Source organism: Equus quagga, chromosome 14 (genome assembly GCF_021613505.1).
Source record: "Equus quagga isolate Etosha38 chromosome 14, UCLA_HA_Equagga_1.0, whole genome shotgun sequence".
NCBI classification, from domain to species: domain Eukaryota; kingdom Metazoa; phylum Chordata; class Mammalia; order Perissodactyla; family Equidae; genus Equus; species Equus quagga.
In genome coordinates, this window is record NC_060280.1 from 90,913,998 (window position 1) to 90,986,086 (window position 72,089).

At 38.5% G+C, this 72,089-nt stretch overlaps 1 protein-coding gene and 3 pseudogenes across 1 annotated transcript; all 4 read right to left on the reverse strand.

Moving 5' to 3' along the window:
• Positions 1 to 14,574: 14,574 nt before the first annotated feature.
• Positions 14,575 to 15,516, reverse strand: LOC124225855 (olfactory receptor 24-like). The gene has a single exon (XM_046638594.1). It carries the CDS (start codon positions 15,514 to 15,516, stop codon positions 14,575 to 14,577), a length of 942 nt encoding a protein of 313 aa, XP_046494550.1.
• A 21,976-nt stretch (positions 15,517 to 37,492) lies between these two features.
• Positions 37,493 to 41,380, reverse strand: LOC124225673 (olfactory receptor 7G2-like; annotated as a pseudogene).
• A 4,788-nt stretch (positions 41,381 to 46,168) lies between these two features.
• On the reverse strand, positions 46,169 to 50,148 carry LOC124225674 (olfactory receptor 7G2-like; annotated as a pseudogene).
• Positions 50,149 to 58,319: 8,171 nt separating this feature from the next.
• LOC124225915 (uncharacterized) lies at positions 58,320 to 58,414 on the reverse strand (annotated as a pseudogene).
• Positions 58,415 to 72,089: the final 13,675 nt, after the last annotated feature.

Sequence of the window (72,089 nt, forward strand, 5' to 3'; positions counted from 1 at the left end):
AGTTTGTTGAATAAACGATTTCATTAATTGCATTTGTATGCTATTGTTTCAAATATGCCTCTTGGAAATTGTAATTATAAATTGGCATTTAGGTCTAGATACTTCATCAGGCTCAGGGTTGATTTTAGGAAGGAAGGCTACTCCATGGGTGGTGGTGTCGATTTTCCTCAGGAGACATGTATTTTCTTTCCCCGCCCCAAGCTTTATTGAGGTATAATTGACAAATAAAATTATAATATATTTAAAGTGTACAAAGTAAAGATTTGATATACATACACATTGTGAAAGGATACTCACAATCAAGTTAATTAACATCTCCATCACCTCACATATTTATCCGTTTTTTTTGGTGAGGACTCAAATCCTACTCTGCTAGCAAATTTCAATTGTACACTACAGTATCTTCCACTATAGTTAGCATGTTTTACATTAGATCCTCAGACCTTATTCACCGTATAACAAAGTTTTTACCCTTTTACCAACCTTTCCCCATTTCCCCCACCCTCTAACCCCTGGCAACCACCATTCTACTCTCTGTTTCTATGAGTTCAATTTTTTTTAAGATTCCGCATATAAATGATACTACACAGTATTTGTCTTTCTCCATCTGGCTCATTTCACTTAGCATAATGCCCTCCCTTTTCATACATGTTGTCAGAAATGGCAGGATTTCCTTCTTTTTTAAGGATATTTCATGGGAAATATACACACCACATTTTCTTTATCCCTTCTTCTGTTGACGGACAGTTAATTTGTGTCCACACCTTGACTGTTGTGAATAATGCTGCAATGGACACGTGAGTGAATATATTTCCTTTGGATATATACTCAGAAGTGGGATTGCTGGATCATTTGATAGTTCCATTTTTTATTTCTTGAACTTTCGTACTGCTTTCTACAGTGGTTGTACCAGCTTATAGTCCCATCAACACTGTAATGCTGAAAGAAGCACATATTTTCTGTTGTCTCTTTTTTTGTGATATTTGCAGCCATTAAAGTTCATTGGCTAGATACATTATTTCATGAAGGTATTCTATTAGACTTTCACTTAATTATTGAACTGCTTCTATAAAAATAAACTTCCACTCACTAAGTTTCTGGTTAGTCTAAGTACTATTTGTAGAGGAAAGTCAGCAAAAATGCTTGAATCTTTATAATTTTTCCATGTATACCTTGTTTTACAAAATACTGACTTGGTTCCCTAGCATCCTCCAGAGGTGATAATGAGTGTGGTTTTTGCAACCATTATTTTGAATTTCTGTAGTTTTAATACTTTTTTTTTTAAGCAGGAAAAATTTACTCCCTCATGGTTTTGAAGTCCAAAATCAAGCTTTTGATACTGTGGTTCCCTCTGGGTTCTCTGAGACACAATCTACTGTCTGCTCCTCTTCTAGCTTCTGGTGGCAGCAGGAAACCCTTGGCATTCCTTGGCTTGGGGCTGTATAAATCCAGTATCTATGTCCATCTCCACATGACCTTCTTCTCTGTGTCTGTGTGCTTCAAATCTACCTCTCCTTCCTTACACAAGGATACCAGTCATTGGATTTATCACCCGCCATAATCCAGGATGATCTTATCTTAAGATCCTTACTTCCATTTTACCTGCAAAACCTCTTAATCTCCATAAGGTCACATTCTGAGGTTCTGGGTTCCATGGATTTTGGAGATAAATCCACCTTAGAAATTGCCTCTAAAATATGGTTTAGCTTTATCTGTTCTTTTCTCTTCTGATGTTGTTGCTGCTGCTGTTAGATATGGCTGTTAAGTCAACTTTCAAAAGTCTTTGTTATTTTTCTGTAACATACTTTAAAAATTTTTAAAAAGGATTCATTCTTCTTTTTACCAAAGCAATAAATGTTAATTGAAGAAAATTTGTAAAATACAGAAAAGCATGAAAGAGAATAAAACCACTTGTATTCTCAGTGCTCAGAGGAAAGGATTCTTTTTTAAAATCACTTTAACCATTTTTAATGATACAGTTCAGTGGCATTAAGGACATTCACATTGTTGTGCAAACATCACAGAACTTTTCATCCTCCAAACTCTGTCCCCATTAAATACTCTGTCCCCATTAAACACTAACTCCTCATTCCCCTCTCCCTCCAGCCATTGGTAACTACCATTCTATTTTCTGTTTCTACGAATTTGACTCCTCTTTGCATCTCATATAAGTGGAATCACACAGTATTTGTACTTTTGTGTATGACCTTTCATTTAGCACAATGTCTTCAAGGTTCATCCATGTTGTAGCATCAATGGACACTTGGGCTGCTTCCACATATGTAACCATGATGAATCATGCCGCTATGAACACAGATGAACAAGTATGTGTTTTGAGTCCCTGCTTTCAATTCTTTGGGATATGCACCCAAAAGTGGAATGCTGAATCATATGATACTATATTAATATTTTGAAGAACTGCCATACTATCTACCATAGCGTCTATACCATTTTATCTTTCCACTAGCAAGGTTTTCAGTGTGTCCATATTCTTGCCAATACTTCGTTATTCCTGTTTGTTCCTTTATGTAATAGCCACCGTAATGAGTGTGTAGTGGTAACTCATTGGGGTTGATTTGCATTTCCCTAGTGATTAGTGATGCTGAGTCCCTTTTCATGTGCTTATTCGCCATTTATATAACCTCCTTGGAGAAATGTCTATTTAAGTACTTTTCCTATTATTTATTTATTTATATTTTTGGTGAGAAAGATTGGCCCTGAACTAACTTCAGTTGCAAATCTTCCTCTTTTTCCTTGAGGAAGATTGTCCCTGAGCTAACATCTGTTCCACTCCTCTATTTTGTATGTGGGATGACTCCACAGCATGGCTTGATGTGTAGGTCCACATCTGGGATCCAAACCCACAAACCCTGAACCACCAAAGCAGAGTGAGTGAATTTCACTACACTGGCATGCTAGCCCCTCCTTTTCCCATTTTTAATTGGATTGTTTGGTTTGTTGTTGTTCTTGAGGTGTAGGAGTTCTTTATATATTCTAGATTTTTTTTTTTATTAATGTTATGATAGATTACAACCTTGTGAGATTTCAGTTGTACATTTTTGTTAGTCATGTTGTGGGTACACCACTTCCCCCTCTGTGCCCTCCCCCCACCCCCCCTTTTCCCTGGTAACCACCGATCAGATCTCCTTATCAATATACTAATTTCCACCTATGAGTGGAGTCATATAGAGTTCGTCTTTCTCTGACTGGCTTATTTCGCTTAACATAATACCCTCGAGGTCCATCCACGTTGCTGTGAATGGGCCAATTTTGTCTTTTTTTATGGCTGAGTAGTATTCCATTGTGTATATATACCACATCTTCTTTATCCAATCATCAGTTTCTGGGCATGTAGGCTGGTTCCACGTCTTGGCTATTGTAAATAATGCTGCGATGAACATAGGGGTGCAACGGACTCTTGAGATTTCTGATATCAGGTTCTTAGGATAGATACCCAGTAATGGGATGGCTGGGTCATAGGGTATTTCTATTTTTAACTTTTTGAGAAATCTCCATACTGTTTTCCATAGTGGCTGTACCAGTTTGCATTCCCACCAACAGTGTATGAGGGTTCCTTTTTCTCCACAACCTCTCCAACATTTGTCGCTCTTGGTTTTGGATGTTTTTGCCAATCTAACGGGTGTAAGGTGATATCTTAGTGTAGTTTTGATTTGCATTTCCCTGATGATTAGCGATGATGAACATCTTTTCATGTGTCTATTGGCCATATTCATATCTTCTTTTGAGAAATGTCTGTTCATGTCCTCTGCCCATTTTTTGATCGGGTTGTTTGTTTTTTTGTTGTTAAGCAGTGTGAGTTCTTTGTATATTATGGAGATTAACCCTTTGTCGGATAAGTGGCTTGTAAATATTTTTTCCCAATTAGTGAGCTATTTTTTTTATTTCAATCCTGTTTTCCCTTGCCTTGAAGAAGCTCTTTAGTCTGATGAAGTCCCATTTGTTTATTCTTTCTATTGTTTCCCTCAACTGAGGAGTTACAGTGTCCGAAAAGATTCTTTTGAAACTGATGTCAAAGAGTGTACTGCCTATATTCTCTTCCAAAAGACTTATTGTCTCAGGCCTAATCTTTAGGTCTTTGATCCATTTTGAGTTTATTTTGGTGTGTGGTGAAAAAGAATGGTCAATTTTCAATCTTTTGCATGTGGCTGTCCAGTTTTCCCAGCACCATTTGTTGAAGAGACTTTCTTTTCTCCATTGTAGGCCCTCTGCTCCTTTGTCGAAGATTAGTTGTCCATAGATGTGTGGTTTTATCTCTGGGCTTTCAATTCTGTTCCATTGATCTGTGGACCTGTTTTTGTACCAGTACCATGCTGTTTTGATCGTTGTAGCTTTGTAGTATGTTTTGAAATCGGGGATTGTGATTCCGCTGGCTTTGTTTTTCTTGCTCAGGATTGCTTTAGCAATTCGCGGTCTTTTGTTGCCCCATATGAATTTTAGGATTGTTTGTTCAATTTCTGTGAAGAATGTTCTTGGGATTCTGATTGGGATAGCATTGAATCTGTATATTGCTTTAGGTAGTATGGACATTTTAACTATGTTTATTCTTCCAATCCATGTGCAAGGAATGTCTTTCCATCTCTTTATGTCATCGTCAATTTCTTTCAAGAAAGTCTTGTAGTTTTCATTGTATAGATCCTTCACTTCCTTGGTTAAGTTTATCCCAAGGTATTTTATTCTTTTTGTTGCGATTGTGAATGGGATTGAGTTCTTGAGTTCTTTTTCTGTTAGTTTATTGTTAGTGTATAGAAATGTTACTGATTTATGCACATTAATTTTATACCCTGCTACTTTGCTGTAGTTGTTGATTATTTCTAATAGTTTTTCTGTGGATTCTTTGGGGTTTTCTATATATAAGATCATGTCGTCTGCAAACAACGAGAGTTTTACTTCTTCATTACCTATTTGGATTCCTTTTATTTCTTTTTCCTGCCGAATTGCTCTGGCCAGCACCTCCAGTACTATGTTGAATAGGAGTGGTGAAAGTGGGCACCCTTGTCTTGTTCCTGTCCTCAGAGGGATGGCTTTCAGTTTTTGTCCATTGAGTATGATGTTGGCTGTGGGTCTATCATATATGGCCTTTATTATGTTGAGGTACTTTCCTTCTATACCCATTTTACTGAGGGTTTTTATCATAAATGGGTGTTGGATCTTGTCGAATGCTTTCTCTGCATCTATTGAGATAATCATGTGGTTTTTGTTTTTCATTTTGTTGATGTAGTGTATCACGTTGATTGACTTGCGGATGTTGAACCATCCCTGTGTCCCTGGTATAAATCCCACTTGATCATGGTGTATAATCTTTTTGATGTATTGCTGTAATCAGTTTGCCAAAGTTTTGTTGAGGATTTTTGCATCTATGTTCATCAGTGATATCGGCCTGTAGTTCTCCTTCTTTGTGTTGTCCTTGTCAGATTTGGGGATCAGAGTGATGTTGGCTTCATAGAATGTGTTAGGGAGTTCTCCATCTTTCTCAATTTTCTGGAACACTTTGAGGAGAATAGGTATTAAGTCTTCTTTGAATGTTTGGTAGAATTCTCCAGAGAAGCCGTCTGGTCCTGGACTCTTATTTTTGGGTAGGTTTTTGATTACCGTTTCTATTTCCTTACTTGTGATTGGCCTATTCAGATTCTCCATTTCTTCCTGATTCAGTTTGGGGAGGTTGTAGGAGTCTAGGAATTTGTCCATTTCTTCCAGGTTGTTCAATTTGTTGGCATATAGTTTTTCATAGTATTCTCTTATGATCTCTTGTATTTCATTGGTATCTGTTGTGATTTCTCCTCTGTCATTCCTAATTTTATTAATTTGCGATTTCTCTCTTCTTTTCTTGGTGAGTCTGGCTAGGGGTTTGTCAATTTTGTTAATTCTTTCGAAGAACCAACTCTTTGTTTCATTGATCCTTTCTATTCTCTTTTTTGTTTCAATATCGTTTATTTCTGCTCTTATTTTTATTATTTCCCTCCTTCTACTGACTCTGGGCTTTGTTTGTTCTTTTTCTAGTTCTGTTAGGTGTCGTTTGAGGTTGCTTATGTGAGCTTTTTCTTGTTTAGTGAGGTAAGCCTGTATTGCGATGAATTTCCCTCTTAGGACTGCTTTTGCTGCATCCCAAATGATTTGGTATGTCGTGTTCTCATTTTCATTAGTCTCCAGATAAAATTTGATTTCTTCTTTAATTTCTTCAATGATCCATTGTTTGTTGAGAAGCGTGTTGTTTAGTCTCCACATTTTTGCACCTTTCTCTGCTTTTTTCTTGTAGTTGATTTCTAGTTTAATAGCATTATGATCAGAAAAGATGCTTGATATTATTTCAACTCTCTTGTATTTATTGATGTTTGCTTTGGTTCCCCAAATATGGTCAATACTTGAGAATGTTCCATGTGCACTTGAGAAGAATGTGTAACCTGCTGTTTTTGGATGAAGTGTTCTATATATATCTATTAAGTCCATCTGGTCTAATTTTTCATTTAATTCTATTATTTTCTTGTTGATTTTCTGTCTGGATGTTCTGTCCATTGGTGTTAATGGTGTGTTGAGGTCCCCTACTATTATTGTATTGTTGTTGATGTCTTCTTTTAGTTCTATTAAGAGTTGCTTTACAAATTTTGGTGCTCCTGTGTTGGGTGTGTATATATTTATAAGTGTTATGTCTTCTTGGTGGAGAGTCCCTTTTATCATTATATACTGTCCCTCTTTATCTTTTTTTATCTGTTTTGCTTTGAAATCTACCTTGTCTGATATTAGTATAGTGACACCTGCCTTCTTTTGTTCATTATTAGCTTGGAGTATTGTTCTCCATCCCTTCACTCTGAGTCTGTGTTTGTCTTTGGGGCTGAGGTGTGTTTCCTGGAGGCAGCATATTGTTGGATCTTGTTCTTTGATCCATCCTGCCACTCTGTGTCTTTTGATTGGGGAGTTCAATCCATTTACATTTAGAGTGATTATTGAGATGTGGGGGCCTACCACTACCATTTTGTGTCTTGTTTTCTGGTTTTCTTCAGTTTCCTTTGTTTCTCGTCCCATGGTTTAATCTGTTCTGATGTAGAGCTGCTACTCTCTGTTGTTGTCCTTCTACTTATCTCCTCTGCTCTTGGTTTTGTAGCCCCTTTCATTTTTTGGATTTTTCAGGAATGAGGGTTTTCCTGAGGATTTCCTGAAGAGGAGGTTTTGTGGCAATGAACTCCCTTAATTTTTGTTTATCTGGGAAAGTTTTTGTTTCTCCATCGTATTTGAAGGATATTTTCGCTGGGTAGAGAATTCTCGGCTGCAGGTTTTTGTCCTTCAGATTTTTGAATATATCATTCCACTCTCTTCTAGCCTGTAAAGTTTCTGCTGAGAAATCTGCTGATAGCCTGATGGGGGTTCACTTTGTAGGTTAGTTTCTTTTGCCTGGCTGTCCTTAGTATTTTCTCCTTGTCGTTGACTTTTGCTAGCTTCACTACTATATGCCGTGGAGTTGGTCTTCTTGCATTGATAAAGTTTGGAGATCTATTGGCTTCTGTCACCTGAAGATCCATCTCCCTCACCAGATTTGGGAAGTTCTCAGCCATTATTTCTTTGAATAGGCTTTCTGCCCCTTTCTCCTTCTCTTCTCCCTCTGGTATACCTATAATCCTTACGTTGCATCTCCTAATTGTGTCTGATAATTCTCGGAGAGTTTCTTCATTTCTTTTTAGTCTTGCTTCTCTCTCCTCCTCTGCCTGCAGCAATTCTATATTGCCATCTTCCAAATTGCTAATTCTTTCCTCCATATCATCGGCTCTACTGTTCAGAGCATCTAGATTTTTCTTAATCTCCTCTATTGTGTTCTTCATTTCCAATATTTCTGTTTGGTTCTTCTTTATCGTATCAAACTCTTTTGTGACATAGCTCCTGAACTCGTTGAGTTGTCGGTCAGAATTCTCTCTTAACTCATTGAGAATTTTAATGATGGCTGTTTTGAAGTCATCATCATTTAGGTTATATATCTCATTTTCTTTGGGATTGTTTTCTGTGTGTTTGTTACTTTCTATCTGTTCTGGAGATTTAATGTATTTTTTCATATTGCTTATGTTGTTGATTTGTGCCTCCGCATGGAGATAGAGTTTAGTTGCTCCTTTCACTTGTTTCAGCTGCTGCGGTGGGGGAGCAGCTGTTTATACTGCACCAACCAGGAACCCTGTCCGCAGTTGCTAACTGGGCCTGGGCCCCTCCTCGTAGCCACAGTGGCCCTTTGGATTCCCTCCTCTGCTGTGGGGGCCATCACAGGGGGGCTTCAGGCTGCTGGTGCCTACTGTTGCAGCCCACCTAGATGTGCTCTCTCCTTGGGGTCTGCAACGGTGTTATGGGCTTTTCCAGCGGCCAGGGGTGGGATCACTTATATTTGTTGCTCCGTTGCTGTCAGCACCCACAAAATCTCACTTGTCTTCTATGGGTCGCAGGAGAGCTATTGGCATCTTCTACAGTCTGTGGTTAGTTCACCTAGCTATGCTGCTTTTGCCCTGGGGTCTTCCAGCCTTGTGGCTGGCGGCTGGGTGCCTTCTACTGGTGCTGTGCAGAGGCTTTCCCTAAGGCTGCTGTGAGCCTGTAGGGTTTCCCCCTAGGCTACGAAGCTGGGTCTCTGGAACTCCCCTCAGCCCCAGTCCTCTCCGAGATCTCCGGCTATCCCTAGTCCCACGGGGCGGGCAATGGCAGCTGGGGGTTGCCCTGCCCTCTGGGATTCTCTCCGGGCCTCTCCCGGAGCCGTGAATGCTGGGAGTGGCCCCTCTGCTAATGGCAGACAGAGAGTTTTGTCTGCTGCCCGGGCAGAACTCCGGAGCTTCCCCTCCGGGTCGCAGAGCCGGCCTTTGAAAGTTCCCCCAGCCCCGGGCCTCTCCGAGCTCTCCGGAAATCCCTACTCCCACAGGGTGGGCAACGGAAGCTGGGAGACCTCCGTACCCTCAGCGACTCTCTCTGGGACCCTCCGGGTGCCGCGAACACCAGGCGGGGTCTCCCCACCAATGGTGGGGAGAGACTCTCCCTGCGGGCTCAGGTGTGCAACTCCAAAGTTTCCCTCTGCGTTTAGGAGTAATTGCGGGGGGTTTAGGTAGGGTTCTGGTCACCTGTTTCCACCGTCACTCCTCTGTTGTGTGTTTGCTCCTGCCCTAGATGTGTGTAGATCCTCTGGGGGCATCCGTTGGAAGAAAGCCGCTTGCGGGTACTAGGCTGCTCGTCGGGGTTGGAGAGTTTTCACCTATTTCCACATCCTCCCGGAGGAAAGTCCGTCCGCCTTCTGATGTATAGTCACGTGGGTATCTCAGATGTCCTGTGATGCTGTCTGGATATCCTTTGTCAAGCGATAAGTGTCCAAATAATTGTAGACTCGAAGGGGGAGAGACAAAGAGGACTACTCACGGCGCCATCTTGGATCTTCCATATATATATTCTAGATTTTAATCCTTTATTAAATATATGGTTTGCAAATATTTTTTCCCATTCCACAAGTTGCCTTTCCATGCTGTTGATAGTATCTTTTGATGTGCAAATATTTTTAATTTTGATGATGGGCAATTTATCTATATTTTCTTTTGTTGCCTATGTTTCCTGTGTTAAATCCAAGAAATGTTTTCCCAAATCAAATGTCATAAAGTTTTCCTTCTATGTTTTCTTTCAAAGAATTTTATAATTTTATTTCTTAGGTTTAAGTCTTTGAGCCATTTTAAGTTAATTTTTGTACATGGTATAAGATAGGAGTCCAACTTCATTTTTTTTTGCATGTGGATGTACATTTTTCCCAACACTTGTTTGCTTAAAACACTGTCCTTTCCCCACTGAATTGTCTTGCCATGTTTGTCAAAAATCATTTGACCATATATACGAGGGTTTATTTCTGGGCTCTCTGTTCTATTACACTGGTTTTAGGTCTGTATTTATGCTAGTACCATGCTATTTGATTCCTGTCGTTTCACAGTATTTTTGGAGATTAAGAAGTGTAAGATCTCCAAGTTTGCTCCTGTTTTTCAAGAATCACTTGGCCATTCAGAGTCTTTGACATTTTTTATATGAATTTTATGATAGATTTTTCTATTTCTGCCTAAAACCTCTTTGAGATTTGCATAGGGATTTCATTGAATCTCTTGCTTGCTTTGGATAGTACTAACATCTTAACAATCTGAAGTCTTCCAGTCCATGAACACAAGATGTCTTTCCACTTATTTGTGTCTTCTTTCACATCCTCAAGCAAAATTTTGTAATTTTTAGTATACAAGTGTTTTGCTCCCTTGGTTAATTCTTTCCTAACTATTTTATCCTTTTTTGGTGCTATTGTAAATGGGATTGTTTTCTTAATTTCCTCTGAAGATATTTCATTGTTGGTATATAGAAATACAACCGATTTTTGTGTGCTGATTTTATATCCTTCGTACAATTTAGTATAGCTTTGCTGAATTTGGCTTGGTTCTAACAGGTCCTTTGGTGTTATCTTTAGGGTTTTCTACCTATAAGATCATGCCACTTGTGAACAGAGATAATTTTAATTTTTCTTTTCCAATTTGAATGCCTTTTATTTCTCTTTCTAACCTAATTGCTCTGGCTAGGACTTTCAGTACTATGTTGCAAAAAAGTGGTAAAATCAGACATTCCTGTCTTGTTCCTGATCTTAGAGGAAAAACTTTCAGGCTTTCAATATTGAGCATGCTGCTGGCTGTGGATTTTTCATTATGGCCTTTATTGTATTGAGGTAGGTTCTTCCCATTCTTAGTTTCTTGAGTGTTTTTATGATAACAGGGTGTTAAATTTTGTTGAATGAGTTTTTCAACAATAGAAATGATCAAATGTTTTTCCCCTTCATTCTTTGGATACAATGTATACAATGATTGGTTTTTCTTATATCAAATCATCCTTGCATTGCAGGAATAAATCCAAGTTGGTCCTGCTGTACAATCCTGTTACTATGCTGTTGAATTTGGTTTGCTAGTATTTTGTTGAGGATTTTTACATTCATGTTCCTAAAAGATATTGGTCTGTAATTTTCTTTTCTTACAGCTTCTGTGTCTGACTTTCATAGCAGGATGATGCTGGCCTTACATAACATGTAAGTATTTTCTCCCCTTTTTGGAAGAGTTTGAGTAGTATTGGTGCTAATTTTTCTTTAAAAATTTGGTAGTCTTTAAATGTTTGGACCACTGATGCCATCTAGTTCTAAGCTTTTCTTTGTTGAGAGGTTTTGGATTGCGGATTCAATCTCCTTTTAGTTATAGGCCTATTCAGATTTTCTATTTCTTCATGATTCAGTGTTGGTAGGTGGTGTTTCTCGAGGAATTTGTCCGTTTCACCTAGATTACCCAATTTGTTGGCATGCAATTCTTCATAGCACTCTTATAATCCTTTTTATCTCTGTAAAATCAGTGCTGAAGTCATCTTTCTTTTGTGATTTTAATTGAGTTTTCTTTCTTTTTTCTTAGTCAAGCTAGCTAAAGATTTACTCATTTTGTTCATATTTTCAAAGAGCCAACACTTGGTTTTGTTGATTTTCCCTTCTCTATTTTATTTATCTCTGATCCACTATCTTTATTTTTCTTCCTTCCTTCTGCTAGTGTTAGGTTTAGTTTAATCTTCTTTTTTTTTAGTTACTTAAACTGTAAAGTTAGATTGAGAATTTGAGACTTTTTGTAATGTAAGTATTTACAGGTATAAATTTCCCTCTTTAGCAATTGTTTTAGTCTGTTCAGACTGCTCCAACAAAATGCCAAAGACCAGGTGGCTTATAAATGACATAAATTTATTTTTCACAGTTCTAGAGGCTGATACGTCCAAAATCAAATCCCTTGCAGATTTGGTGTCTGATGAGGGCTCACTTCCTCACTCTTAGATGGCCAACTTTTCACTGTGTCCTCCTGTGGCAGAAGGGACAAGGGAACTCTCTGGGGTCTCTTTTATAAGGGCAGTAATCCCACTCATGACACCTTGATTGCAGCCTGTTAGACGCCTTGAAGCAGAGACACCCAGCTATGTCACACCCAAATACTTGATCCACAGAAACTGTGAGGTAGTAAACATGCATTGTTTTAAGCTGGACTATATGATGGCCTTATAATACTCGCAGAACGTATTCTAAGATTGAGAAGGGGAAAAAATCTAAATCAAAAACACATGGAAAGCTCCTTAAAACTTATTCAAATGAAAACTTGTTCCTAACATGCATGTTTAGCTCCCTGCATCTGGCATGCTGTCCCTTCATTATAACTTTGAGGTCCTTCTCACCATTAGTACTTAGTTAATTAATTTTTTAATTATTATTTTCCTGCCAGACTAGTAACGGTTGTTTTGCTTTGTATTATTTAATTTTATTTTAAAATTAACATCAGTGAAAGATGTGTTTGCTTTGTTTTTTGTGTACAGTGCTTGGAATTATATCCCATTTATAGGTTCATGGTAATTGAAAGGAAGAGCACCACTTGGATATTTCTGGCCCCTAAATGTCATTACCCTACAATCAGGACAGAAGCATTCCATCAGCCCCCAAATTCCCTCATGCTATCTCTTTATAGACACAGGGAGGGGATTTTACTCTCACTTGTTTAATGCCCAGTTCCCAGTGCTGAGAAAAATACCTATCATTGAATATGAACTTGATAATGTTTGTTGTATGAATGGATGAAACATATATCAAAGTCAACAAATGGTGGGATTTGGTACTACAAGAACTGACAAGGCAAGTGTCTCCTGGATCAGTGGTCTTTATTTCTTTACAGAAAACAAGATGAAAATAACTTGACTGAAAAAATCTTAAGAAATTTTTATTGGCTGAAGGAATCTCTCATTCCATTGAGGATGGGGTGGTCAAATCAGTGCTTTAGCTCAAGTCGTATCTGTCTGTACCAGAGAGAGACGTATTTACAAAGATTTTATGAGTCCTCACATTGTAATAATTTTCCAAGTCACTGGCAATTCCAACTCTCTCCCCACCAACACTGTAACTACTTCCATGCATGCGGCAAGAGAATGGAGGGGATTTAGGAAGAGAGAGTGCTATGGTTCAAATTTCACTTACTTTTTGGTTATTCTAAAGAGGCATGACCAGACACAGGAGTGTCCCATGGCAAACTCAAATATTCTTAAATTCTGGATTTTGTCCACTAGGTTATTACTCACAAATATCCATTAGAATATGGTCCATTAGAACATTAGCACAAAGTGGATATTTCACCTTTTCCACATGTACCCTTACTGACTGGGTGTTAACACAAGACTAGGTCTGGAGGTCTGTTTGTTTAACTAAAAAACTCTAATTTAATTTTCATGGAAGGAAAGCACTAAACCAAATGATTATTCAAAGCATTCTACTTAGTATAATCAGATCCTTAGCACCTTTTGAAAATTTCTGGCCCCTGCAAAGTCACTGCTCATTTCATTTTAGTTGTAAATCTCCACATGAGTATCAGGATTACTCCCCAATAAAATAATTACATTTATTGCCTTCATAGGGGCTTTAGAATTACTAAATGAGACAGTGCAAAGAAGCATATTGTGGTATGTGGCACCAGATAAACTCATAATGGACAGCTCTCATTTCTTTTATAAGCAGTGTTACTACTTATATGCATCCCGTAGACATATATGGAGATGGAGACCTATCCCAGCTTCCCTCTTGTTTAGAGACTTATGATTCAGTTGATTGATACTTAATGGCATAAGTTATGTGCCATTAAGTGATGGTTCCTGTCTTAGTGCATGGTTTGAATCTCCTTCTCCCCGTGACTTCCACAACTTTTATCTAGCACATGCCATCTTGCTCCTCCAGAAGACAGGATAGGGGTGAGTGTAGGAGGCTGTGCAATTCATCCATGTGCTTCCTGCCTTTGGTCCATGGAATTCAAGTTAACTTCCAGGTTCTTTGGAGAAAGGCCAAACTCTTAGATTGGTCCTAAAGCCCTTCATGACCTGACATTCCCCAAGTCATTCACCATGACTGGATTTTCCACTTCACAAATGCTTTGTTTTCTCTCTTCCCCAACTTTTCACATGCTGGTTTCTTTGTTTGACACTCTTTCTCCTCATATTTTCTGAATTACATCTTCTTATCCTTTGAGGTTTAAGACTGCATCTTCTAAGAAACCTTCCTTGATTCTCCTTTCCAGGTGTTCATACTGTATCTTACCTTTCCCATATTCATATTTTCATATTTCATTCTTTTGTAATTATATGTCCAATATCTTCTCCCACACTCAACTATAAATTCCAATTTGTAAGTATCACATCTCTCCTGCTCACAACTCTATGGCCAGTATCTAACATCAAGTCCAGATTAAGTACTCAATAAATATTTGGTGAGTGCTAAATGGATTATGAACGAGGGTAAATTCAATCTGGTAGGACTAGACTAATTTTTCTTGGGAGACAGCATGACACATACCTAAAAGGACCCTTAGTAGTCCCAATATTTGAGAAAATAATGACAGGGTCACCTTGAGGTGTCCTTTTGAACTTCCGCAATTCAAACTTCAATGTGGCTACTCTCCGAAACCATGTAATTCCATACTTTTGCCAAAGACCTTAGATGTTGAGGTCTTACTTCTTGGAAGTTTCCAGGCGTCTTGATGGTCAGGAAGCTGAGGTGATTTTTTTGCTGATGAGATTCCTTAGGGCCCCCTTCAAGTCTCTGTTCCTCAGGCTGTAGATAAAAGGGTTCAGCATGGGGGTGACTGCAGTGTACATTATAGCAGAGGCTTTTTCCTTCACGGCTGTGCGGACAGATGAAGGACACAGATAAACCCCAATGGTGGTCCCATAGAGGAGGGTGACCACAGATAGGTGGGAGCTGCAGGTGGAAAAGGCTTTCTTCCTGCCACCTGCAGAGGGGACCTTTATTATGGCCACGATGATGCGAACATAGGAGTCCAGGATGCAGATGAAAGGTGTGGCTATCACCAATCCTGCCACAATGAGCACAAAGATCTTGTTTACAGACGTGTCAGTACAAGAAAGCCTGAGAAGGGGAGTGAGGTCACAGAAGTAGTGAGGAATCTTGTTGCTACCACAGAAAACCAAGAGCACCATCAGGAGGATGTGAGTGAGGGAGATAAAGTAGGAAAACACCCATGGGCCACCAGCCAGCAGGCCACAGAGGCGTGGGCTCATGATGGTTGTATAGTGTAAGGGGTGGCATATAGCCACATACCTGTCATAAGCCATCACAGCAATTAAGACGCTGTCAATGATGCCAAAAAAATGGAAAAAGTACATCTGGGTTAGGCAACACGGATAGGAGATTGACTTGCTTTTCATTTGGATGTTCACCAGCATCTTGGGGACAGTGTTGGTGGCCAGGCCAAAATCAACCAAGGACAGGTTGGCTAAGAAGAAGTACATGGGGGTGTGGAGGTGAGAATCTGAGCTGATGGCGAGGATGATCAAGAGATTTCCCATAGCCATGACCACATACATGCAGAGGAACAGAGCAAAGAGGAGAGTCTCCTGTTCTGGATATTCTGAAAGCCCCAACAGGATGAATTCAAATGCACTGGTTTGGTTTCTTGGTTCCATGGGTATGATTCTTCTGGAAATATTGAAGGAGGAAGCTACATTAACACTATGCAGATTATTCTGGAAGTTTAGAGGAGTTTACACCGAATTTCTTATCTGTGCTAATTACAGCACTATCTCATGTATACTTTGTATCTTAAGCCGTTGATAAAGTGTAGCAACACAGGTTTCAAGACAGTTCAAGGGACCTTGACTGAATCTTGCCATTTCAGATAAAGTATGAGAGAGTACACCATGCATGGATCTTTGCTGAAAGAAGTACTAAAGGATACACTTCAGGCTAAAATAAATTGCACCCAGACAGAGTAAATGATGTCCAAGAAGAAATAGTTAACTATGAAATATGTATATATGTAAAAAAAAATTAAACAAACACTGAGTCTATAAAAGGTAATAACTGTAAAATGCATGTAAACATGGTGGATTAAAATACTAGGGAACAATAATAGAGAATATCCAAAAGTTAATTAGAATAAAAATATTGTAAGTTTCTTGTATTGATTTGTGGGAGAATAAAAATATTGAGTAGTTTGGGCGTTCTATGTCAAGCATTTATGATAAAAGATTACATGTAACCACCAAAATAATGGACATAGAATCTAAATTGGTGCCATGAGTACACAAGAGATTTTGATCAGACAATTTGGAACAGGAAAAGTGTGTTGAAGTTTGTTCACATTGACTTGCAAAAGAGATACTTAAACTTCAATAAATTTTGATAAAATGTTGGTAGCTTAAAATTGGTCACTGTGAGAATAGCTACACCATGGGAATAAGTAAATGCTATGAATAAGGTAAGAGTTGGCCCACTACAAAGTTAGAAGACACACAGTCCACAAGACTTCACTCACGTTGACACCCATTGCATGTTTAGGGGTTTCCCCTAACAATGCCAATTTGATAACTCACTAGAAAGACACACAGCTGTTATACCCATGGTTAAATCTGTTATACTCACACTTAAAGTTTATTACAGCTAAAGGGTAAAAATTAAAATCAGCCAATAGAAGAAGCACTTAGGGGGCTGGCCTGGTGGCAGAGTGGTTAAGTTTGGATGCTCCACTTCGGTGGCTTGGGGTTCGCAGGTTCGGATCCTGGGCACGGACCAACACACGACTCACCAAGCCATGCTGTGGCAGTGTCCCACAAACAAAATAGAGGAAGATTGGCACAGATGTTAGCTCAGCAACAATCTTCCTCAGGCAAAAAGTGGAAGATTGGCAACAGGTGTTAGCTCAGGGCCAATCTTCCTCACCAAAAAAGCGCCAAAACAAAACAAATAAAAAAGCAGAAGAAGTGCATAGGGCAGAGCCCAAGAAAATACCAAACACGGAGCCTGTGTTCTCATCTCTCCCTGGAGTCGTAGACAGCATTACTTTCAATACACACAGAATATTGCCAATCAGGGAAGCTCTCCTGAGCCTCCGTATTTGGAATTTTGGCTGAGGCTCCATCACTTAGGCATAATTGGTTGTCCACATCACTCATGTCAGTCTTCAAGCTCCAGTCCTCTGGATGTCAACTGATGCCATGTGACCCAAATCCTCCACCTGAAATTGCATTATTACTTAACCTCTTGTGGCCATTTCCTCACTAAGGCTATCTGACATGGCCAATCCCTACCCAAATCACATCTAGTGTGATGCAAGACTTCCAGGCAAACTAAGACATTCCTATCAGCCACGGCATTCCAAGGGTTTAGAGATTACCTCCTAGAAGCTTTTTAATCAAGGATAAATTATTTACCACACAAGCAACCACCTCCCTCCCCCCATCCTGGGTTAAAGCTCTTTTATAGCAAAATGATCATATGCCTAAAATTTGATGCTGTCAGTGTGGAGTAGGGATAGATTTAAAGGAACAGCCAATCCACCTTATAAAGCCTTTACATATGTTTTTGTATTTTTGTCCCTTTATCTAATTCTATTTATACGTTATGATAAACTTGTGCAGAGTAATTTAGCATAGAAAGTAACTGATGGTTAACTAAATTCAGCTCTTCCTTGGTTGAGGCATCTTCCATTAGTATTACATAATGAAGAGGCTTTAATTCCATTTCCCAACATCTGAGACCGTCATTATTAGTAATCTAATCTTACCAACAATGCCAGTGTTACACCATATTGCAGTATGGTAGTAGATGTAACCTGAAAATTAAGAGTTAAAGACTCTCAGTCATGAACAATTCAGTTGTTGACAATTAGTCTGGTCCAGTGTCATATCCTAAGACCGAGATGTCACCCAGAGTATCGCCACTTGGAGTTGCAGGTTTCTATTTACTTGGTCAGCTTCCAAAAGCAGGAGTTGTCTCAGCAACTTATGGCTTCACTCTTTAAGGCATTTAGTATAATTGAGCTAAGAGACAAAATCATCTTTTGCTCTGAGCTCGTGTCAATAGAATCCAGCAGCCTCTCAGGTTGTTCCAAAGTCAGTCCTAGGTGAAAAGAAGCTATCTGCTCATGAATACAATGAGTATCTATTCTCAGTCCCCTGGTAACATGTTCCTGTGCCAATGATTTCCATGTCATTATGGAACTCGTCTGGGCACTGCCCTCACCATTAGAGCATTTCTTTGATATCACCCAAGACATTATGGTGATTTCAGGTTTCAAGATTATTTTCTGTCTGTCAGTCATGGGGCAGTTTCAATCAATGTTTGATATCTAGCAAATAATTGTCTCTCAAAAGGAAATTTTCTAGTCTAAAATTCTGGCAGTTGTCACTGGATGACACTCACGGGCTTTTGCCAGAAGCCAGTTTGTGTAGACTCCACACTTCTTTCAAGAAGTTTTATGGGTAGGAGCTAGCAATTCTCCTAGATGTGGACTATGCGTACTCCAAAATCCAAATAAACCAATGAAATGCTGGTTTTCTAACATGTTTTGTCCATCAGGAACCCTATGATGTTTCAGATTTACACCTTGAGTGGTCTCAGTAAACTTATTGCTTCCCTTTATGTAAGTCCAATCGATATTTCCCAAAAAGTTTACACTACTAAGTAGGGGAAGGATTCTTCAGTCAGACGTACTATCCATTCTCATAGTACATTCAGCTAAAGGAAGCACAATCACTTCACATGAAATCCATTCAAACATTCCAATTTTCATCCAAACTTTCATCTTAATCCCATCAACCATTGTAGCCCCATATCCTCTTAATCTAACTATAGCCCCGTTAGTATTCCCCAAAAGATTTTGGAAACATGGAGTATTTTACTCACTTATGCACACATATCCTTTGCTCTCCAGCCAGAGAGATCACCAAGCATCTTTTGATAGCATCATCTCAGGTGATTCGTCAGGTTTTTATTGCCATCTTTGCATTCTGGCTTTTTAAATTCCTAGAAAGCAGGGCTAATTCGGTAGATTTACTTAGGATCCTTCACTGTTGGTGGAACAGCAGGGGCTCCCATTTGTCCACCCAACCTCCAACAGTGCTGCATTAAGACCTTTGTTTTGCCCCTATTAATCTTTACTTTATTTATCCTATTTCTCAATATCCATTTAAGGATTTCCATCCTGCTGGGTTGAGCCCTGTGACTCTCTCCTTTCTCTCTCCTAATTCATTAATTAATCATCTTAAACTTGTTCATTATCTGTCAATTCAGCACAAGTGTTTCCTTTGATGTTGGCCCTCAGGCTGGCAGGAGTATCCCAGACCAACTCATATCCAAACTCGGCCCAGCATCAGGGTCTGCCCCAACTTCTCCAGCCTTTTGGGGCATCCCACAAAGAACCAGATTCAATTTTACCCCATCCAGACTGGCAAAGCTGATAGGTATAGAGATGGCTAAGAATAAGGAAGAAAAGCAGGGGCTATCAGTAGCAACCACACAGCAGAAGTGATCATGGTTCCCGGTGACCTAATCTGCAGATAAACCCAGGAGATTTCACCACTGAAGAAGGAACAAACGGTCAGCATAACCACTGAGACACCACTCTAGCCCCTACAATTTCACTAGCAGCCAGATCAGGTCTCTGGGGCTGCGTGAATCTAAGAAGCCAGCTAGACGACACCACCATCACCACCACCACCACGGTACACATGCTCAGGGCTAGCCGCTCCAGCTGTGCAGCTGCATGGCCCCTGGCCAAACACTTGTTATCAGTCTCCAGTCAAGTGTACATGCCTGGGGGGAAAGTGAGCAGTCACAGGAGGGCATTCCAACAGCCAGGGCCCCCACAGCTGCTTGTGGGCTCAGGTCAGACCCTGTCTTTTGTCACTGGCAGGTACCACTACCCTCACCTCTAGCTAGGACATCCAACTGTGCACCTGCACACCCCTGGCCTGACCCCTGTCACTGGGCTCCACTGCAATGCACATTCCCAGGGGTAGAGTGTGCAGCCATGACACAGCATGCTGACAGCGAGTGCCCCCACTTCCGTCAATGAGTCCTTAGTCAGCCCCAGTCCTTGCACCTGAGTGTCTGGAAACAGCCCCTGCCACTACATAGGCACCTCCAGCTGGTCCCCACTTGCAAGTGTGTGCACATCACCAGCTCTGGCCACTACTGCTGCCTTCCCTGGTCCTAGCAGATGGACCGAGAGGTACCATTGATGACCCCAACAGCCCTTATAGCTACTATGGACCCCCTGCAGTGTTCACCAAGGAACACATAGTTATCGAGGCTTCAGATCCCAGCAGCCTGAACCAGGAGACATCACATCCTGCTGGGCCTGGGGCCCCCACAAACCCCTGCACTTGGCGCCCTGCACCGTTAGTCACAACATGCTCCAGTGTGCCCCACCAACAAGTGAAAGTCTTTCCTTACTGAAATAAATCCATAAAGTCTGGAAGAGGTGGCTGCTTTTTGCAAGGTTCAGGAACCTCTGAAAATCTATACTTCCTGATTCATTTACTACTGCCCTCCTAAAATATGTTTACACCAAACTTTTGGGAGAAATCTGCCAATCCCCCTCGCAACCCATCTTTCTCTGTCATTTCCTGTCTCCACGCTTCTTCACATTTCATATTACTTAATAAATTCCCAATATGTGCCAAGCACAATAATAGACATTTTACATACGTGACATATCATCCAAACAACACACCATGAGGTAGGGGTTATGCTCTTCATTTTTAGATGAGATGAATGATTGAGGCTCAAGGAGGAGAAAGGATGTGTAGCTCCCACAGCTGTTAAATGGTGAGCTTGGTTCCAAATGCATGTCTGCCTGAGTCCAAAGCTCCCAACCTTTCCACTGAGACACGCTGCTCTTCTGTGTTCCCTCTTTCCAGAGCTCCTTGGCCCCCATCCCATCGTCCATCCAATTCCACCTATAGGGAGCCCCCGTGTCAAAGCTGGTTTCTTACTCTGTGTCCTGACATCAGATCAGAGGTTATGCCACTCTGTGGCACTGACAATATTCTACCTCATAATATTATAATTTGTCCAAAAGGCTAAGTTTTTTTTAACCCAAAAGGAGCTGGTGAGTACTCTATTGATGAAATTTCTAACTGAATCAATGAGCTCATTTAAAACATCCTCCTACCTTGAACACCTGAACTTCTGCCCACTTACTCTCTCACCCCTCTCCCTGTCTCGGCTCTCGGGAAAAGTTTAAGTCTCAGCAACCAGACAAATCATGTTCCCTGAACCTTCTTTGTCACCCTGTACTCAAGGAAGCACAAATCCTATTCCAGATGAAACCTTGGACTCTGTTTCCAGGTCTTTCAGCCTGGAAAGATCAGGAAATCCAATGGCTTCAGGGAGTCAACAGTAGGAATAATCCAAACATCTTTGAGGGAATGCCTCTGTTCTTTGAGGTGCTCAAGTGGGCTTAGGAAAACAGGTCCAGATATGGAGAACTGTGCTGTAAATTGCAGGCTTTGGAAAGGGCTTGATGGCATCACATTTGGACTAGGTTGAACTAGGTAGATAAGTGTAGTTATTAGATTCTGGGCTGGGTGCTGGATTGGGCCAAGCAGAATCTCCCAGTGTCTCCAAGAACACAAAGGCTGCCACCTACTTATTTTGCCAATATAAACTCTCTCTCTCTTACTCCTCCACCCCTCCTTCTTTTGCTCCCTCCCTCCTTGTCCTCAAAGTCAACTTACTAGGCTATCTTTCCTCTTCTAGACATTACTACTGAGGCATGAGTCAAACTTAAGGCTCAGCTCCTGTCCTGGTGATGGACAATAAAAATGCTGGCTCTGCTTCCAAGAAAGGACAAGAATGATGAAGTTAGGTTGCCTCACAAAAAGATGCCTCATAGAGGCACAAGTAGGCATCCTCCTGGCCCAAAGAAGAAGATCTGGAGTGGAGGATAAATTGTAGGAACAGGGGGAATATTTTCAATTTCTAGGCCAATAAGAAGTCAATTCCCAAGTCTCCTTGTTAGACAAATTGTCCAACTTTACCTCTATTCCCTGAATAGCTCACTTTCCCATGAGGGATGAGCCATGGCAGTAAGAAGCCTATATTGACTATTTTAGGTCTCCAGGAGGCAACTTGGGGCAAGTTGTATGTTTCCCGACTTGCTCTGTACCCTGTCCTCAGGGAACAGATTTCCTACTCTCCTGAACTTTGTCTCCCCAATGTCTAGGGCTTCTCATAGAGGGAGTTTCCATTCTTCGTTTCTTCTTCTTCTTCTCCAAGTCCCCCAGTACATAGTTGTATGTTCTAGCTGTAGGTCCTTCTGGTTGTGCTATGTGGGATGCTGCCTCAGCATAGCTTGATGAGTGGTGCCTTGTCTGCGCCCAGGATCCAAACTGGCAAAGCCCTGGGCTGCCTAAGTGGAGCGTGCAAACTTAACCACTCAGCTACAGGGCCATCCCCTCCATTCTCCTCTGAAGCCAGCATTCCTCATCACTTTAAGAACCAAGAAACATTTCCCTACACTCGCCCAGTGATGTCACACCAAGAAACAAGGCTGCTTTCCAACCCCACTTACCCTCAGGAGGGCAACTCTCTGTAAAGACATACTGGCTTTCTTCCAGCACTGCTAATGGAGCAAGTAGAATCTAACCTGATGGGCATACACAAAGAGAGAGACTGGCTGAGGGGATCTGCAGGCAGATCCTTGCTCTGATTATTGGTACCAAAGTGGCATCAGTGAGAGTTTGTACCTTTGCATTTTTAGGAATTCAGTTTTATGAGGTGGCTTCCATATTATTGGGTCATGTGTTCAGTCAATAAACACTCTGGAACTTATGAATACATTCAGTGCCAGTTTTTACCCACACATAGAGAAAAACAGAGAAAATAGTACCAGGCTGAGTCATATGAAATTGCCAGTATTCCACCATTTTTGACCAACTGGCAGTTTTTCACATGCTTGCTACTGGAGTCCTTCAGCAGGCTAGTCTAGTGCCTGGGTCACCAGGTGGGCAGGTCTGGTGCTTGGATACAAGAGGACCAGCCTGGGTCTGTGGGGGCAGTCCTGGAGCTCATATTCATGTGAGCCCACCTGGAAGCTGGGTCCATGGGAGCCCTCCCAGAGCTTGAGTCTATGGGAGCCCACCTGGAGCTGAGGCCACAAGGCATGGATCAGCTAGGTGCTGAGATAAGCTGGAAGCCTGGGGCTGGCCTGGAACCTGGGTCTGTGGGAGCCTGCCTGGAGCTTGGGGCCATGGAGACCATCCCAGTGCTAGTGTATGCCAGCAGCCTGGGTCCGTGGGAGCTTGTCTTGATTCTAGGTCCACAGAGGTGGGCCCAGTGCTGGGGCAGGCCAGGGACCTGGGATCATGGGAGCCAGCCCAGGCCTGGGATGAGCCAGGAGCCTGGGTCTGTGTTTATCTTGCCTGGCACTGGGCCTGGCCAGGAGCTTTGGTTTGTGGGAATCTGCCTGGAGCTCGGGGTTGTTGGAGCCAACCTGGTGGTGTGGTGGGCTAGGAGCCTGGGATTGTGGCATCCAGTCTAGAATCTAGGTCCACGGGGGCCGGCCTGGCACTGAAGTGGGCTGAGAGCCTGGGCCAAAAGAGATGGCCTGGCTCTGGTGCTTGGCCAGTGCTGGCATTCACAGTGAAGCTGGGTGCCCACTTCACTCTCCCTCTGCCACAGAGAGGCTGTCTCTGTTCAGGCTGAGCTGCCTGGTCTTCAGGCAAGGTTGACAGGGATAATGCAAAACTCTCTTTGCCACTTTCTTCAATGCATCTTATTTCTGTGCTCTACTTTGGTGCTGTAATCCCTCACCTAGAATCCTTCTCTCACGTGAAGGTATTTTTGGGCATGGATAGTTGTTTAAATAGGTGTTTCTAGGAGGGGACAAGTGCTGGAAACTCTTATACTGCCATCATGCTGCCATCATTCTCCACTACAAGGAATTTTTTAAAAAATTATTTTATTGAGGTTATATTGGCTTACAACATTGTGTACATTTCAGGTGTACATCACTGTATTTCAGGTTTTGCATAGACTGCATTGTGTTCACCAACAACAGTCCAGGTTTTATCCACTGCCAAACAAAGGTGTCCCTTTATCCCTTTCACCCCCTTCCACACTTCTCCTCTGGTAACCACTAATCTGTTCTCCTTACCTATATGTTGTTTTGCTTATCTTCCATATATGAGTGAAATCATACGATATTTGACTTTTTCTATCTGATTTGTTTCACTCAAAATAATACTCTCAAAGTCCATCTGTGTTGTCCCAAATGACACAATTTTGTCTTTTTTATGGCTGAGTAGTGTTCCATTGTATGTATATATACCACATTTTCTTTATCCATTCTCCGTTAATGGGCACTTGGTTTACTTCCACAACTTGGCTATTGTGAGCAATGCTGCAATGAACATAAGGGTGCATATATTTTTTTGAATTGTTATTTCATGTCCTTTGGATAAATACCCAGTAGTGGGATAGCTGGATCATATGGTATTACTGTTTTTAATTTTTTGAAAACCTCCATAATGTTTTCCATAGTGGCTGAACCAATTTGCATTCCTACCAGCAATGTATGAGAGTTCCCTTTTGTCCACATCCTCTCCAACACTTGTTATTTCTTGTCTTGTTAATTATAGCATTTCTGATGAGTATGGGGTGATATCTCATTGCAGTTTTGATTTACCTTTCCCTAATGACAGTAATGTTGGACATCTTTTCATGTGCCTGTTGGCCATTTGTATATCTTCTTTGGAAAAATATCTGTTCATATCCTCTGCACATTTTTTTATGGTTTGTCCATTTTGTTCTCGAATTGTATAAGTTCCTTATGTATTTGGGAATTAACCCCTTGTCAGACATATAATCTGAAAATATTTTCTCCCACTTGGTGCATAGTCTTTTTGTTTTGTTCATGGTTTCCTTTGCCATGCAGCAGCTTTTTAGTTTGATGAAGTCTCATTTACTTTTTCTTTTGTTTCCTTTGCCTGAGTAAGCATGATATTTGGTTTACAACATCGTCAAATGTCAAAGAATATACTGCATATATTTTTTTCTGGTTTCAAGTCTTATATTCAGCTATTTAATCCATTTTGAGTTAATTTTTATGCATGGCTTAAGGAAATAGTCTACTTTCATTCTTTTGCACATGGCTGTCATGTTTTCCCAACACCATTTATTGAAGAGACTTTCATTTTTCCATTGTATGTTCTTGGCTCCTTTCTCGAAGATTAGCTGTCCATGGATGTGTGGTTTTATTTCTGGACATTCAATTCTGTTTCATTGATCTGTGTGTCTGTTTTTTTGTGCCAGTACCATGCTGTTTTGATTACAATAGCTTTGTAATATATTTTGAGGTCATGGAGTGTGATATCTCCAGATTTCTTCTTTTTTTTCAGGATCGTTTTGGCTGTTTGGGGTCTTTTGTTGTTCCATATTAAGTTTAGCGTTCTTTGTTCTATTTCTGGGAAGAATGTCATTGGGATTCTGATTGGGATTGTATTGAATCTGTAGATGGCTTTAGATGATACAGACATCTTAACTTTGCTTATTCATCCAATCCATTTGCATGGAGCACCTTTCCATTTATTTATGTCTTCCTTGATTTCTTTTAATAATGTCTTAGAGTTTCAGTGTATAGGTTTTTCATTTCCTTGGTTAAATTTATTCCTAGGGGGGCTGGCCCCCTGGCTGAGTGGCATAGTCCGCGCACTCCGCTGCAGGTGGCCCAGTGTTTCGTTGGTTCGAATCCTGGGCACTGACATGGCACTGCTCATCAAACCACACTGAGGTAGCGTCCCACATGCCACAACTAGAAGGATCCACAATGAAGAATATACAGCTATGTACCGGGGGGCTTTGGGGAGAAAAAGGAAAAAATAAAATCTTTAAAAAAAATTATTCTTAGGTATTGTATTCTTTTTGTTGTGATGGTAAATGGCATTGTGTTTTTGATTTCTCTTTCTGTTAGTTTGTTGTTAGTGCATAGAAATGCAATTGATTTTTGTATGTTGATTTTGTACCCTGCAACTTCACTGTATTCATTGATTACTTGAATAGTCTTTTGGTGGATTCTTTAGGGTTTTCTATATACAGAATCAAGTCATCTGGAAGTAGTGACAGTTTTACTTCTACATTTCTGATTTAGATTTATTTATTTTCCTTGCCTAATTGTGCTGTCTAAAGCTTCTAGTACTATGCTAAATAAGGGTGGTGAGAGTGAGCATCTTTGTCCTGTTCCTCTTCTAAGAGGAATAGTTTTCAGTTTTTCATCTTTGCGTATGATGTTGGCTGTGGGTTTGTCATATATGTCCTTTATTATCTTGAGATACTTTCGTTCCATATCCATTTTATTGAGAATTTTTATCATGAAACATTGTCGGATCTTGTCAAATGCTTTCTTTGCATATATTGAGATTATCATGTGATTTCTATTCTTCATTTTGTTAATGAGATGTATCACATTGATTGATTTGTGGATGTTGAACCATCCTTGCATCCCTGGAATAAATCTCACTTGATCATTGTGTATGACTCTTTTAATGTATTGTTGTGTTCAATTTGCTAATATTTTGTTGAGGATTTTTGCATCTATGTTCATCAGCAACATTGGCCTGTAATTTTCCTTTTTTGCACTGTCCTCTGATTTTCATATGTTGACCTTATAAAATGAGTTAGGAAGCATCCTGTCCTCTTTAATTTTGGGGAATAGTTTGAGAAGGATATATATTAAATCTTCTTTGAATGTTTGGTAGAATTCACCAGAACACCATCTTGTCCTGGATTTTTGTTTTTTGGGAGATTTTTGATTACTGCTTCCATCTCTTTACTTGTGATTGGTCTATTCAGATTCTTTATTTCTTCTGGATTTAGTTCTGGGAGGTTGTATGAGTCTAAGAATTTATTCATTTCTTCTAGTTTTAGAATTTATTGGCATATAGCTTTTCATAGTATTCTCTTATAATCCTTTGTATTTCTGTGGTGTCTACTGCAGTTTCTCCTCTTTCATATCTGGTTTTATTTACTTGAGTCTTCTCTCTTTTTTTATCGGTGAGGCTGGCTAAGGGTTTGTCAAGTTTATCTTCTCAAAGAAACAGCTCTTAGTTTCATTGATGCATTCTACTGTTTCTTAGCCTCTGCTTCATTTATTTCTGCTCTGATTTTTATTATTTCCTTCCTTCTACTGACTTTGGGATTTGTTTATTCTTCTTTTTCTATTTCTTTTAAGTATAGTGAAGCTTGTTTGAGATTTTTCTTCTTTCTTGAGGTAGGCCTGTATTACTATAAATTTTCCTCTTAGCACCACTTTTGCTGCATCCCATAAGAGTTGGTTTGTTGTGTTTTCATTTTCATTTGTCTCCAGGTGTTTTTTGATTTCCCCATTGATTCAATAGCTTTTCAATAGCATGTTGTGTATTCTCCACATATTTGTGACTTTCCCCGCTTTTTTCTTGCATTTGATTTCTAGTTTCGTAGCATTATGGTGAGAAAAGATGCTTGATATGATTTTAATCTTCTTAAATTTATTGAGGCTTGCTTTGAGTCCCAATATATGGCCTATCTTTGAGAATGATCCATGTGTATTTGAGAAGAATGCGTATTCTGCAGTTTGGGGATAGAATTTTCTCTATATATATCTATTAAGTCCATCTGGTCTAGTGTTTCACTTAAGGCCACACTGTTTCTTTGCTGACTTTCTATCTGGATGATCTACTCATTGACATAAGTGGGATGTTATGGTCCCCTATTATTGTGTTGCTGTTAATTTCTCCCTTTAGGTCTGTTAATATTTGCTTTATATACTTTGCTTCACCTATATTAGGTGCAAATATATTCATAAGTGTTATGTCTTTGTGGTGGAATGTCCCTTTTATCATTATATAATGGCCATCTTTGTCTCTTGCTTTCCTTTTTATCTTGAAGTTGATTTTTCTAATATAGGTATGACTACACTTACTTTCTTTTTCTTGTCATTTGCTTGGAGCATCATATTCCATCCCTTCACTCTAAACTTATTCTTATGTTTGGATCTCAGATGTGTTTCCAGGAGGCCGCATATTGTTGGGTCTTGTTTTTTAATCAATCTCACCACTCTATGTCTTTTGATTGGCGTATTCAATGCATTTACATTTAGAGTGATTATTGATATGTAGGGACTTAATACTGACATTGTATTTTTTATTTTTCACTTGCTCTACATCTCCAGTGTTTTTTGTTCCTTATATTTCCAACTGCCATTTTAGTCTGGTGGTTTTCTGTAATGGTTACCTATTTTCTCTTTATTTCTGGTTTGTGACTCTGCTCTGTTTTTTTTTTTTTTGTTTTGTGGTTAGCATGAGATTTGTATGAAAGATATCATGGGTGAGATAGTCTTTTTTATGTTAGCTTCTTATCTTCATTAGCCCACACAGGTTCCAGTCCTTTGCCCTTCTTCTATTTTTGTTATCACAGATTAGTAACCAACTTGTAATAGTTATAATTATTTTTGATGCTTTCTTTCCTTTTAGCTTTTATGTTATAATTATTTGTTTACTACCCTATTCTGATATAGAGGTGTAATTTTCTGATTCTGTCTATTTATCTCCTTGCTCAAGGTTTTGTAAATCTTTGCTTTTTTGTTTCAGATGAGACGGCTATTTTCAACATTTCTTATGAGGCTGGTCTAGTGGCAATGAAATCCCTCAGTTTGTGTTTCTCTGAGAGAGATTTTATTTCTTCATTGTATCTGAAGGATAGCTTCGCTGGATAGAGTATATTCTTGGCTGATAGTTTTCGTGTTTTAGTATTTGATTACATCATTCCACTCTCTCCTATCCTGTAGGGTTTCTGCTGAGAAATATACTGAAAGCCTGATGGTGGTTCCTTTGTGGGTTATCTTCTTCTGTCTTGATGCCCTTAATATTTTCTCTTTATCATTGAATGTTGACAGTTTTAATATTATACGCCTTGGAGAATGTCTTTTTGCAGTGAGGTAAATAGGAGTTCTTATTAACTTCAGTATTTGCATGTCCAGTTTCCTCCCCAAGTTTGGGAAGTTCTCAGCTACTATTTCTTCGAATAAGCTCTCTTCACCTTTCTCCTATTCTCCTTCTGGGATGCCTATAAGCCTGATGTTACTTTTCCTAATTAGGTAGGATATTTCTCAAAGGATTTCTTCATTTTTAAAAAATCTTGGTTCTTGGGCTGGCCCCGTGGCCGAGTGGTTAAGTTCGCGCGCTCCGCTGCAGGCGGCCCAGTGTTTCGTTGGTTCGAATCCTGGGCGCGGACATGGCACTGCTCGTCAGACCACGCTGAGGCAGCGTCCCACATGCCACAACTAGAAGAACCCACAACGAAGAATACACAACTATGTACCGGGGGGCTTTGGGGAGAAAAAGGAAAAAATAAAATCTTTAAAAAAAAAAAAAATCTTGGTTCTTACTCCTCCTCCACCTGAATCATTTCTAGGTTTCTATTTCAAGCTCACTAATTCTCTCTTCCTTATGGTCTGCTCTATTTTTAATGCTTTATACATTATTTTTCATCTCATTAATTGTTTTCTTCATCTCCAGGATTTCTGTTTGTTTGTTTGCTTTTTGAGTTTCCATCTCTTTGATGAAGTACTCCTTCTCTTCATTAATTTTATTTCTGAACTTACTGAAATGTCTTTATGTGTTATCTTTTAAATTATTGAGTTTCTTTATGACAGCTATTTTGAATTCTTTGTTGGTTAGATTGTAGTCTTCTGTAACTTCAAGTGTGGTTTCTGGAGAGCTGCCATTCTCCTTCTCTTCTTTTATATTACTGTAGGTCTTCATGGTGTGTGATGAATTGATCCTCTCCAGGTGCATTTGTGGTAGTAGCTACCTTTCTTATTTGGGTACAGCTTTTGTTACTGTGGTTCTGAGCTGTTTTTGGTTTTATTTGAGAGCCTGCACCTTCCACCCTCCACTGCTTCTGTCAAGAGCATCATCAGTGCCTTCCTTGTGTCAATTGTGTCTCTGACGTTGCTGGTGACTTGTTGCTTACAATGTCACAGCAGTCTCACGTGTTGCCAGTATGGTCACTAGCTGCAAACACTTCTGCTTCTTCCATGGTCACCTGAATATCTTATTCCTCCACTGGATTTCTATGGCTCTCTAGGGGCTTGAATGATGCTGTCCCATATACCAATAATGTTGCTGATCCAAGATTGCCTGTGTGTGCCAGTTGCACTGGTGCAAGGGGTGCTGGGTTCATGGGTGTTTCTGTTCCTGGCAGGGACCCAGACTTGTATGCAGCCCCTGCTGCTGGTGAAGCTGGTGTCAAGGGTGCTGCCACTGGGGGCTAGGTCATCTGTTCTACTGTGGTTCCTGAAGCTTCTTGTTGCTGGTTTCACCTGCCACCACTGAAGGAGAGCAGCAGCTTTGCAGGAGACATTGTTGATGCTCCCTTGTGCAGCCTTTGGTCTCTGGTGCTAGCTGGTGTGTTTTGGAAATTCAAGGTAGGGCACCCCACCCCATCTTGGAAAATCTGCATTTTGTATGCTGTCTGCACTGTTGGAAAGCCCTGGCCACTGTCAAGTGAGTGAGAGGGGGCAAGAACACTGGTCCTTCTGGGAGAAGCAGGGAGCAAGTCTGCCCCCACTATGACCACTTGGAGACATGTGGGCCAGATCTGCTTGGAGATGGGCAAGGAGCAAGTCATACCTGTTTTTTCTGCTCCTGCTGTGTCCACTCATAGTCATGCAAGCGGTGGTTCCCACAGTTTCTCTTCTGTGTCCTGGATCCCTGCTGCTGAGGTAGGAGGGAATGCTCCCCTATTTTCTTTGTCTCCCAGGGGTTCAATCCACTCACCTTCAGATGTACAGATGCTTGGATCTCTTATTCATCTTGTTGTGCTGTGTAGGGAATCCTCTATTGGTCGATGGATGTCCGATTGGTTGTAACTTAGAAGGGAGAAACGAAGGGAACTACTCATTCTGCCAGGATGCTGACATCATTTTAATTTTATTTTTATAGAGAAAAAAATGTTTATAAACTCTGGAAAATAAACAAAGCATGTGGCATTATCAAAGAGGAGAGGAAAATGCAAATCAGAATTTAACACTTGCAGAGCTATGCAAATCCATCTAGAGGAGAGGTACCTGGATTCCACAGAGATGAGTGGACAACTGAGAAACTTCCCAAGACACATGGCTTATCAAAATGCCCAAGGTGACTCACCTATTTCTTAAATACCTTTCTATTTAATCTCTTCATTAAGTATTTAACACTCCTTTAGTTTTTATAAAACTTTGCTTTATTTTTCCATTTTTGAGGAAGATTAGTCTTGAGCTAACATCTTCTGTCAATCCTCCTCTTTTTGCTGAGGAAGATTTGCCCTAAGCTAACATCCATGCCCATCTTCCTCTTTTATATGTGGGATGCCTGCCACAGCATGGCTTGATAAGCAGTGTATAGGTCCACACCCGGGATCTGAACCGGCAAACCCTGGGCCGCTGAAGTGGAAAGTGCATACTTAACTGCTGCACCACCAGGCCAGAACTTCTAAAACTTTCAAGCATACAAAAGTACAGACAAAGCAATAAAGCACTCAATATCCACCACTAAGCACCAATAAATTAAAATCTACTGCCCTCTTTGCATTAAATTTCTTTAAAGAAATAAAATAATACAGTTATTTTCCATATCCTCAATCACTTTTCCTTCCTCAAAGAAACGACTATAGTGAACTTGGTGTGCATTATTCCCCTGTGGTTGTAATAACTGAGTATGATTCTTTCCATAAACCATGTTCTTGTTTTGCATTTTAAACTTTACATATAGTACATGGCATTTTGCATTTGGTTTTTAAAAGTAGTACATTTAATGTCTTGGTACATTTTTCTATAGTTCATTAACTTTAACTATCTTACCTTATTCTGATGCCTTATTACCTAACTATTTATCCCTTCTCCAACTGAGGGGCATTTTCATGACCGCCTTTTACACACACACACACACACACACATGCATATGTACACACACACATGATGTGCAAAACAATATTAAATAACATGTGGAGAACAACCAAACTTAAGGCTGTGGTTGCCTCAGGGAATGTAAGGGAACATAAAGGCCATGCTGTATTTATTCATATTATTTTATTACTTTAATAAAAGAACTCTGATAGCAAATATCAACATTTACTAATTCTGGAAGTGTGGATACATATGTTTATCTGATCTATTATTTTATGCTGTTCTGCCATTTGAAGTATTTCATTTATTACTAAAGAGACAGATAGACTGAGGTGTAGTTTTTGGATGCCTAATTCTCCATCTCCTGTCTTTCAGAATACTCAAAACCAGGAAACAATGTCAAAATCAGAGATCTCTTCTAGAAAGTGGAATTGTGATCCAGGAATGAAAAAGAAAGGAGAAGCTGGCCACACATCTCTGTCCCTTGTCAAAGAAATTAAAGAAAATGTGTGAGAATTCTAAAGTATTCTTCAAAATTGAGGATGAGCAGATGGCTCTTGACAATGGAAAAATTTCCAGGACTTTTGCTTCAGAGTAGGATTAATAGAATGAGAGATGCTGAAGTATTGCTGCAAAGGTAGAGGCAAACAAGTTCAGGAGAAGATGACAAACCGTTAGGCAGGCACCTCAAAGGTGACTTCTGCAAGGACTTCTGCTCACCTTCTGCAAGGACTCTCCTGACAGCTGCTACCAGATGGACTGCTCAGCAAGATGTGTGCCTATTTGCAAAACAGAAGCTGAAGGACTTCAGATTATCTGGATACCAACACAAAGGAATGACACTCCATTCTTACCCAGATGTGAAGGAGAAAAATAGAAGCTCTGAACTCAGGAAGCACAGAAAGCCAGTGAAGCACTGGGCTCCTGTGTAGAAATGATGGTCCCTGGGACTAGGCTTAGGTGGGTTGCATAGGTATCTGGGCATTGCTGTTGAGCAGGTGGTCACAGGCAGACTATTTGCAGTCTCTGCATCCCTTGGGGCTTCAGTATCCAAAGATCCTCATTAGTCAAACTTTTTTCCTCTGTTGTGATCATAGGAAGCAGAAATCCTTATTGAGCAAGGCTCAGAGATGAAAAACTTTGCTTTGGTTGATTCTCTCACTTCGAGAGATCAAATGTATGCCACCGTCTTCCCTACACCTTTCTTGGCTACCGTCCACTTCAAGTACATTGCACACCTCCACACATCTTCTTTTGGTTATTGGGTTCTGGTCTTATTTTTTTAGGTATATTTAAAAGCAACATGTCCTAACAACAAAACAGGAACACTGACACTACATTTAAGCTCATAAATACAGTTTCTTTATATGAGTAGATGTATATTACCTGTGTAAATACATGTGATAATATATAATATTATATATCATTATAATATAATATAATTATTTATATATTTTATATATATAAGTATTATATAATATATAATATAATATATAAATGCAACACTAAGTGCTAATTTTATGTATACCTTGTTGAACGTTGTTGTTTGTGCAAATTATGTTTAGCACATTCTAATATGTTCTGCACACTCAAATGTAACAGGCATTTATTCTCTCTGTAGAACTTCACTACCAGATTTTCCCAGTTTAATATTAGTAGCTTTAAAATCTTTTTTTTTCCACATTATAGTCCATGTGTTGAAATAATGGTTCTTGGTTATCAGTATTGTTGCAGTAAATTAGAAATTATCAGAGTAGCATTCAACTTGTGACACAACATATCTTTAAGGATGTGAACATAAGGTTTGGGGCTTGCTTGTTATAACAGCAAATTTTATTTTATTTGACTGTTATCATGAAATTATTAATACAAGGATAGATTTAATAGACTTATTGATCAGAAGGAAGAGCCCAGAGAAAAAGCAATACATAAATAGACAGTTTATTTATTACAGAAGTGGGATTACAATGATTGGATAAACTGATAAAATGGTTCAGGGACATGAAATGAATTTGGATTCCTATCTCTTTTCAAGGTCAAAATTAAACCCTTTGTGGGTTCATGCTTCAAATGTGCTAGGCAAAGTGTAAATCCTTTATTTTGAGGTAATTATGGATACAGAAACAAGACCTATTGAGAGCAAACCATTAAAGAAAATATTGACAAATTCAACTCTAATGAAACTAAGCATTTATGTTCATTCAAAACACATTGCAAATGACGTGCAAGGCAAACCACACACTTATTAAATAAATACCAATGCATGTAACTGACAAAATATTACTATCCCAATTAAATAAAGAATGTTATGAAGTGGCAGTTCAATAGAAATACCATAAACAGATACTTTACAAAAGAGGAAAAATAAACGACCTATAATATGTGAGAAGACTCACTCTCATAATAAGAGAAATGTATTTTTTCTTCCTTTTTTATTGAAGCATTATTTACATACAACTTTACGTTAGTTCCAAGTATATAATCTACTGATTCAATATTTATAAACATTACAAGATGATCATCACAGTAAATCTAGTTACTATCTGTCCCCCTATAAAGTTATTACAATATGATTGACTATATTCCCTATGCTATATATTACATTCCCATGGCTTATTTATTTTTTAACTGGACGTATATACCTCTTAATCTCCTTCACCTATTTCACTCAACCCCCATACGCTCGCCTCTGGAAAACACAAGTTTATTCTCAGTATCTGTGAGTCTGTTTCTCTTTTGTTTGTTCATTTGTTTTTTAGATTCCACATGTAAGTGAAATGATACAGTATTTGTATTTCTCTGTCTGACTTATAGAAGTGAAAATTATTTAAATGATATTTTATACCCACTCAGTTTTCAGAATAAGTGAAACTGTGTTGGAGGTGACTTGGGTCTGAAGAAACTTCTTATGGGAATGAAAACTGGTACAAACACTTAGGAAAACTCTTTGGGAACTACTCAAAGCAGTTTTGGCACACTCTTATACCCAATAATTCCACTCCTAATATAAAACGTTCCCTCATTTATACCAGGAGACACGCATGAGATTATTCAAACAACTTTGTTCATAATAGCAGAAAACTAGCCAACAAAAGTTCCATCCACATCAGAAAGGATAACTATTTTGTGATATTGCCATATACAATATAAAATTATACGGCATAGAAAGTGAATAAGTTAGTGCTACACTCAACAACAGGTTTAAATTGCAAAAGCACAACTTTGCAAAAAATAACAAAGACACAGAATTCATATAGTAAGATTAAGCTTTAAACACTTTCAAGGAAAAGCAAATTTTAAAAAATATGCAATTAATGAATTGTATAGGGACACATACAGAGGTGAAAAAAGGGTGCAGATGAATCCTATTAAAATGCAAGTGTGTAGAGCAAACATAATCAAATACTGTCAATTTCACAGTATTCAATCTAATAGAACACCAAATGAATGATAAATATAGAATTCACGGTAGTGGTTGCCACTGGGATGGGAGATGTGATGTGACAGGGACACTTCTAGTAAAATCTGTGTTTCATTCTTACCTGGTAATAGGTATGTGTGTTTTCATCATATTACTACTCTTTAAGCACTATAGATACGTTTTATACACCACTTCATCTCTGATATTTTAACAAGAAAAGTTGAGGTAAGGATTTTCATATTCAAAAATACACTCTCTCATGTTCTTTGAATATTAAAGTCATGTTTGTCAGACTTTAGAGTGCATCAAAAACTCATAAAGTGCTTATTTATAAAACTCTCATTTGGATGTCTCCCAAAGATTCAAAGTCAATAGTTCTCAAGTGAGATTTGGAAATCAGCAGTTTGAACAAGGTCCTCAGGTGGTCCATCTCTGCAAATATTATGTGAATGTCAATGGAGAAAGCTCTACCCTTGAAGACGCCTCGGGCAGTAGGCAGGGAGCTGTCCTCAAGTTGTGGTGCTGATACAATCCCCTCCCCACCCCCACCCCCCGCCTCCACACTTATGAAGGGCACCTCCTTGATTCTCCTGTAAGACTGCCATCATTTCCCCTAACACACACATCTAAATAGATGCCTTTGTCTGATGGCTTCACAGTTTTGTACTTGTGGAAAAAGTGATGGCCCTTAACTCTATTTGCTTCTCTTTTCTCCTGTTGTATTATACACTTAAACTTTCCTCCACAGAAACACTGTTTCTTTCATAAAGACACATTATAAAGCAGTTCGTAAGAACCCTAATTCAGCCATTCAGTGAATTTTACTCAACAATGTTGCTTGGTGAGGATAACACCTGAGATGAGTAAGAAATAACTGCAAGAAGAGGTAACTAAAGAGATAAGTAGAAACTAAGATACATTCGTGTCCATAAATTAATGAGAAGAAATCAAAGCAAATAAGGTGTCAGAAAATATTAAAAGCCATTACTCTGTTTACCCAATAATTAGTGATTTTATTCTATTGTTCAGATAAGAAGAAGCTGCCAATAGATATTACAGTACAGGTTAACAAATATAAATGCAAAGCAGGTGGAAAAATATATGAGTACAAAAGGATTGCAAGACTTATGACTATAAGCAAGAAGTAGAATACTATGATGTCAGTTAAATGTTATTGAGTACTAATATATGCCAGGCATTGTATTAAGTGTTTTTAGTGTTTATGAGAGTTGACTGTCCAGTGGGATTTAACTCTAGATGATCAGTCTATGGCTTTTATAGAAATTATTTTTCCCACATGAGTAATTAGATTAAGAAGGGGCATATGATCCTATTCTCAATGATGAGACTAAGGAGATATATTCTGGATGACACCATGAAAACATCAGTTATCAACCCACCCGGGGAAGAACAGTCAAGCTTTGGTCTCTGAGCATGATGACCGAGTATGACACTTGCATCTGCTGCCACCACCAGTCCTAGGGCTAATTAATTCCTACCCTCTTATTCTCAGACATTCCCTACCCCTGAAGTCCTTGTAATGAAAAATAATTCTCTTTCCTGTTTGAGAATATAAGTGGCAGGATTTTATTGTCTTATTTTAACTTATGACTTCTTCAGCTTAAAGTTCATATATCTCAAAATCATCTAAAAAAACCACTGAGATAATCTAATTATAACAATGTTATAGATGATGAAACTGTGTATGGTGGATTCTGATATTCCGCCAGGGAGCTACATTTTAATAAAGATAACTGCCAGTAATTATCATGTTGGAGTGATAAAGGTCAGCTGCATTTCCTTACAGGAGGCCAAAGGCTGGGGTAAAATTCGCATGGTCCTAACCATTGGATAAAGTGAAAGTTAGTCTCTACTTATAGCCATGGACTTGATTAACTTCCTTCCCTGCCCTATTCACCTTCTCTCACTTTGTTCTGATAATGCCATGTCTGAAAGTCAACAAAACTTGACTTTGTCAACTTTTGTCAACAAAGTTGTTATACAACAAGATCCTAGGGCTCACGTTCTCCTTGTATGAAACATGACCCCCAAAAACTGAGGTGAGACAGTTGAAGTCATTTGTCAAACATTCTAAATTTAGACAAACAGCAAAATCACAATTCAAGCTCAAGTTGAAATGCACTTAGCCATCATGTTGTGTAATGATTTTAGAAGACCTTGGTGATAGAAGAATTAGGTATTCTGAAACAACAAAACACCTTTCACTTGGCTTAAATATAGAAACACAATCCAAATATGATGAAAAAAATCATTAAAGAAAACTTATCCTACTGATTATTTTTCTCAAGGCTCCTTACATGTCCCTGTTCTTCAGGCTGTAGATGAAGGGGTTCACAATTTGAGGAGCCACAGTGCACATCACTGAAGGCACTGCAGTCTTCCTGGAAGAGTCAGTAACTGAGAACCAATGTATACCCTGGACCCTGTACCACAGAATGAGCTGACAACCAAGAGGTGAGATCCACAGGTGGAAAAGGTTTTATATTTTCTGCCAATAGTTTGCATTCACAAAAGAGAAGAGAAAATTTGAATATAAGAGAACATGATCCCAGAGACAGATATACCACTCAGTACACTAGCCATAAAATTAGCCAGGAGGTTATTGATGTAGTAATCAAAACAGGCGAGTTCGATGACCTGAACAAGTTCACAGAAGAAGTGGGGGATTTCCAAGTCAGCACAGAAGGACAGCTGCCAAGCCATCAGACTGGGGAGCAGGGCATCCACAACGCTAATGCCAAAGGAGAGTAAAATGAACAATCTACAGAGGCAGGGGTTCATGATGATTGTGTATATCAGGGGGTGACAAATGGCCACATAGTGGTGATAGGCCATTGTTGCAAGGAGACAATTTTCAAAACAACACAAACCAGGACAAAGCAGACCTGGCTATGGCAGCCTGTATAAGTGATGTACTGATTCTGTGCTGGGATGTTCAGCAGCATCTCTGGGATTGTGGTTGTGCTTAAACAGATGTCAGTACAGGAAAAATTGTAGAGAAAGAAGTATATAGGGGTGTGGAGGTGGGAGTCAGAGAGGTCAATCAGGACAATGAACAGGTTTGCCAGGATGGTGACCAAGTATGTGGGCAGGAACAAGCAGAAGAGTAGAAGCTGCAATTCTAGATCATCTGTCAATCCCAAGAGACGTAATTCTGAAACATCTGTTTGGTTTCTATTGTTGATGAATCTGTTGGAAAACGTGGGTGACAAGAAATTAAAATGAATGGTCCCTGGACCAGCAGCAGCAGTACCTGGGAACTTGTTAGAAATTCCAATTCTGGGTCCACAGTCCAGACTTACTGATGATAAAAGCTCCAGAAGTAATAGTCAGCAGTTTTTCCCAACAAGCTCTCCAGGTGATTCTGAGATACACTGAAGTTTGAGAACTGCTGCTCTAGAAAAGCGCTCATCTATATTATGAACCCAAATGAATATTCAAATCTTTCTTTCCACTTATTTCTCTCTCCATCCTTCTTCTCTCCCTCTTCCTCTTCCCTGTACTCACTTAATCAGCCAGTACTTTATTGAGCAATGACTAACACATTGGGTGAGCTTTGAGAATGAAATAAAGAAGACATGGCTTTCTTCCACCAGAATTATTCCACATCTTCAAACAATCAGAAATGTAAGAATAAAATTACTAAATCTGTTTTATCTTTAGGGATGTTGCTCCCCTAAGGTGATAAGTGACATAGGATCAAAAACAAAAGATCAAGCAAAGATCCCAGCTGAATGGGAGAAAGGATGAAATGCATTGGCTCTTAAAAAGACAGATAAAAGTAACAATTTGTTTGTCTTCAGAAGACAGAGACTTGTAAGATAGCACTAGAACTGTGTGTCCTAACAGCCAGGCCCCTGTGCAGTCGTAGTCCTCCTTCCCATGAAGGACACACAAGTGGCCATCAGAGGATCAATTACTTGGTGTAATACTAGACTCAGACACTCTGAATTTAATCCAGGCTCCAACACTTGCTTTCTGAATGGGGAAAAATCTTTAACTGTATGGGAAGCCCAGTGTTCTTGTTTGTATATTGGGAACAATCATAAAACTTTGTGGTGGTGTTGCAATGATAAATGAATAGGCTTAAGGCAACCAGCACAGTGCTCAGCATATGGGAGCCTTACTGTGAATTTACTATTGTGATTTTTTTTTCCTGCAATGAACAAAGCATCTGGCATGTTTCGCTCCTAGGAGTGAAGTGGTTTGGTGGGGTAAGTTGATCAAAGAGGAAAGAAAGAGAGAACATCCTTAGCACGATAATTAAAATTTCAGGGACCTTAGTTATACAGGAAAATGAAGAAAATGATAATGATATCAATATTCATTTGGCATGGACATAAAGCAATTAAAATTAATTAGGTAATAAAATAAATTAGATATGTGGATCAGTACAAGCAATGAAAACGTACAGGAGAAAATATTGTTTGACACAAAGTCTACAGCATGAGAAATTTTAAAATACTTTTTAATCTACATATGTATATTTATTTTTATTATGGATTATTCAAGCATAACCAAAAAGTATAGAGAATAATAATGAAGGACTGGGTACCCACCAGTCAATATTATCAAATTCACACTCTTCACCACCGTTTCTTTAGGCATCTTCGTTGCAATAAACAATACATATTATTGAAGACCCCACATCAAGCATTTGTACAATTTTTATTCTTTTCCTTCCCTGAGGAAACCATTACACTGGCTGGATATACATTATCCATCTGCAATTTTTTTATACTTGCCATTATTCTTTCATAAGAAAATGATTGTTTTTCATTTTAAAAGTGGCGTATATTAGCACAATCATACTGTGCAAGTCAGTTTACAAATGGAGTTTGTACTTAATATATTTTTATTAATGTTGATACATTCAGTTCTTCTTCATTCATTTTAGCTACCAGAGAGTGTTTCATTACATTGTTACATCACAATTTATTTCTCCATTCCCTAGCTGATAGATATTTATGGACACAAATACAATATGAAACCATGCCTGAGGATACCATCACATTGGTGTTGTCTCTGTGAACGGAATGAGGGGAATGAAGGTGAACAGAAAGAAGGAGTTTTCTGTATGTATACTATGTTGTAACTTTATACAAAACAGGTATAGCAGAATGCCAACATATGTTAATTCTGGAAAGGGGTGGGTGGTGGCATTTTAAAATTATTCTTACTATATCTATGCTGTTCTTATAATTTAAAATATTCAGTAGTTTTATAAAGAGGAACATGTAGATAAGAGAAGTAGTCTGCTCTGTCCATCTGGGTCTACGCTTCCTTCTCCAGAGTCCTCACGGCCAGGCAACAAAGATGACACTAAAGCCTTTCTGTGCAAAGATGTATGGGAAGATAATGGGAAGATAAGGTGAAGCTGACTAACATCTCTTCCCTCCACCACCACAAAGATGCAAGTTAATATTAGAGAATTTTATAACAGTCATGTTTGTGAAGGGGAGAATTCAATCTCAAAAGTGAAGTGATTCCTCTTATTATATAGATGGAGAGAAGACTAGCAGAAAGAGACCTGTGTGAGTATTGTTGCAAAGGTACAAAAGAATATGTCAAAATTATGGCATACAGGCAGGAATTCAGTGGAGCACTTAGCGTTGGTCATCTTAGGAATGGATTCTCTTTACAACAGTGCAGTGATTAAACTGTAGTAAACACCTACCTTCATGTCCAAAGCACTGTCTAAGGGACTTTAGGTAACCTGGCTGGCATCATTGTTGGATGATATTTGGAATTTTCCTTGGATATTCAATGACGGAGATAGAGGATCTGTCTCTAAGAAGGGCAAGGTGACCAAGTGAAGTCCCAGGCTTCTAGGCAAGAAGCATCATCACTGGGAGGTGGCTCAGGTGTTGCTTCCTGCTGGGCAGGGCTGTTGAGTGAGGTGGAGACTCACAGACTCTTTTCAGTCTCTGAAACCCAGGGGGTTCAATATCCAAAGCTCCTCATTAGACAAACACTTTTATTGTTATTTACATTCCAGGGCAGCGTAAATCCCTATAGACCAAGATTATAGAAGGGAGGATTTCAAGATGACTGATTCCTTGATCTTGCAAGACCAGGTGTACGCTGTCCAGCTCTCTCTACCTGTTTCTGCTCACCTCCATGTCACATACCTTGCACACATGGACACACCATCCCTCTCTAACTGGATACCAATCTTCATTTTTTAGGTACAATCAATGACATCTCTATCTGATTAATGATATCAGGAAATTGAATTCTAACTTTCAGTGTGAAACACAGTTATGTATTTGGGTATAAAACATATATTTATAAATAAATCTAAGCTATTGTAAAATGCAAACACTCAAAAATCTTTCCTTCAAAGAGTCATTGAATATTTCCTGAATCTTAATCTTCACTCTATGTATTTTATACAGCAGATTCTAATCTATAATCTGTAATTAATTCTGTGATCATTGTAGACAGACTTTAGAATTTTATAAGCATCCTTTCCAATTTCATCACAGTAGTTTCAGTGTACATTTTAATTTTACATTAGTTTATTGTAGGTTGAAATTATGACACTTCATTTTTAATAGAGTTATGAAAAATTATAACATCACTGCCAAAGCCATAGTATACTAGTTCATCCATACTCTCAGAAGAATGAATGACATTTCAGTTATAACCTAACAGGTGAAGATGCTGCTCCCTGTTAACACATAGCTACAAAATTTTCATCATTAATGAATTTAATATGTCAATGTGTTTATCAATTTAATTTGCACGTGTTAATGCTTTCTAAATGAACTTTGATTTTTAATCAATAGAGTTATTCATATAGTATTTGAAATCAACATGAAGCAAGATGGTATTCAAATGTTACCCATTCACTTTAACACACTAAATTATAGAGAAAGTATAAAAATACATATCTGCTCTCATAAAACAAGAGAAAGCTTTCCATATACCACCAAAAACACAAAGGGTGAGTGAACCAAAGCCAAGGGGCTCTATGAATTTACTTAGAAAATACAAGGAAAAGGATATCCTCTATCTCATTTTGTAAGGCCAGCACAACATAGAAGCCTAAAGCACACAAGTTTAGCAGAAGAAAGGAAAATCACAAGGCACTCTCATTCCTGCAACATAACTCACAAAATTTCACAAAACTGAATATAACCAAGAATGAAAATGGATGACGCATTCTGCCAAATTCAGTTTTACCCCAGGAATACACGATTGCTTTTGTTCCACATGACCACAGTGTTCACTCTCGCAGTTCTTTCAAGCCTTTATTGGAGTATCAATTTCTCAGCGAGTCTTCTTGCTCTGCTGTGTAAAATTGCATCACCTTTACATATTCTTGCCCTCTTAGAGAGGTATATTCACCATCTATCAGTCAATATTTTTCTTATGGCATAAGAGTAGGCTACTAGGAAGTAAACACAGAGGCAGAGATTAGCATGAAGAGGTTTATTGGGGGTTCTCCCTGGATTAGCCCCTGTGGAAAAGGAGAATGTGGGATTGGGCAGAGAGAAAGGGAAATACAATGGAATCTCAATGTCAAACTCCCCTGATCCTGCAGGGAGTTCCATAAACTGGAATGTCCTTTCTGAGTTGTTCCAAGTTGGGGCCAGAAGACCAGGTCTTTAAACACCTGCTCTGATCAGTCATTAGATGCAGCCCTGGGAAGAGGGAGTTACCTTAGGTGCAGTGACTCTCATCTGAGGGGTCATCCCAAAGGGGACTTACAGTGAAAGTCTGTCTACCAGCAGCACTCCTAGAAGCCAGTGGTAATAATTGCCTCCTTCATGAAAGAGGATAGAGATGACACATCAAAGTGTGCCACAAACTTATCTCTCTTGTATATCACTTGCTTCTTTTCTCATGGATGATTACTTTATGAGCACTGGGGTTTCTCTTTTAGTGCACAGTTTCATCATCAGCACTTATGACAGGGCCTGGCAACAGTGTGATTTCAACTAATATTTGTTGAATAAATAAATGTATGTATCAGAACTCCTGAATATGATTTTACACACTTACAGGGTAAAGAGCAAAACATGATTATTTTCAATAAATGAAGAAAAAGCACTTGAATAAAATGCAACATCCTTCCATGATGATAAAAATAGAGATGTAAGAATAGAAGAAGCTACTTTAACTCCAGAAAGGGTGTTTCAGAAATAATCTACAGTAAATGAAATACCCAATAGTCAAATACTTAAAAGATTCCCTTTAAAATCAAGAACAATATATAGCAGATGCTAATACTGCTTTCAATCAAACGAGATAGTGCAGGTTTGAGATATTGAGAGCAAATAAATGTATAACTGTCAACAGATAATAAGAGCATCTAGGTAAAAAAAATGCCAAAGAATATATAGACAATTTATTAAAGTAACAACAGAATGTAGTAAGGTTGCTGGAAGCAAAACACTATACAAATGTCAATTACATGTCTTTCCAAAGCAAAATTCATTTAGAAAGTTCAATTTGTAAAAGACACTTTTAGCAAAACATCAGATAAAAACCTGGAAAGAGTTCTAAGAAAAACCTGTGAAAGCACACTGTGGGAAAATAACATTTCACTGAAGGAGAATAAAGAAGACCAAAAGATGGAAAGAGAATATTCTAATTTTGGACAGATAGCCACAATATCATAGAGATGTCAATTTTACTCAAATAGTTTTATAGATTTAAGGCAAATCTTGGATTTTATTGTACTTGAGAAGCTGATTTCAAAATTTATATGACAGAGCATTGGAAGAAAATCATTTGACTTGGCAAATAAGAACAAAGTGAAGTACTTGCCTTATCAAATATCAAAATATTATGGAGCTATAGTAACTAAAATGGTATGGTTCTAAAACACATAGAAAAATAGTACTAATTGATGCCTCACCTATATGAAAATTTTATTGAGGACAGAGGAGGCATTGGGCACTTTATGACAATGTGCCAGGTGATCCAGCAACCTTACTTCTGTGTTATATCCAAAGGAATTGAAATCACAATCTTGTAGAGATAGCTGCATTCTCATGTTCATTGCAGCATTATTCACAATAACCAAGTTATGAAAGCAACCTAAGTGTCTGTCAACACGTGAATGGATAAAGGAATAATACAATATTATTCCATTGAATACCTTATTGTATATCCATGGGAAAGAAGGAAATCCCTTCATTTGAGGCAACTTGGATGAAACTTGAAGGCATTACGCTAAGTGAAATGTCAAACAGGGAAAAATAAACACTGTATGACATCATTTGCATGTGGAATCTAAAAAAGTCAAACTCATAGAAACAGAGTAGAATGGTGGTTACCAGGACCTCAGAGGTGGAGGAAATGGGAAAACATTGGTCAAAGTGTACAAACTTCCAGTTACAAGATTAAGTTCTGAGGATCTAATGTGCCACATGATGATTATAACTAATAAGGCTGTATTATATACTTGAATATTGATAAGAGAGTAGATCTTAAATCTTCTCACCACTAAAAAGAAGTACTAACTACACAATAGGATGGAGGTTTTAGCTACGTTATGGTGTTAATAATTTGGCAATATATATACATGTATCAAATCAATACATTGTATGCCTTAATATTACACAATTTTATATGTCAATTATATATCAATAAAGATGGGAAAAGATGATCAAACACTGAAAATCAAATACTGGCTGCATTAATTCAATTACTGTCACCATGGTTACATTGCCTCCTCCTTTTCTCTGTGTCATTTCCACTTCTGTCTGTCTTATAAAGATGCATGTGATCATAATTAGGGACTAAGCAAATAATCTGACATAAGGTCATCCTCTACAAAGACCCTAATTCCAACTAAGTAACATTTACCCTTTCATCATATGATACTAATAAGTTAGTGGAAATGGGATAGGGACAAATTGTGTTAACGGCCATTATTCACCTGCTAAAGAGATATCTTCTGGTTGACACCATGGAAAATTTATAGTCATCTGACTCAAAGGACAGTCAGAGTTTGGTACCTGAGAGTCATGTACACATATGGCATCTCCATATGGTGCCACCACTTTGTGACTCTGAGGAGATCCAGTCCTAAGACAAGACAACACATGGAGGATTGAATTAATCCCTATTCACCTGTTTCTATCCATCCCTTACCTCTAAAGTCCTTATAGTGAAAGATAACTCTCTTTATTGTTTGGGCATATTAGAGTTACAGATTCCTTTTCTTATTAGAACTGAAGGCTTCCTCACTGACGAAATTCAAATATCTCAAATTATCTCAAACCACTGAGATAATCTAATTATGCAAATTTCATAAATAATGAAACTGAGTATAGTAGATGCTATTGTTCCTCATAAGGATATGATTTACCAGTGAACAATCTAATTAATCACTAAATAGATGTGTAAAAGGCCAGCTCCCTTGCTCCACTGTAGGACTAATTCCAGGGTGCAAGTGACGCAGTGCTATCATGGGATCAGGTGGAAGCTAGTCTCTAGAAATGACCACAGCCTTGCTTCACAACCTTCCTTGTCCAGCTCACCTTCTGCAACTTTCCTTCTTTTGAGCGATCAAAAAAAAAATCACTAATAAGCCAGATAGAGAAAGACGAACTCTGTATGACTCCACTCATAGGTGGAAGTCAAACATATAGGCAAAGAGAACTGATTGGTGGTTTCCAGAGGAAAGGAGGGTTGGGGGAGGGCACAAAGGGTGAAGTGGTGTACCTACAACATGACTGACAATAATGTACAACTGAAATTCCACAAGGTTGTAAACTATCATAATCTTAATAAAAAGTTAAAAAAAATCACTAAAAGTAGAACTCTTGCCTCAGGCTCTGCCTCTTTAGAACCTGAGCAAAGAAATTGAGTTTGGAGAACTGAAATCATGTGTCAAACACTATAGATCTAGACAAAAAGTAAAGACAAGTTTCAACCACAAGTTAAAAATAACTTGGCCATTATGTTGTCTAGCCATTTTAGAAGAAGTTGGTGATGAAAGAAACATGCCTTATAGTTCACCAAGGATTCTTATCACTTTGCTTCGCTCTGGAAACCCTAGCCCTAAGTAGATGGCACAATATCAGAAAAGAAGGTATCCCACTGATGAGTTTCCTCAAGGCTCCTTTCATGTCCCTGTTCCTCAGGCTGTAGATGAAGGGATTCATCATTTGAGGAACTACAATGTACATCACTGAAGCCACTGCAGTCTTCCTGGAAGACTCAGTCACTACAGAACTAAAGTACACTCCAAAAACGGTCCCGTAGAACAAGGAAACAACTGAGAGGTGAGACCCACAGGTGGAAAAAGCTTTAAGCTTTCTGCCTGCTGACAGCATTCTCAAAACAGAGGAGACAATTTGAGTATAAGAGAAAATGATCCCAAAGAGAGGAATACCACCAAATAGACCACCCACAAAATATACCAGGATGTTATTGATGAGTGTATCAGAACAGGCGAGCTTGAGGACCTGAGCAAGTTCACAGAAGAAGTGAGGGGTTTCCAGGTCCTTGCAGAAGGACAGCTGCAACACCATCAGACTGTGGAGCAAGGCAACCACAGTGCTAAGGAACAGAGAGAGCAGAATCAGCAGAGCACAGAGTTGGGGGTTCATGGTGACCGTGTACCTCAAGGGATGACAAATGGCCACATAGCGATTGTAGGCCATTGCTGTAAGAAGAAAATTTTCAAATCCACCAAAACCCAGGACACAACCAATCTGGGTGAGAAGGCCTATATAAGTGATGCCCTGATTCTGTGCTTGTATCTTCAGCAGCATCTTTGGGATTGTAGTTGTGCTTATACAGATGTCAGTAAAGGACAGATTGGTGGGAAAAAAGTACATGGGAGTGTGGAGGTGGGAGTCAGAGATGACAGCCAGAAAGATGAACAGGTTTCCGAGGACGGTGACCAGGTACATGGACAAGAACAGGCAGAAGAGGAGAGGCTGTAGTTCTGGATCATCTGTCAATCCCAGTAGGAGAAGTTTTGGAACATCTGTGTGATTTCTGGGTTCCACATTGTTGATGAATCTGATGGAAAGATGGAATGAAAAGAAAATACAATGAATGGTCCCTGGATAAATAGCAGAAACATCAACTGGGAACTGGTTAGAAATGAATAATCATGGCATCACTCCAGACTTACTGCTGATAAACTCTGGGGTGAGGACCAGCAGTCTGTTTTAATCAGCCCTCCAGATGAGTTTAATATATGCTAAAGCCTCTGATCTAGTGCTTAAATAAAAATAAAAAACGATGTATGTTGAGAACCCAAGAAAATATATAAATCTTTCCCACTGCTAATTTTTCCCTCCATCATCATCTCTAACTCTTCCTCTTCCCTCCACTCCCTTTCTTGCATCAAATATTTATTGATCACCAACTCTGTTTTCCACCTTGTGCCAAGTGCTGAGACTGAAATAAAGAATAAGGTATGATGTTTCCTTCAAAAATCTTCCTTGCCTTCAAACAAACACAAAGACAAGAATGAAGTTATAAATCTTGTAGAGATGGTTCCCAATTTGGCATGCCTCAGAAACATCAGAAGTGCTTGTCAAATTATAAATGGGTTGGATCATACTATCAGTCATTTATTCATGGGAAACTTAGGTAAGATGAGGTAACGTCATGGATAAGAAGTACATGGTAGCTCATGGCAAAGACTATGTCTGAAATCAGATCATCTGAAGTCTGAGGTGACTCTCTTGACCAATCATTGCTAATGTCTTTTGGTGATGCAGAATTAGAACTCCTAAACCAACACTCAGATTTCATAATTACTCCTTAAAATTGTAATACTTCATCCTGAAAAATGACCACAATCTTTTCACGTCCCAACACAAGATATGTCCACCTCTACTCAGGATGTATTGTGTGGCAGGTGTGTGGCATCCATCCAAGTATATGCTCTGTTACCTATAAATTTGAATCTCATAAGACTCCCCCATGGAGCTAATTACCTCCATTAACAATTAATTCTAAGAGAAGCTGGGCAAACGCCCATGACATTCTCTGACCCAACCTAAGGGAAATCACCTAAGTGGTAGATGGCATATCATTAAAAAAAAAAAAGAAACAGCTAAATGAGAGAAAGAATGAAACACACAGGCTTCTAGAAATAGATGAAACTAGCAGAAATTTTTGGCCCTTGAAAGACAGAGAATTACAAGATAAGACAGACTTATATGATACTCATAAAATAATCACGTATTTTAACAAGAGTGTCCCTGTAGAGCAGTGGGTCTCCACGACCTGGGGGAGACGGAAAAGGCCAGGACAGTCTTTATCACTTCGTATATTACTTAGACTCAAACCCTGAATTTAATCCAGACCAGCACTTTCTTAGTGAAGGGGGGAAAATATTCACCTGTACAGAAACCTGATGTCCTCATTTGTATAATGGAAACTATCATATAATATGTTGCAATGGTGAGAAATGAATGGAGCAAAAACATCCAACAGAGCACTTAGCATATGGGACCCTTGTAGTGACATTTCCTATTGTGTTATTTTTTAATGCCATGAATAACAACTCCTGGCACATTTCACTCCTCAGAAGAAAGCAATGGGGTAGGACAAGTTGAGGAAAGAAAATAAGAGAGAACATCCCTAGACGATAACTGAAATTTTCAGGGAAATGTTTATGAGTTGAAACTCTGGCTGGGAACCTTTATCATGTAGAAAAGGAATGAAGGAAACATCAATGATATCAATATTCTTTTGAAATGGACACATAATGAAAAATATAGCAGTTAAATGAATTAAATAATAAAATAAATTAGATATACTTATGACTAAAAACAATGAAGAACTCTAAGAGAAATATTTTCAAATGAAATAAAGTGTACATCATTGGAAATTTTTAAATATATTCCGAACCTTCACAAGTAATAATTCATAATAAAAACCTACCCAGGTTTATTTTTATTATGGATTATTCAAATAAAAAAAATACAGAGATAACAATGAAGGACTGGGTATCTGCCAATCAACAGTATAAACTGTGCACACTTCACCATCTTCATTCTAGGTGTTTTTATTGACATAAACAATACAGGTACATATGAAGCCCCCACATCATGTATCTGAACAATCTTGATTCTTTCCCTTCCCCAGAGGAACCACTACAAGAACTTCGCAGATATTATTCTCCTGCAATTTTTACTATAATTAGTATTATTGTGCCCTGCATAGTTGTGTTGTTTTGAATTTTGAAAGTTTTATATAAACCGAACTACATAATACATGCAATTTACATTTGGCATTTTTATGTGATTGATCTTTTCTTTATTGTTGAAATATTTAATTTTGCTTTATTAATTTTAATTACTGGAGAGTATTCTACTATATTGTTACATCATGCTTTATTTCCCCATTCCCTAACTGATAAGTATTATGGTTAATTCTTTTCATCCTAATATCGATTATGAATATTCATACAACAGATATGCATGGGGGATACCATCACACTCTGGATGATGTTGTCTCTAGGAAGGGGAGAATGATAACTGAGGAGAATACAAAAGAGATGGCTTCTATATGCATATTATTTTGTTAGTTTATAAAGAAGACCTGAAGCAGATATAGCAGAATGTCAACATTTGTTAATTCTGGAATAAGTGAGGGACGATCATACACATAATTTTTATGATACTATCTCTTCTTGTATAAAATAGATGGTGATTACCCCCAGTCTGGGGAAGAGGTTAAGCGATCAACTCTGGACCCAGAGGGAGGGTTCGAATCCCAGCTCTGCCACTTACTGGTTGTGTCACCGGATGAGTCCCAGTACCTGTGTGGGCTTCGGTTTCCCCACCTGTAAGATGGGAATCATGACCACTCCTACATCACAGGAGTCAACCTCCTGGTGTTCATAAAGCCTTTCACACAGGGCCCAGCTGGTCCTCCAGCTTGCTGTCCCGTGCTCAGCGCTGGGACAGGGCACAGAGTGATGGGAGAGGATGGGTTCCCGGAGGAGGCACCCACCATGGGGAGGGCCAGGTGGAGAGTTGGGGAGGGGTCACAGCACGTGCAAAGGCCCCAGGGGAGATGGCAGGGCCAGTGGACTCTGCAGTGGCCGAGTGGGGCTGGAGCTCAGAGGGTAAACGGAGTCTTTACACTTTTTAGCTAATACAGTCAATCATCATTATTTGTGAATTCCGTACTTGTGAATTTACCTACTAGCTACAGTTTCTTTGGAACACCAAAATCACTTTTTGTGGGACTTTTACAGTCATTCACAGGCGTGTACTGAGCCACAGAAAGATAATCTCCCAACGCCATCCCCAGGCGAGGCAGAGCTCTGTCTTATCTCATCGCGTTTTGTAAGCAAGCGTCCTTTTCTCAGTCTGTTTAGTGCCGCATTTTTCTCATTTTGGTGCTTTTTGTTGGTGATTTTGCTCTTCAAAATGGCCCTGAAACATAGTGCTGAGTGCTGTCTTGTGTCCCTCAGCACAAGAAGGCTCTGACGTCCCCTGTGGAGAAATTCCACGTGGGGTGAGCTTCATTCAGGCATGAGTGACGGGGCCGTCAGCCTTGAGTTCACTGTTAACACTCAGCAAATGTAGGAAATAAGGTGTCTTTCCTTAGAAACACGCATAAAACAGGGTCTTGTATTGACCGGTTGGTGAACATACTGTGACCAGAGGCTCACAGAAACCTAACCCCGTATTTCCTCCAGGAGCCATGGTTCAGCATCCGCTAATTCGGTGTTTGCGACAACTTTATATGCCATAACGACCCTGAATAACAAGAAGATCTCGAATAACAAAGTGCTGACCATGTGCTGTTCCAGGAGCTTCATTTACCTTTAGTCCCCAAGTCTCCTAGTGAGGGAGAAACTGTTGTTGTCCCCATGGAACAGAGCGGGAGATTGAGGCCCAGAGAGGACGTGACTTGCTTGGCGTCCGCGGTGGGAAGGCTGCGGTCAGGCTCGGCTCAGGCTTGACGAGGAGGAGGTGGGCGGGCGAGGCCGGCAGGGACCAGATCACACATGCGGCCCGAGGGCAGCAGGGTGCCATGCACGGCCAGGGAGGCACCTGCCACCCCGCTCCCCGATACCCTGTTCTTGGGGGCTATGGGTGATGGGGACTGGAGGCCGGGGACTCTTGAAGGATGCTGGTCCAGCTGGGCTTCCCCTGCTGCCAGGTCCCCTGCCCATGGAGGCCATTGAGAAGATGGCCAGCCTGTGCATGAGAGACCCGGATGAGGAGGAGGAGGGCACGGACGAGGAGGACGTGGAGGCTGATGACGACCTGCTGGTGAGCGCCCTGGGTCGGGTGGGGGGCCCCCTCCTGTGGCTGTCCTGTCCAGCGGGTCCTCACCCCCAGGCCCCCGCCCACTGTGTGTCCCTAGGCGGAACTGGATGAGGTCCTCGGGGAGGAGCAGAAGGCTCTGGAGCCACGCCCTCCCGTGGTCCAGGTAAGTGCCACTGGCCCTGCTCACTACAGCCTGGGGTCCAGGCCCTCCCCTGCCCCTCGCAGCCGTGTGACCTTGGGCAGGGACAGGACAGCTGCACTGGGAACAGGTGTGCTAGGAAGGCATCCAGGTAAGTCTTTCTGTGTCTCCACAGACCCAGGAAATAGAAATAAAGGAAAATCTGATCAAATCCATTTCCCGTGACCACACAAGAATTCCAGTAAATGTCAGGAAAATTTCTAACAGTCATCATGTTTGAGAAGGGGCAGATATCTGCTCTGGAGGATAAAGGATTACTCCACTTTGTACAGAAATTGGGAAACTAGCAGATTGAGAACTGGCTGAGTATTGGTACAAACATACATGGGAACTTGTCAACAAGAAGACAGGTTGAAGTCCAATGGACATTTGGATCTAATCATTTCGTGCATGTATTCTCATTGCTTCCTATAGATATATTTGTGGTAAAACACCTGTTCTCCTTACCAAAGCATTAGCTAAGGGACTTTAAGTACCTGACTGGCATCACTGTGGAATGATGCTTGATATGTCACCTGGATATTGACGACAGAAGATATGTCTTCAAGAAGGATAGGGAGACCAAGTTAGGCAATGGGCTCCTGGCCAAGAAGGATCATCTCTGGATGTAGCCTCAGGTGTGTTTCTTCCTGATCAGGAAAGAGCTCTTGTATGATGAGGTTTTCACAGGCTGAATCTTTACAGTCTCTATATCCTCGGGGAATCAAAATCCAAAGCTCCTCATTAAACAAGTATTTTTAGTTGTCGTTCTGATCCCTGGACACTGAAAATCCTTAAAGACCAAGATTGCAGAAGAAATTCACGATGGCTAATCCCTGATGCTGTGAGTCCATGTGTACAGCATTCAATGTTCACCTCCATTTTACATGCTTTGCACATATGTACATACACTCCTTTGTTAATGAAATCTAGGCTTCTTTTTCTCTTTTTATTATTTTATTGGGGTTATATTGGCTTGCAATATTATGTAAATTTCAGGTGCACATCACTATACTTCAGTTTCTGTACAGACTGCATCATGTTCACCACCAATGGTACAGTTTTTATCTGTCACCCTATGTATGTGACTTTTTACCCCTTTCACCCTCCTCCCACCCCTTCTCTTATGATAACCAGGAATCTATTCTTATCTATGTGTTTGTTTATCTTCCACGTATGGGTGAGATCATATGGTATTTGCCTTTCTCTGTCTGACTTATTTCACTCAAAATAATGCCCTCAAGTTCCATCCATGTTGTTGCAAATGGCACAATTTTGTCCTTTTTATGGCTGAGTAGTATTGCATGGTATATATATGCACCAGATCTTTATTCATTCATTGATAGGCTCTTGGGTTGATTCCATGTCTCGGCTATTGTGAATAATGCTGCAATGAACATAGGGGTGCATATATCATTTTGAATTGTTTATTTCATTTTCTTTGGATAAATACCCAGTAGCAGGATAGCTGGATTGTATAGTATTTCTATTCTTAATTTTTTGAGAAATCTGTATAGTGTTTTCCATAGTGGCTGCACCAGTCTGCATTCCCACCATCAGTATATGAGGGTTCCCTTTTCTCCACGTCCTCTCCAACACTTGTTATTTCTTGTATTCTTAATTTTAGCCATTCTGATGGGTGTGAGGTGATATCTCATTGCAGTTTTGATTTGCATTTTCCTAGTAATTAGTGGCGTTGAACATTTTTTCATTTGCCACTTGGCCATCTGTGTATCTTCTTTGGAAAATGTCTGTTCATATCCTCTGCCCATTTTTTAATAGGGTTATTCAATTTGTTTTTGTTCAGTTGTATGAGCTCTTTATGTATGTTGGAAATTAACCCCTTGTTGGATATATAATTTGCAAATATGATCTCCCCGTTGGTGGGTTGTCCTTTCATTTTTGTTGATGATTTTTTTGCCTTGCAGAAGCTTTTAAGTCTGATGTAGCCCCAGTTGTTTATTTTTCTTCTGTTTCTGTTGCTTGAGTAGGCCTGGTATTCAAAAAGATACTGCTAAGACAGATGTCAAAGAGTTTACTGCCTATACTTTTTTCTAGTAATTTTGTGGTTTCAGGTCTTACATTCATATCTCTACACCATTTAGGTTAATTTTTGTGTGTGGTGTAAAATAATGGTGAACTTTCATTATTTTGTACATGGCTGTCCAATTTTCCCAACACTATTTAATAAAGAGACTTTCCTTTCTCCATCGAATACTCTTAACTCCTGTGTCAAATACTAGCTGTCCATAGATGTGCAGTTTTATTTCTTGGCTCTCAATTCTGTTCCTTTGATCTATGTGTCTGTTTTTGTGCCAGTACCATGCTTTTGTGATTACTATAGCTTTGTAGTATATTTTGAAGTAAGGCAGTGTGATACCTCCAGCTTTGTGTTTATTCTCACAATTGCTATGGCTGTTTGGGGTCTTTTGTTTTCCATATAAATTTTAGGATTCTTTGTTCTATTTCCATGAAGAATGTCATTGGTATTCTGATTGGGATTGCATTTAATCTGTGGCTTTCTTTAGGTAAAATGGACATATTAACTATGTTCTTCCAAACCATGACCATAGAATATCTTTCCATTTGTTTCTGACTTCTTCGATTTTTTTCAAGAGTGTCTTATCATTTTCAGTTGATAGGTCTTTCACCAGCTTGGTTATATTTATTACTCGGTGTCTTATTCTTTTTGTTGTGATTGTAAATATGATTGTATTCTTTATTTGTCTTTCTGCTGCTTCATTGTTAGTGTATAGAAATGCAACTGAGTTTTGTATGTTGATTTTGTACCTGCAAATTTACTGTATTTGCTTATTCTTCCTAAGAGGTTTTTGGTGGATACTTTAGGGTTTTCTATATATGGAATCATGTCATCCACAAATAGCGATGCGTTTACTTCTTCCTTTCCTATTTAGATCCCTTTTCTTTCTTTTTCTTGCCTGATTGCTCTGGCTAAAACTTCCAATACTACGTTGAATAAGACTGGTGAAAATGAGCATCCTTGTCTTGTTCCTGCTCTCAGAGCAATAGCTTTCAGTTTTTCACCATTGAGTATGAAGTTGGCTTGGGTTTGTCACATATGGCCTTTATTATGTTGAAGTAACTTTCTTGTATACCCATTTTATTGAGGGTTTTTATCATTGTTGGTCAAATGATTTCTCTCCCTCTATTAAGATGATAATGTGATTTCTGTTCTTTATTTAGTTAATGTGGTGTATCACATTGTTCAGTTTGAGGATATTCAAACTATCTATGCATCCTTGGAATTGATCCCACTTGATCAAGGAACACGATCCATCAAATGTATTGTTGTATTCCATTTGCTTATGTTTTGTTGAGGACTTTTGCATCTGCGTTCATCAGCAATAGTGGTCTGTAATTTTCACTCTTTGTATTTTCCTTGTCTGGTTTTGGTATCAATGCAATTTTGGCCCTTTTGAATGAGTTAAGAAGGATCCAGTCCTCTTCAATGTTTCAGAATAGTTTGGAATGATGGGTATTAAATCTTCTTTGAATTTTTGGTAGAATTGTTAAGAGAAGCCATCTGGTCCTTGACGTTTATTTTTTGGGAGGTTTTTGATTACTGTTTTAATCTCTTTACTTGTGATTGGTCTATTCAGATTCTCTATTTCTTCTTGGTTCAGTTTTTGGAGGTTGTATGAGTCTAAGAATTTATCTGCTTATTCTAGATTGTCCAATTTGTTGCCATTGTTTTTCATTGTGTTCTCTTATAATCCTTTGTATTTCTGTGGTATCTGTTGTGATTTCTCCTCTTTCATTTCTAATTTTATTTATTTGAGGCTTTTTCCTTTTTTCCTTGAGACTTTTTAGGCTAAGGGTTTGTCAGTTTTGTTTATCTTCTCAAAGAATCAGCTCTTAATTTCGTTGATCCTTTCTAATGGGTCTTTTTTTTAGTTCTTTTTTTTTTTTAAAGATTGGCACCTGAGCTAACATCTGTTGCCAATCATATTTTCTTTTTCTTTTCTTCTTTCTACTCCCCAAAGCCCCCCAATACATAGTTGTATATTCTAGTTGTAGGTCCTTCTGGTTCTTCTGTTTTTTTTTTTTAAATTTCAGTTTCATTTAGTTCTACTCTAATCTTTTATTATTTTCCCCTTCTGCTGACTTTGAGCTTTGTTTTTCATTTTATAGTTCTGTTAGGATTAGTTTAAGATTGCTTATTTGAGATTTTTCTTGTTTCTTAAGATGGGCCAGTATTGCTATGAATTTCCCTCTTAGGATTGCTTTTGCTGCATCTCATTTGAGTTGGTATGGTGTATTTTCATTTTCATTTGTCTGTAGATATTTATTTCTCCTTTAATTTCTTCAATGATCCATTGGTTGTTCAGTTGCTTGTTATTTAGTCTCCACATGTTGGTCACTTTCCCAGCTTTTTGCTTGTAGTTGATTTCTAGTTTCATAGCATTATGGTTGGAAAAGATGCTTGATATGATTTCTGTCTTCTTAAATTTATTGAGGTTGCCTTGTTTCCCAGCATATGGTGCATCTTTGAGAATGTTCCATTTCTACTTGAGAAGAATGTGTATTCTGCTGATTTTGGATACAGTGTTCTGTATATATCTATTAAGTCTATCTGCTCTAGTTTTTCACTTATTTCCACTAGTCCCTTGTTGACTTCTGTCCAGTTGATCTATCCATTGATGACAATGGTGTGCTCAGTCCCCTTATATTATTGTGTTGCTGTTAATGTCTACTTTTAGGTCAATTAATAGTCACTTTATGTACTTAATTGCTTCTGTGTTAGGCGCATATATAATTATAAGTGTTATTTCCTCTTGGTGGAGTGTCCTTTTCATCATTACATACTGCACTTCTTTGTCTCTCTTTGTCATTTTTATGTTGAAGTCTACTTTGTCTAATATAAGTATGGCAATACTTCCTTTCTTTTATTTGCCATTAGCTTGGGGTATTGTCTTCCATCCATTCACTCTAAGCCTGTTTTTGTATTTAGAACTGAGATGTGTTTCCTGGAGGGCACAAATCGTTAGGTCTTGTTTGTTAATCTATCCAGTCACTCTGTGTCTTTTGATTGTGGAATTCAATCCATTAACATTTAGAGTGATTATTGATATGTGAGGGCTTAATTCTGCCATCTTGTCTTTTTTTTCCCAGTTGTTTTGCATTTCTCTTGTTTCTTGTCCCATGTATTTCAGATTGTCAGTTCAGTTTGGTGGCCCTCTAGGATAGATTTCTCAGTTTCCTCTTCATTTATCATTTGTGTCTCTGTTCTGATTTTTTGTTTAGTGGTTACTGTGAGGTTTTTATAAAAACCATAGATGGTATAGTCCATTGTCTGATGGCCTCTTATTCCTTTAGTCTAAGTAAGTTTTGGCCCTTTTTCTCTTCCTTTTCTAAGTTGTTGCTGTTGTCACAAATTCTTCCATTATGTGTTGTGAATTTGTGGTTAAAATGAAGTGACGATATTTATTTTTGATGTTTTCCTTCCCTTTATCTTTAGAGTTACAATTATTTACTAATCTGTTCTTTTCTCTTTCTGTTTCTTTCTGTTTCTTTATTTTTTATTGCAGTAGCATTGGGTTATAACATTATATAACTTTCAGGTGTACATTGTAATATATTTTGAATTCTGTATGTTCACCACCCAAAGACTAATTACAATGCATCACCACACATGTGTGCCTAACCTCTCCTTTTGCCTTCCTCTCTCCCCCTTCCCCTCTGGTAACCACCAATCCAATCTCTGTTGTTATATGTTTGTTTGTCATTGCTTTCATCTTCTAGTTATGTATGAGATCATATGATATTTCCTTTCTCCCTCTGACTTATTTCGTTTAGCATAATACCCTCAAGGTCCATCCATGTTGCCACAAATGGCTGGATTTCATCATTTCTTACGGCTGAGTAGTATACCATTGTGTATATACACCAGATCTTCTATATCCCTTCATCCATTCACGAGCACCTAGGTTGCTTCCAAGTCTTGGCTATTGTGAATAAGGCTGTGATGAACATAAGGGCATATGTATCTTTATGCATTTGTGTTTTCAAGTTCTTTGGATAAATACCAAGCTGTGGAATAGCTGGATCATGTCTTAGATCTATTATTAATTTTATGAGGAAACTCTATACTGTTTTCCATAGTGACTGCACCAGTTTTCACTTCCACCGGCACTGTACCAGGGTTCCCTTCTCTCCACATCCTCTCCAGCACTTGTTGTTTTCTGTCTTGTTTGCTAATCTGTTCTGGTACAGAGTTGTAACTTTATTGTTTTGTCCGCCTATTTATCTCCTTGCTGAAGGCTTCATAAACAATTTCTTCCTTTATGTTTTCAGGTGTGAAGGCCATCTTAATCAAATCTTTTATGGGAGATCTCATGGTGATGAACACCCCTCAGCTTTTGTTTATCTGGGAAAGTTTTTATTTCTCCATCATATCTGAAGGATATTTTCACTGGGTATAGTATTCTTGGCTGAAAGTTTTTATCTTTCAGAATTTTTAATAGATCACTCCACTCTCTTAGCCTGTAAGTTTTCTGCTGGGAAATCCAATGAAAGTCTGATAGGAGTTCGTTTGTAGGTTATTTTCTTTTGCCTGGATACACTTAATATTTTTTCTTTGTCATTGACTTTTGACAGCTTTACTAATATATGCCTTGGAGAAGGTCTTTTTACATTGATGTAATTAGTAGTTCTATTGTCTTCATTTACATGTAATTGCAGCTCCTTCTCCAATTTTGGGAAGTGAAAACATGGAAGTCTTCACAAATTTAGAAGTCATCCTTGCACAGGGGCCGTGTTAATCTTCTCTGTATCATTCCAATTTTAAAATGTATTTTTTTCTGGGGGCTGGCCCTGTGGCCTAGTGGTTAAGTTCACATACTCCACTGTAGCAGCCAAGGGTTTTGCTGGTTCAGATCCTGGGCACAAACATGGCACAGCTCATCAAGCCATGCTGAAGTGGCATCACCCATGCCACAACTAGAAGGACCCACAACTAAGAATATACAACTAGGTACCAGGGGGCTTTGGGGAGAAAAAGGAAAAAAATAAAATCTTTAAAAAGTATATTTTTTCTGATACTAGCTCTCTTTTGATAACAATTTGCCCAGAGTATATTTTCTACCCTTTCATTCACTGTCTATTTGTGTTTGTGGATCGATAGTGAGTCTCCTGTAAATAGCATCAATTCACATCATGTTTTTTAACCTATCTTTCAATTTCTGCATTTGGATTGGAGAGTTTCTTCACTCATTTACTGAGAATAACTTAGTTCTTCCTTTGAAAAAATTTATTTTCTGTATGTCTAATGCCATGTTTTGTTCTTCATTTCTTCCATTACTGTCTTATATTTTGTCCTGTTGATTTTTTTGTGATCATTTTGGATTTTGATCTCTTTGCTTTTTTATTTTAAGATATCCAAATAACTTTCTTTGTGGTCACCGCAGGCATTAAAATTAACAATCTAGTTTGAATTCGTATGACTTTTACTTCAATAGCATGCAAAACCTCTGCTCTTATATGGCTTTGTTATTTCTCCTTATGTTGCTACTGTCACAAGATAAATCTTTCTATGTTGCCAATAGCATAGATTTAAAATTTTTTACATTTGTTTTTATATCCAGTAGAAAATAAAAAGTGGAGTTGTTAGCCAAAAATAAAATACCAGCTCTTTTATTGGCCTGCACATTTATCTTTACCAGAAATCTTTCTTTTCTCACACAGCATTGAATTACTGTCTAGTGTCTCTGCATTTCAACCTGAAGGAATCCCTTAGATATTTTCATAGAGCTGTCTTAGTGGTAATGAACATTTTCACCTTTGTTAGTTTGGAAATATTTATTTCTCCCTCACTTTTGGAAGGAAAATTTCATCAAATATAAAATTAGTTGACATTTTTTCCTTTAACACTTTAAACATGTCATCCTGCTGTCTTCTGACCTCCATGGTTCTGACGAAAAGTTGTTGTTAATCTTATTGAGGATGTTTTCTCTGTGAAGAGTTTATTATCTCTTTAGATCTTGTACATAATAATCTCCTTTAAGATTCTCTTCCCCTTTGGCTTTCTCAGTTTGATGATAATGTGTCTTAGTATTAGTATTTTTGAGATATTCTACTTGAAATTCGTTTACCTTCTTAGTTTTGTAGGTTCATGTCTTTCACCATATATGGGAAGATTTGACCATAGTTCATTCAAATACTCTTTCTGTCTGTTTCTTATCTCCTTCTGGGACTCATATAATGCATTTGTTTACACTCGATGGTGTTCTGTAAGTCCCTTAGGGTCTGCTTAGTTTTGTTCATTATTTTTTTTCTGCTCCATAGACTCAATATTATAATGTGGTAGCTGTATATATAAGACTCTTCCCCAGAGTTTTCTGTGTGTGAAAACAAAATTGAAGGTGGTAGTTGTCTATTCATTTAGTGACTGTCCCCAAATATATTTGCAAGCAGAGTGATTCTTGTTGTATGTAGTCATTAAAATCTGTGTTCTTTAGCTTTGTTCATCCAGTGATTTGACAAATTTCCTTGAATGTCAGGAGTGATACAAAAAACCAAAGAAACAATATACGTTTTTCAGTCTTTACAGATTAGATTTGTGCTGCAGCACTTTTTCAACACTTACCCAGGTTTGCACTGAGCCTACAGTTCAATATGATAGTTTAGGATTTTCTGAGTATATGTCTTGCCATGGACATGCACATGGCTTTCTAAATTCTCCCATACACTTGATTTCTTTTAAATGTCCTAGTTTTCTGAAGAAAATTTCCTGTTTTCACTCTGGGGCTTAGCTAGTTTATTTTATGTTTTGACTTTAATCTTTTACCATAGGCATTTGTGGGCTGGTAGTTTGATTTATGGTATTTTTTGAAAAATTCCCACTGCTTTTCCAGTCTGAGTTCTGAGTTAGGAAAAACAGAGATGAATGCCTTGTCTCAGTCCTTCAAGTAGCTCCCAGATAGATTAGAACAGACACACAGAATGATTTGGGAAAATGTCCACTATGCTTCCTCTGAATCCACGGACCAGGGTCTCATACTGAGAACACAAGCTGTGAACATTTTAAGACTGCTCACTGACATTTCATGGAGGGAGAGGGATAAGGGAAAGTAAAAGTGCCACAAAACTTTTCTATCAGTTTTAAATTACTTTTTTCTTGAGTCAGCACTTACTTGGTTGCAGTAAAAATACTGTTTTCAGGAGTTATGAAAAAGTTAATTATGTCATTTTCTGCCTGTTTTTCAATCTTTCTTTGAGAGGACAAGAGCTTTAAGGTGCCTAATCTGCCATTTTTCCAGCAAAATGCCATGGATTTTTCCATGCAGTCTTTTTTGACTATAGGAAATGTGTTAGACACTGCTGAATATAATAGACAGAAATAGCATGCAATGAGCCATGCATAGAGTTAGTCCTTAGAATATGCTTTTTAGGGTATATTTGCTATTTTATCACTTGCATTTTATAAGTAAGATATATATATATCCATGCAATAAACTATATTTTTTAGCCTAATTATCCTTTCGGTTTTCCTTAGATTGTTGTTATAAATGGTGTCTTTGAACGTATCTTAGGAAAGAAGACTACAATCTAATTGCAGAAGTAAATTTTGTCTGTGTGTGAAAGGCACTTGCAATGGATGTGAACAGAAATAGATGGATGGAATAGAATTGCATACTTCTGACCTTGCAATATGAGGAATTTTCCAGTTTTAAGCTTTTCCTTCGCTGAACTTTTAAGGGTTTTCACTACCCTGGAATCAGGATGATATCAAAAGTTTGACTAATGAGAAACTTTGGATATTGATCCCCTAAGGGCCACAGAAACCACAAATAGCCTGCCTGTGGCCACCCTACTCAATTGCACTGCTCATGCCAGTAGGTGGCACATCTGAGCCTCTTCACAGAGGCCATCACTTTTGCACAACAGCCAAGCATTTCACTCTATGTTTCCATGCTCCTTGAGAACAGGGCTTCCATTTCTCTCCTTCATTATCAAAGGGAGAACTGAATGTCATTTCTTAGTGTTGGCACCCAGGTAATCTGAAGTTCCCTAGTCTGGTTTTCAAATATGGAAAGGTGTTTGGCTACCAGCTTTCTGTGTTTGAGTGGGAACACGCTGTAGATGACTTGATTTTATTCATCTCCGAAGTGCCTGCCTAAATGTTTGTCATCTGAAATATTTTCATGTACCTTGTAACAATATTAAAATTCGCTAATTTTATACTCTGACCCTAAAGTTCTAGAGGCTTTTCCATCCACAGGAGAAACCATCCTTTGCACAATTTTGAGGAATATTCTAGAATTCTCTAAAGTATTCTTTAACTTCTGGGCAGTGGATTAAGGTGGTTCATCATCTTACATTTAAACTTCCATATCTGCTTCTCTAGATTCATTTGTAGGGATAACCATTGGTCTTGACCCTGGTTTCTGTGTATGAGGACCAGGGGAGTTTATGACCACTAAATAGCCTTACTGTTAAATGTCAAAGTGACTTATTTCAGTGGGAAATAAAATACTACAAATAGAATAAGAAAATCATCAAAGAAAAAATTACTGGTAAAGGCAAATATACAGTAAAGGTAGTAGGTCAACTGCCTATAAAGCAAATATGAAGGTCAAAAGACAATAGCACTAAAATTATCTATTTCTACGATAAGAAGTTAAGGCATATATATATACACAAAAAGAGGTTAAATATGATATAAAAAAGTGTAAAATGTGAGGAGAGGGGAGTAAATGTGTAGGGCTTTTAGTAAGAGGTCAAATTTAAGAGACCATCAACTTTATATAGATTGCTACTTACATAAGTTATAATATATGAACCACATGGCAATTACAAACCAGAAACCTAAAATAAATTCACAAAAAATGAAATAAATGAACCTGAACATAATACTAAAGTAAGCCATCTAATCACAAGGGAAGAGAGCAAGAGAAGAAGGCAGGAACAGAGAAGAATTTTTAAAACACACAGAAAAAGTAACCAAATGGCAATAAGTACATACTTACTAACAGCTACTTTAAATGTCAGTGGACTAAATGCTCCAATCAAAAGACTAGAGTGGCTGAATAGAGTAAAAAAAGAAACAAGACCCATAAATATGGTGAATAAAAGAGATACACATCAGATCGAAAGACACTCACAAAGAGAAAATGAAGAGACAGAAAAAGATACTTCATGGAAATAGAAATGGAAAGAAAGATGGGATAGCAATACTTACATCAGACAAAAAAGACTTTAAAACAAAAACTGTAACAAGAGACAAAGAAGGGCACTACATAATGATAAAGGGCACAATCCAACAAGAAAATATAACACTTGTAAATATCTACGTACCCAACATAGGAGCACCTAAATATATAAAGCAATTATTAACAGAGATAAAAGGAGAAATTGACAGTAACACAATAATAGTAATGTACTTTAACACTCCACTTACGCCAATGGATAGATCATCTAAATAGAAGATCCATAAGGAAACATTGGCCTTAAGTAACACATTAGATCAGATGGACTTAGTAGATACATACAGAACATTCCACCCCAAAACCAAAGAATACACAGTCTCTTCAAATACAAATGGAACATTCTCCAGGATACATCATATATTAGGCCACAAAACAAGTCTCAATAAATTTAAGAGGACTAAAATAATATCAAGCATCTTTTCTGGCTACAACAGTGTAAAACTAGAAATGAAATACCAGAAGAAGAAAGCTGGAAAAGCCACAGAAATGTGGAGATAAAACAAAATGCTATGGAACAACAATTGGCTATTTGCATAAATCAAAGGAGATGTGAAAAATACCTGGAAACAAGTGAAAATAATATGACATGCCAAAATTTATGGAATACAGAAAAAGGGGTACTAAGAGGGATGTTTATAGCAATACAGGCCTACCTTAAGAAACAAGAAATATCTCACATAGGCAATCTAAGACTGCATCTGAAGGAACTGGAAAAAGAAGGACAAATCCTAAATCAGTTGAAGGTAGGAAGTAATAAAAATTAGAGTGGAAAGAAATGAAATAGAGACTGAAAAATAGTAGGAAAAAATCAGTGAAGCTAAGAGCTTGTTCTTTGAAAAGATAAACAAAATTGACAAACCTTTAGTTAGACTCACTCAGAAAAAAAGAGAGAAGGCTCAAATGAATAAAATCAGAAACAAAAGAGGATAAATTACAATGGACTCTTTAGAAATACAAAAGATTACAAGAGAATACTACGGAAAGCTACACACCAACAAATTCAATAATCTAGAAGAAATGGATAAATTCTTAGACTCATACAACCTTCCAAAACTGAATCAAGAAGAAATAGGGAATTTGAATAGACCAATCACCAGTAAGGAGAGTGAAACAGTAATCAACAAACTTCCAAAAAATAGAAGTCCAGGACAAGACACCTTCCCTAGTGAATTCTACTAAATATTTCAAAGAGTATATAATACCTATCATTTTCAAACTTTTTCAAAAATTTAAAGAGGAAGAGAAGCTTCCTAACTCATTCTATGAGGCCAACATTACCCTGACACCAAAACCGGACAAGGACAACACAAGAAAAGAAAATTAAAGGCCAACATCATTGATGAACATCGATGTAAAAATACTGGTAAACCAACCACAACAATATATTAAAAAGATCATAATACCATGATGAAGCGGGATTTATTCCAGGCATGCAGTGATGGTCCAACATCCACAAATCAATCAAGTGATTCTAACATTAATGAAGTGAAGAGTAAAAATCACATGATCATATATTTTTTTAAAGTTTGGCACCTGAGCTAACATCTGTTGCCAATCTTCTTTTTTTCTTCTTCTTCTCCCCAAAGCACCCCAGTACATGGTTGTATATTCTAGTTGCAGGTCCTTCTGGTTGTGATATGTGGGATGCTGCCTCAGCATGGCCGGATGAGCAGTGCGATGTCTGTGCCCAGGATCTGAACAAGCGACACCACAGGCTGCTGGAGCAGAGTACACGAACCCAACCACTCAGCCGCGGGGCCAGCCCCCACATGATCATCTTAATAGATGCAGAGAAAGCATTCAAGATACAACATCTATTTGTGATAAAAAAAAAACTCTCAATAAAGTGGGTATAGAGGGAAAGAACTTCAACATAATAAAGGCCATATATGAAAAAGCCACAGGTAATATCATACTCAAGGGTGAAAAACTGAAATCTCTCCCTGTAAGAACAGGAAGCAGACAACCATGCCCACTTTCACCATTCTTATTTAACATTGTATTGGAAGTCTTAGGCAGAGAAATCAAGCAAGTAAAAGAAATAAAAGGGATCCAAACTGGAAAGGAAGAGGTAAAACTGTCACTATTTGCAGATGACATGATTTTTGATATAGAGAACCCTAAAGAATCCATCAGAAAACTATTAACAATAACAAATGAATACAGTGAAGCTTCAGGATTAAAAGTCAACATAAAAAATAAGTTGTGTTTCTAACTCTCTCCCCTCCAAAGTACAACAAAGGAGTGTAAAAAAACCCTGAATTTCAGCTAATGAACCTAATGCCAGGACTCAGAGACCTACAGTATCAAAAGACAGAGGACGCAGCCCCTGCTGCCCACCTCAGAGGAGCTGGAACCAGGTAGGAGAGAACTTTGCTCCCTCCCCTAGAAACCGGCATTGCCGCGTGGGTCCCGGAGGGAGCAGGGGAGGGGCCGGGCGACTCGGGGATCGTCTAGGACTCCCACTGCTGGTACAGTGGAAACCTGCTGACGGGGGAAAAGCTTCTGTGCCTGGGGACCCCATAAACCCAGGGCCCCAGGAGACTAGAGAACAGAACTGATCCGAATCCAGATCAGTGTGCGAGAGAAACCGCCCCTCCTCGCTCTGGCAAACCGCACTGGGTGCCGCCATCTTGCCTGAAGGTGGAGAGCTCAGAGTGTGAGGCTCTCGACCCCCATCTAGTGGCGGCAGGCTGTAACTGCAACCAAATTATACCACCATGCGAAAAAACCGCTCCTCTAACATCCAGCAATTTATAAAAGCCCCAGACCAGAAGGAAAACAATAAAAACACAGAATTAAGTTCTGAGGACTTGGAAATAGGTAAACTAAGTGAAAATGAGTTCATTGCAGCTATAATGAAAAAACTCAATGAGGTAGAGAGAAAGATAGAGAAACAAGCTGAGTCCTGGAGTTACTTCACAAAAGAGATTGATATTATAAAGAAGAATCAAACAGAATTACTAGAGATGAAAAAAACAATGGACCAGATAAAACAGAATACAGATTCCCTGAATGCCCAGGTAGACTCCGTAGAAGAGCAAATTAGCATAATCAAAGATAGACAGGCTGAATGGCTCCAGACAGAGGAAGAAAGAGAACTAAGGATTAAAAGGAATGAGGAAAGAATTAGAGAGATAGCAGATTCAATGAGGAGAAAGAATTTAAGGATCATAGGAATTCCCGAGAATGTGGAAAAGGACAATGGAGCAGAAAGTGTGCTTAATGAAATTATAGAAGAGAACCTCCCAAATCTAGGGATTGAGGGAGAAATGTGTGTAGAAGAAGCTTTCAGATCTCCTAGATTTGTCAATGTAAAAAGACCTACTGCAAGGCATATAGTAGTAAAAATGGCAAAAGTGAATGACAAAGAAAGAATACTCAGGGCAGCAAGACAGAAGAGAATAACAACAAAGGAGCTCCCATCAGACTTTCAGCGGATTTCTCTACAGAAACCTTACAAGCTAGGAGAGAATGGAGTGACATATTCAAAACTTTAAAAGATAAAAATCTTCAGCCAAGAATACTCTATCCAGCAAGAATACCCTTCAGATATGAGGGACAAATTAAATCTTTTTCAGACAAACAAAAGTTAAGGGAATTTGTAACCAAAAGTCCTCAGCTACAAGAAATCCTCAAGAAGGCTCTCATACCTGAAAAAAGAAAAGGGAGAAAGGGGTCACAAACCACAGAGTAGGGAGACAGATAAATAGAACCAGAATAGGATAGCAAATATTCAACTATAGCATTAGGATAAAGGTAAGGAAACTACCAAAGCAAGGACGATCTTGTCACTCTAGCTACAAACTCATAACACAAGGTGGAATAAGAAATGAAAATAATAATTTAGGAGGGGAAGAGTAAAGGGACTAAATTAGTCTAGGCCAAGTAAGTAAGAGACCACCAGAGAATAGACTATATTATACACGAGATTCTAAATACAAACTTCAGGGTAGCCACTAAACTAAAAAACAGAACAGGGCCACAAAACATAAATAAGGAAAAATCTAAGAAACCCAGTATAAGAAATTGCAGTATCAAATGGGTAGAATAAAGCACAGAGGAACAGAAAAGCAGGAAAGCCAGATAATGAGCAACAGATTGACAGTTTTAAGTCCACATGCATCAATAATCACTTTCAATGTTACTGGATTGAACTCTCCAATAAAAGGAAACAGAATGGCAAAATGGATTAACGAACAAGATCCAACAATTTGTTGCCTCCAGGAAACACACCTCAGCCCCAAGGCCAAACACAGGCTCAGAGTGAAGGGGTGGAGGACAATACTTCAAGCTAATAGCAAGGAAAAAAAAGCAGGTGTTGCAATTCTTATATCAGACAAAGTGGATTTCAAAATAAGACAGGTAAATAGAGACGCACAGGGACAATATATAATGATCAAAGGGACACTTCATCAAGAAGAAATAATGCTTATAAATATCTATGCTTCGAACATAGGAGCACCAAGGTTCATAAAGCAACTGTTAATAGACCTAAAGGAAGATGTTAAAAACAACACAATAATAGTAGGGGACCTCAACACCCCACTCACATCAATGGACAGATCATCCAGACAGAAAATCAATGGAGAAATAGTGGAGCTAAACGAAAAACTAAAACAATTGGACTTAATAGACATATATAGATCACTTCATCCTAAAAAAGCAGAATACACATTCTTCTCAAGTGCACATGGAACATTCTCAAGGATAGACCATATGTTGGGGAACAAGGCAAGCCTCTACAAATTTAAAAACATTGAAATAATAACAAGCATCTTCTCTGATCATAATGCTATAAGGCTAGAAATTAATTACAAGAAAAAAGCTGAGAAAGGTACAAAGATGTGGAGACTAAGCAATACACTACTGAACAAGCAATGAATCATTGAAGAAATTAAAGAAGAAATAAAAAAAATACCTGGAAACAAATGAAAATGATAACATGCCATACCAACTCATATGAGATACAGCAAAAGCTGTATTAAGAGGAATTCATCGCAATACAGGCACATCTTAACAAACAAGAAAAATCCCAAATAAGAAATCTTAAACTACACCTAACTGAACTAGAGAAAGAAGAACAAATAAAGCCCAAAGTCAGCAGAAGGAGAGAAATAATAAAAATCAGAGCAGAAATAAACACTATTGAAATGAAAAAGGCGGTAGAAAGGATCAATGAAACAAAGAGCTGGTTCTTTGAGAAGATAAATAAAATTTACAAACCCCTAGCCAGACTTACAAAGAAAAAAAGGGAGAAAGCTCAAATAAACAAAATCGGAAATGAAAGAGGAGAAATACCAACAGACTCTGCAGAAATACAAAGGATTATAAGAGAATACTACGAAAAACTCTATGCTAACAGAATGGATAACCTAAAGGAAATGGATAAATTCTTGGACTCCTACAATCTCCCAAAGCTCACTCAAGAAGAAGCAGACAATTTGAACAGACCAATCACAAGGAAAGAGATTGAAGTAGCAATCAAAAACATCCCAAAGAATAAAACCCCAGGGCCAGATGGCTTCCCTGGGGAATTCTACCAAACTTTCAGAGAGGATTTAATACCTATCCTTTTCAAACTATTCCAAAAAATTAGGGAGGATGGAACACTTCCTAACACATTCTATGAGGCCAACATCATGCTGATACCAAAGCCTGACAAGGACACCAAGGAAAAGAGAACTATAGGCCAATATCACTGATGAACATAGATGCAAAAATTCTAAACAAAATTTTGGCAACCAGAATTCAGCAATTCATCAAAAGGATGATACATCATGATCATCAAGTGGGATTCATACCAGAGACACAGGGATGGTTCAACATCCGCAAATCAATCAACGTGATACACCACATCAACAAACTGGGGAAAAAAACCCACATGATCATCTCAATAGATACAGAGAAAGCATTTGACAAGATCCAACAGCCATTTATGATAAAAACTCTGAACAAAATGGGCATAGAAGGGAACTACCTCAACATAATAAAGGTAATATATGACAAACCCACAGCCAACATCATACTCAATGGGCAAAAACTGAGCGCCATCCCCCTGAAAACAGGAACGAGACAAGGATGCCCTCTATCACCACTCTTATTTAACAAAGAACTGGAGGTCCTGGCCAGAGCAATCAGGCAAGAAAAAGGAATAAAAGGAATCGAAACAGGGAGGGAAGAAGTGAAACTCTTGCTGTTTGCAGACGACATGATCTTATATATTGAAAACCCCAAAGAATCCATAGGAAAACTCTTAGAAGTAATCAACAACTACAGCAAAGTTGCAGGGTATAAAATCAATTTGCATCAATCAGTAGCATTTCTATATTCTAATAACGAACTAACAGACAAAGAACTCAAGAACACAATACCATTTACAATCACAACAAAAAGAATAAAATATCTTGGGGTAAATTTAACTAAGGAAGTGAAGGACCTATATAAGGAAAATTACAAGGCCTTTCTGAGAGAATTGGATGACGACATAACGAGACGGAAAGACATTCCATGTACATGGATTGGAAGAATAAACATAGTTAAAATGTCCGTTCTACCTAAAGCAATCTACAGATTCAACGCTATCCTAATCAGAATCCCAATGACATTCTTTACAGAATTAGAACAAAGAATCCTAAAATTTACATGGGGCAACAAAAGACCCTGAATTGCTAAAGCAATCCTGAGAAAAAGGAGCAAAACTGGAGGCATCACAATCACTGACTTCAAAACTTACTACGAAGCTGCATTAATCAAAACAGCATGGTACTGGTACAAAAACAGGTGCACAGATCAATGGAACAGAATTGAAAGCCGAGAAATAAAACCACACATCTATGCACAGCTTATCTCTGACAAAGGAGCTGAGGGTATACAATGGAGAAAAGAAAGTCTTTTCAACAAATGGTGCTGGGAAAACTGGAAAGCCATATGTAAAAGAATGAAAATTGACCACTCTTTTTCACCATTCACCAAAATAAACTCAAAATGGATCAAAGACCTAAAGGTGAGACCTGAAACCATAAGCCTTCTAGAAGAAAACGTAGGCAGTACACTCTTTGACATCAGTATTAAAAGGACCTTTTCAGACACCATGTCTTCTCAGAGAAGGGAAACAATAGAAAGAATAAACAAATGGGACTTCATCAGACTAAAGAGCTTCTTCAAGGCAAATGAAAACACGATTGAAACAAAAAACAACCCACTAACTGGGAAAAAATATTTGCAAGTCATATATCTGACAAAGGCTTAATATACATAATATATAAAGAACTTTCACAACTCAACAACAAAAAATCAAACAACCCGATCAAAAAATGGGCTGGAGACATGAACAGACATTTCTCCAAGGAAGATATATGGATGGCCAACAGGCACATGAAAAGATGTTCATCATCACTGATCATCAGGGAAATGCAAATCAAAACTACACTAAGATATCAGCTTACACCCATTAGAATGACAAAAATATCTAAATCTAATAGTAACAAATGTGGAGAGGTTGCTGGGAGAATGGAACCCTCATACACTGCTGGTGGGAATGCAAACTGGTGCAGCCACTATGGAAAACAGTATGGAGATTCCTCAAAAAATTAAAAATAGAACTACCCTACGATCCAGCTATTCCACTACTGGGTATCTATCCAAAGAGCTTGAAGTCAGCAATTCCAAAAGTCCTATGCACCCCAATGTTCATTGCAGCATTATTTACAATAGCCAAGACATGGAAGCAACCTAAGTGCCCATCAACAGAAGAATGGATAAAGAAGTTGTGGTGTATATATACAATGGAATACTACTCAGCTACAAAACAGGACAAAATCATCCCATTTGCAACAACATGGATGGACCTTGAGGGAATTATGTTAAGTGAAATAAGCCAGTTAGAGAAGGATAATCTCTGTATGACTTCACTCATATGAGGAATTTAAAAATGTGGACAAAGAGAGCAGATTAGTGGCTACCAGGGGAAAGGTGGGGTGGGGAGTGGGCACAAAGGGTGAAGTGGTGCACCTACAACACGAATGACAAACATTAATGTACAACTGAAATCACACAAGATTGTAACCTATCATTAACTCAATAAAAAAAGTTGTGTTTCTATACACTAACAAAGTAGCAGAAAGAGAAATTAAGTATATATTCCTATTTGAATCACAACAAAAATAATAAAATAACTAGGAATAAATGTAACCAAAGAGGTGAAAGACCTGTATGCAGAAAACCACAAAACATTATTGAAAGAAATTGAATATGACACACAAAAAAACGGAAGGGTATTCCATACTCTTGGATTAGAAGAATTAACATAGTTAAAATGCCCATACTTCCTAAAACAATCTATAGATTCATTGCAATCCCTATCAAATTCCAATGACATTTTGCACAGAAATACAAGAATCCTAAATTTATATGGAACGACAAAAGACCCCGAACAACCAGAGGAATCCTGAAAAAAAGATCAAAGCTGGAGGTATCAAACTCCCTGATTTCAGAATATACTACAAAGCCGTAGTAGTCAAAATAGCATGGTACTGGCGTGAAAACAGACACACAGACCGATGAAACAGAATTGAGAGCCAAGAAATAAACCCACAAATCTATGGACAGTTAATTTTTGACAAGGGAGCCAAGAACATACAATGGAAAAACAAAGTCTCTTCAATAAACGGTGCTGGGAGAACTGGACAGCCATGTGCAAAAGAATGAAAGTAGATCATTATCTTATGCCATACACAAAAATTAACTCAAAATGGATTAAAGCCTTTAATGTACGACCTGGAACCATAAAACTTCTAGAGGAAAACATAGGCAGCATGCTTTTTGACATTGGTCTTAGCAGCATTTTTTCAAATACCATGTCTCACCAGGCAAGGGAAACAAAAGAAAAAATAAACAAATGGGACTACAACAAACTAAAAAGCTTCTGCACCGCAAAGGAAACCAGTAACGAGATGAAAAGACAACCTAACAATTGGGAGAAGATATTTGCAAACCATATACCTGATAAGTGATTAATATCCAAAATATATAAAGAACTCATGCATCTGAATAACAACAAAAACAAAGAACACAATTAAAAATTGGGCAAAAAATCTGAACAAACTTTTTTTCGAAAGAAGATATACAGATGGCCAACAGACTCATGAAAATATTCTGAACATCACTAATAATTAGAGAAATGCAAATCAAAGCTACAATGAGATATCACCTCATGCCTGTCAGAATGGCGATAATTAACAATACAAGAAATAATGAGCACTGGAA

Excerpts from the sequence above, each read along its gene's own strand:
- LOC124225855 (XM_046638594.1), bottom strand. The coding sequence starts at position 15,516 with ATGGAACCAAGAAACCAAACCAGTGCATTTGAATTCATCCTGTTGGGG.